The 72,089-nt window shown below is 35.9% G+C and overlaps 2 protein-coding genes across 7 annotated transcripts in view; both read right to left on the bottom strand.

Moving 5' to 3' along the window:
* The window catches only part of LOC104907548 (squamosa promoter-binding-like protein 1), a 7,472-nt gene extending 3,328 nt beyond the window's left edge, over positions 1–4,144 (bottom strand). Inside the window, exons 1-9 of one of the 4 annotated variants that reach the window (XM_048643184.2) lie at positions 3,773–4,144; positions 2,953–3,610; positions 2,646–2,827; positions 1,528–2,123; positions 1,242–1,316; positions 1,042–1,149; positions 843–960; positions 594–735; positions 338–488 (exon numbers count right to left, since the gene is read on the bottom strand). In XM_048643184.2, coding sequence (XP_048499141.1) covers positions 338–488; positions 594–735; positions 843–960; positions 1,042–1,149; positions 1,242–1,316; positions 1,528–2,123; positions 2,646–2,827; positions 2,953–3,527 — 1,947 coding nt within the window. In that variant the 5' untranslated portion in view covers positions 3,528–3,610; positions 3,773–4,144. Of the gene's footprint in view, positions 1–337; positions 489–593; positions 736–842; positions 961–1,041; positions 1,150–1,241; positions 1,317–1,527; positions 2,124–2,645; positions 2,828–2,952 lie in introns of all 4 variants that reach the window. The other 3 variants (XM_010696490.4, XM_010696489.4, XM_048643183.2) reach the window with 3 other exon arrangements.
* A 41,937-nt stretch (positions 4,145–46,081) lies between these two features.
* Positions 46,082–70,927, bottom strand: LOC104907564 (myosin-11). Of its 3 annotated transcripts, none has more exons than XM_048643181.2 (39): positions 70,652–70,926; positions 70,455–70,546; positions 67,466–67,594; positions 66,545–66,688; positions 65,395–65,540; positions 65,161–65,317; positions 65,013–65,071; positions 64,637–64,796; positions 64,371–64,520; positions 64,164–64,300; positions 63,931–64,077; positions 63,712–63,813; positions 62,550–62,607; positions 62,368–62,469; positions 60,271–60,308; positions 60,005–60,131; positions 59,742–59,924; positions 59,520–59,651; positions 59,307–59,416; positions 59,108–59,168; positions 58,769–58,946; positions 57,795–58,000; positions 57,570–57,689; positions 55,281–55,379; positions 54,922–55,143; positions 51,279–51,433; positions 50,178–50,289; positions 49,939–49,980; positions 49,596–49,847; positions 48,692–48,850; positions 48,376–48,582; positions 48,144–48,287; positions 47,701–47,771; positions 47,520–47,619; positions 47,390–47,446; positions 47,228–47,284; positions 47,064–47,144; positions 46,878–46,954; positions 46,082–46,662 (listed from the first exon to the last, which is right to left on the bottom strand). In XM_048643181.2, the coding sequence occupies exons 2-39, from the start codon at positions 70,455–70,457 to the stop codon at positions 46,539–46,541; spliced, it is 4,608 nt and encodes a 1,535-aa protein (XP_048499138.1). In that variant the 5' UTR covers positions 70,458–70,546; positions 70,652–70,926; the 3' UTR covers positions 46,082–46,538. The 3 variants fall into 3 exon arrangements, 2 of the variants coding, with proteins under 2 accessions (XP_048499138.1, XP_010694808.2); XM_010696506.4 differs by having other exon boundaries at positions 51,279–51,418; positions 70,652–70,925; XR_007273486.1 differs by lacking the exons at positions 46,082–46,662; positions 46,878–46,954 and having other exon boundaries at positions 47,390–47,439; positions 70,652–70,927.
* Between the last annotated feature and the right edge of the window lie 1,162 nt (positions 70,928–72,089).

Genomic DNA, 72,089 nt, shown 5'->3' with positions numbered 1-72,089 from the left:
CTGTTAAGGCACAATTCATCAACCAGAGCTTTTCTGAATACTAGCATATTGATGGGAGTAGGGACAGCAATAAAACAAACACTTTAAAACTTAAATGAGGATTAATTTTTAAGAAACCTTGAATTTAACAACTACATTGTGAACGGAAGTAACCATAGAAACTCAGATACACTCACAGACATAAACACATCAAGTTGGAGCTATCTGCCACAAAAAGAAAGACAAGAAAAAGAATAATAATTTCACTCATTTTCTTTAATAAAAATACGTTAGCATGACATGATGATACACGAAAAAGGAAAGAATAGCAGAAGAGCTTCAGCTGCAAGGACTATACCTCAATATACCCTCTACCAGTTATTTTGGGAATAACGCAAGACATAGTGGCATGCTCGGTTTCATCATCCTCCTCAACAGATTCACCATCCTCTTTTGATTCTTGAGTTGCTTCTTGATCAAGATATTTTCCTTCTAGTGCACACAGTAATCTGGTGAAAAAAAATTGGGTGGAAGGAAACTTTGCAATTATGTTTGGTATATAGTTGTAGCAACTGCAAAACAGAATGGAGCAGCTAAATGCAGCATTTATTCACCTTGTTGTAGAACCGGAGAGGTTGAAACCTCTAACTTCAAATTCAGCTCGTTCATCCATAGACACAGCAATAGGCATGATACTCAAAATTTGACCAGAATTACTATTTTGAAGAGATAATGTTGTATCCAGTATAACCTGACCTGCAGCACATGCCAGAACAGAAAAGCAATAGTATATCATTCTATAAATCACTGAAGCATAAAAGGACCAATCCAAAGCTAAGTAGGATATGCAGATGATAACTAACCATTGTGAAAACATGCTATTTGATTCTGCACTCGCACATAAACCCATCCACTACTCCAAAATGTGTCCTCAGATATGTCAAAGAGTCGAGTTAAGCAGGATGAAAGATCAGAGCAGAGCTATACACAGAAGTAATGAGAAAAGTTATTGTCGTCAACCACTAGAACCACCTGAGCTGCTAAGGTCTGAAAAAATCCTACCTCCTCCCACGAGGACTCAGCCAAGCGCAGGTAAATTGTTAAAATTATACAACCAGGTCTGATGTAGCTCTCGATGTCAGTAGGACTATGAGCAAGCCAATCAAGGATCTAACAAAATTTCATGTTCAGTATAACAGTATAATCTTTAGGCACAATAATAAGTTAAAGAGTAGAATATAAGTACTCTAGATTCACATTACCTGACCCCGCAGCACCATAGGGAAGTCACCTGGTTCTTTACCAAATAGCTTGAAAACAATCCGATCCGTGCGACACTAAAACATATATTAAAGGGAAGGTGACAGTCATGTTTTAGTTCCTAATAAACTCATCCAAAGAAGATAGATGCATCGTATACCCAAGCAATTGGATCGTATTGAGACACCTTGCAACGCCAAACAAAATTAACATGGAAATATCTAGAAAAGGTGTTAAAACTCTACAACTACACCCAGGCACATCACTAGAGGAAGGAAAACTAACTACCTGAGGTTCTCCACTAGAACTAGAAGGTGATTGAGCCGAAGCTGAGTCAGAATTAGTTTGTGGTGGACTTGATTGATGTGAAACATGTCCAGCCCATGAAGGGAAATCAACAGAGCCAGTTGTACAGTGTCCATCAACAGGTGACCTCTCCAAATCTTCTATACCATCATCTGAATCTACATATGCATCATTCAGGTCAAAATTGTTTAACTTCATTCTCCCTGCTGTGGTTTCAGAGTGAGCTGGAGGGCTATCTTTTATAGGAAACAAATTTCCAGGATCTTGTGAGGAGACAACCTGCATTTCACTGCTCCTGCTATTAGCTTCATATAATTCCTTTCTTGGAATTGCTGAATCAGGTAGTGCATCATGTTGGTCGATGACTTGCGGAGAATTTAGATGATCATTAGAGAGACAATCTGACATCTTTTCTGAATGCCCGTTACCATTGGCCATTCCACCATTTAGTAACTTATGTGACTCATGCAAGAGTCCATGCAAGCCTTTTGCCACATGCAGCCCAGAAGGATTGGCAAGGCTTCTCAGAAGCTGAGCAACAAGATCTTGATCTGTACTCTGGTCTGATTTGTTATTAGCTGCAATGTTCACAATCTCATCATTTATCATCCATGTCTTAGAGAGTAAAACAAGAAATATAGTTGACAGAGTGAGAGTAAACATCAAACATCAAACTGTCCATACTTATTAAGCGAATAGATCATACAGAAGAGACCAGTGACAAAAGAAAAGTAGTAACATCCCTTAGATGTTTGAACATAAGGTCCTAGTACATATATAGTGTAGTTTACTCATTTACACAGAGAAAGATACAGGTGAAATGATTCTTACACTAAAAACCATCTGAAGACCTAACTTTCCATCTAAGTATATGATAGCATATACTTTTTCAAACCTTCCTTGCCATGCAGAAGTAAAGGCAGCCAACAATAAGTTTTGATTGTGATCAAGGAAACACACATACGTTTATTGAAGAGTTCATCTAGTTGCATATATATATAAGAATCTGCTAACACTATATAACATATAAAATGCCCACAGGTGTAACCTAAATACCGGTAAGAAATGACTTTTTGTCAGCAATAGCAGAAGTAATTTACCATGCATGTCCGAAAGTATCCTTGGTAAGCTCATCAGCAGAACATTATTAGTTTGTTCATCATTTATGGAATTTCCATGAACAGCAGTGTCAGGCTGAGTTTTCCTCCGTCGTTTATTATGGCCAGCTAGACGTCGTCTACAACTTCGCTTGCCTTCATCAAACTCCTGAAGAACATGAAACCTGCGAAAGAAACAATGATGATATAGCAGGTGCAGGTACGTGTCATTTCTAGGAAACTAGTTATGCTAAAAAGCATATTTCATACCAAAAGAACATGTTATGATTGCAAAGGAATAAAGACTGACCTACTACACTGTTGGCAAAATCGCTGCATGACATTTCCCACAAGGGCTTTACTGGCTTTAGAGTGCATCTCACAGACTTTGTGACGCCTGTGATAGTCCTTAGCCTTAGTAAGATCAGCTCCACAATCCTCAACTTGGCAAACAGCACGATTTGAAGAACCGCCAACCAACTTAGCCGTCTTCTTTCCACTCGTCCCCTCCCAAGTACCCACCTCCCTTTCGCTCTCAGATACAGGAAAACAGTTCCCACCAAGCTTTAAAGTCAAGGAACCAGCTTCCTCCAAACTATCCTCTTCCACAACAATAACCCTCCTTTTCCTCTCTGACTCCCTCCTCCCATCATCAATAGAAGAATGAACATCATCAGAGCAGGATGTCGAACTGTTCGACGAGTTTCCCGAAACAGGAATAAATTGCTGACCTTGATAATTAGACGGCAGTGCGCCACCGGACCGCGTCGCAATAAACAAATCTCCATCCCATTTCCAATCATTCAAATCCCATTCTGAACCCCTCTTCCCCATACCCCTCATTTCAGATGGGCCTAAGGCATGGAACCGACGCGCTTGTTCCATTAATCAATCACCCTCTTAATCCGCACAGAAAGTAACAATAATTCACCCAACTTTATATATACTGCTCTGCCAATGATTTCTAGCTATTATCACATAAACAATCTCATAACAAAATCAAAACATAATACAAAAGACCCACTAACAGAAACTCAAATACCCAGATCAAATTTGTTCAATCTAAAATATGGGTTTTTCTAATCAAGGAAGAAAAATGAAAAGGGCATACTTAGATTTTTATATATTACCTCATATCACAAGATCAAAAAAGAGAATTGGTCCAGTAGTAGCACAAAGCATTACAGATCGCGGCGGCGGCGGCAGTAGCAGAGACAGCAGAGCAGCAGTAGCCAGTAAGAGAGGAGAGAGAAAACAAATTTGTGAATTGAATTATGAGAGAGAGAGAAAATTGGGTTCTTGAATTGGGTTGCGAAACTTAAGCAAAACCTAACCTAACCATATGGAAGGGAGCTTTGATGGGGTTAATGTGAGAGGAGAGAGAGTTGACTTGACAGCATCTATTCTATGTAAATTGCAAATGAGCTACAGATACACAGGAAAGAGTATAGAGTATTAGAGTTGGGGGAGTACACTAATTAGTCGACAGAAATTTTGAAGAAAATGAAATATTGGCTCTGTTTGGGGAAGCATTTTAGTTACCTTAAATAATAAGGTGCTAACATATTTTAGGTGCTAAAATGATTAGCAGTGTTTGGGGAGCACCTAAAATAAAATTTCAGGTGGCTAAAATGACTTAAATGATAAGTTAAAAAATTTAGCTTTTCACAATCAGGTGACTGAAATTTTGGAAAATCTTTCCAAAATTTTGACAACTACTAATTTTGCTAAAATAATTTATCAACTTAATCAACTAATTTTGCCAAACAATTAAACTAATCAGTTACCTTATCAGTTTCAGCACCTTATCAGTTTCAGCATTATCTTATCAGTTTCAGTTAACTTATCAGTTTCAGTTTATTTTCAGCTAGTAATGCCAAACAGAGCCATTGAAGATGAAATGGTGCCTTATCTTTCGCTACTTAGATCTAGCTGTAAGATTTTCTCTTCCTTCAATCTCCTTTTTTTTTATGGTATGATGATTGGGGACTTGGAGTAATTATGGACAAAAGAGTTCATATTAAGAAAGTGCACAAAATATTTTTGTTCCCCAAAGAAATGAAGTAAATTATTATGGTTTGAATAGACTATACTTTTTCTCTATAAAAAAAAGAAGAGACTATATTTTTATAGTTGGGTACGTGAATTCCACCTGATTTGATGGTTGGTTATTGTTTTAGGCAAATTTTATACAAAGGCTTGTTTGTTTGGAGAGTGGATTGACAATTAACTTGCAATATGAAATGAAATGCGTGAAATAAAGTGCATAAAATATTAAAGGGCACAAAGCAAGTTTTTACGGGAAAAATCCTCATATAGAAGGAAGAATCACTAGAGGACTGAAGAAATTATGTCCTCAACTTTAATGCAATTACTAAATATAATATGGATCATATTATAGAGATAATAAATTCATTAAATTGGGTCGTCTATACGTCTTGTTAGAGAATGATATAGAACTTCAGGTTTAGTAAATAATAAATCTGAAGCCTAATTTGATGGATCTTACGAGGTCATACTTACATAATCTGGATCAATAAAAGAAAGACGTAGAGGGTGGCCGGCGAAAGAGAAAGAAAAGGAGAGGATTCCTAACCTAATTTGTTCCAATAATTAGGGGGAATTAGAAAATAAAGCAGTTATTATTCTCTCATTATTTTCTCTCTCCTCTTTTCTCTCTCTTCAAAAGCTACGTAATACTGCTCCAAGAAATAGAAGAGTTCTTCTTCCTTCCAACTAGCATTGGTGGAGTGTTGATCTGGATTAGTGGACCTAGTAGAGGAATCTCAATTGCGGTTCTATCTCCGGATCTCGAAGAGCTTTGTGGAAATCAGCATCAAAGGTTAATTCTTAAACTATTATGTGATCCTTGAATGTATATGCATGAGATCATGTTTAAGTGCTTATGAATATGATTCGTAAAATTCCGCTTATATATAGTACTTATAATCCTATGGTGGTATCAGTTTTAGCCTCTTGCATATAGGTTTGTGGTCATAATATTTAGATTTATTTTGATGTGTATGACTAATTTTAATTTGATTAAGGGGAGGAATTAAATTATGGATTGAATAATTAATTAGAATTGATTAAATGGAGATTTAATTACTTAATTTTTCAATAAAAAGTGGCCGAAATTTTTGACCTTTCAACCCTAATTTTCGACGTTTAATATATGTTTTTAGATCTCTAAATTTCGAATATTAGATTCATATTATTAATCTGATTTTCATGTTTAAAGTTGTTTATGTATGAAAATTAATTCATGTGAAAAGCGTTTTATATGAATTAGAGATTAATTTATGTTAAAATTAATTAAAATGGAGATTTTAAATTAATTTTTCAAATTAGACATGTGAGGTCTATGTGAGGTCTATGTAAAGCGCTTACTATCAGACAAACTTGCACCCAAGTCAGATAAATGTCTCATTGTGGGATACCCGAAAAAGACAAGGGGTTATTACTTATATAACTGTGAAGAGAACAAAAAGTTTATTGCTCGTGATGGTGTCTTTCTTGAAAAAGAATTTGTTTCTAGAAAGACAAGTGGGAGTAAAATAATACTTGAAGAAATTCGACATGAGAAACAACTAGACATGATTCACACCAAGTCAGAGACGGCATGACAAGACGAAAGTCATGTTTAGGAGATGACGTATGTTATTTCCCTAGGAACACTACAAGAGGGGGGGGGTGAATTGTAGGTGTAGAAATAAACGTAACTTTTTGCGGAAATTAAAACTTAAACGAATAAACAAGCTAAAGGAACACAAGGGATTTTTACGAGGAAAAACTTCTTGGGCCCAACAAGAAGAAACAACCTCGACCACTAGGGATTTTAAACTCAACACTTTCACTAATTAGGCCAAACAACTTGTTACAACCTAATTCTAACTCGAGCCACACTTGAGTTCCTAAACTCAAGTTCCTGAACCACTGTTCCCTTAACAGCAGTTCCTCTCAACTTCACTCGAATTTTCTCACACATACAAGCTTCACTCAAAGCCTCTTCTCTTACAGAACTTCACTCAAAGTTCCCTTACCCCAAAAACCAAAATACAATTGATCGAAATAAGCTTAGTGGAATTAGAGTAAGAAGGCAAAGAACAAATGGCTATTATGAGAGAATGAAGGCACTGACACTTAATAAGTTAAACTCACTTAATTACTTAGTCAGACACAATTTGGAACTTATCTAGACTTCTATATTTATAGTTAATCATGAAGAACGTGGGATTAAAGAGTACATGTTTTAAGTCCATTAACCCATGATGTTCCTTCCCCTAAGGAACACGTTTACATCATGTCCCATGATCCCATGAACTAAAATGAACGTGGATAAATTCAGCCATTACTCCTAAGTAATAGGAGTTCCTTCAGCTTATCCGAAAATCAGTTTTATAAAATCTTTTTATCTTTAAAACTGAATTTTAATCTTTAAGAAAATAATATCTTTTAAATAAAATCTTTCTAACAACCGGATATTTATTTTCTTATTTTCCAAAAATAAAATCTTTTCTAAAACAGATTTTCTTTTTAAAACTGATTTTATCATTTGAAATTAATATAACTAATTTCCTATAATTTAGGCATGACTTACTCAATATCTTTTAACCGTTATAATATTCACGCCTAAGTCTAGTTCCTTTATTAACTACAGTTCCTTTAACATATTGCTAAGTGCCACTTAGTTTGTTCCTTACAAAGGAACAAACTCTCATTCTCAAATAACTGCCACGTTCCTTACCATTCTTTCTTTGTTCCTTTACATTGGAACTAGAAAATAAAACGCCTAGTCTCTATTTTCTTGATCCAATGCTTGCTCCAGTATCAACATAGAAACTTCTTTACTTAGCCTTTGAAATCCTCTCTTGACTTCTTCTTGACTTCGTATTCTCCCAGTTCCTTCATTGATACCTTAAACACCATACACTTAAATAATTCATTAGTTCACTACTTAGTTTGTTCCTTTGTTTCTTTGTCATTATCAAAACTAGGGTTCAACAATTTCCCCCTTTTTGATGATGACAACAAAGGTACAAACTAAGGAAAATAACAAATAATATAAGTGAATGAAATAATAAAAACATAAAGAAGAAAATGAAAAATAAAACACAATTATGTAAGTAACTGAATTTTGATTTTTCATTTACCTTAACCTATTTTTGATTTTTCATTTACCTTATCCATTTTATAATTTTTGTTCAAATTTTTTTTTTTTTATTAAGTTTATGTACAGTTTTTGTTCCTTAAATCTTTTCCCCCTTTGTCATCCTCAAAAAGAATAGACTCTGCATGAATTGATGAATTGATTTAACACCTTAAGACCAATATACGAAGCACCATTGATGGTTAAGTTAGAAGTTCAAAGAGTAAACTTGCTCAAACATCAATCACATAATACTAGCCATTCCAAGGAAGAAATTATGCAAATCATTTAGAAACATAGACATAATAGCAAAAGTCATTGATTATATAGCACTTGTTCCATAACAAAACAAAGAAAGAAAAAAAAAGGAAAACAAAAGTTGTGTTCCTTGATAAAGAAACAGGAACAACAAAACAAACAAAAAAACTAAGAAAGGGAAGGGGAATGGTGTTCCTCTACAACTTCTTCTTCAACCACATCCTCCACATTTTTCATCCCACCCCATGATTGATTCAACCTGTTCCTTCAGCTCCTCCAAGGCACGAGCCATAGAGTCCATCTTCTTTTGCTGCGCAACCACGTATCACTCAATTCTTCATAAGACTTATCATAGTATCAGTTTTGGCATCCAAAGTCCAATGAAGATGATTGTAAAATTTTATCATATGTTGTGCAGGAAGGCAGACTTCATTAACCCAGTTAGATCATCCGAGATTTCCTGTTCCTTACCCTTGGAACTTGAGAGCAGATGGGGGTGTGTGTGAAGGAACTGGAGAGGGTTGAGTGGAAGGCTCATCTGTTCCAGGAATGGAAACAGAAGGTGAAGGGTGATAAATGGGAGGAAGGAATGGTGGTGTGGGTGGAAGAGTTGTGGAGGTGGAAGCAAAAGGTTTAGGCCTTTTATTTCATCCTTCAACTGCTCAAAAGGAAGGAACAGAGAAGGAGAAGGTGAAATGGAGGGTAATTTTGTGAAAGGAACAGAGAGTTTGGGAGATGGTGGTGGTGGAGTAGGTTCCTTGAGAGTGAGAGTCCTGTTCCTCATTATCCGAAAGGACTAATGGAGAGTCCTCGTTGGAAGGAACAGAACGGAGCAATTTTTCACGAGTGCTCTTCCTCACTCTCAGAGGAACAGAGGGTTTAGGCTTATGGCAATGTGTTTGCGCCTCTTAGGTTTGGTTCCTCCGGTTAGGAACAGGGTTATCCAAGATTACATCATTATCTCTTCTAAGTCCAGTTTGGGCAGTTTTTTTTCCTGAGGAATGGAAGCCATTCTTCCTTGAATGAGAACACCTTCTTGGACAGACAAGCCAAGTCCATTGAGGGTCTTCTCATTCAAGATGTTCCCTTGTTTGACTCCTATTGTGGTCCAACTCGTAAGTCTTACTTCAAAAGATGAAGTAAGAGAAGTTATCAAGGCACCGTACCCAATACACAATGTTCTCAATACAGTGGGTTAAATGTTGAATGAAGAGGGAAGGGAAATTGATTTGTATGTGGTGGTCCAAGCAAAACATGTAACACATATCCAAGAGACCCACTTCATTCCTCTTTTCAGTTCGAGGAATGAGTGCTCTCCAAACCAATTAAAAGCACTTTGTGAAGGGAGAGAGTAGGTTATGGTTAAGTTTGTTTTGGCCAGCTGTTCCTCCAAAATATTCTAAGATTTTGTCTTGAGGAAAATTCGGAAAGGAAACAGTTCCTTTCCTTTTAAAATACAAATCAGTTCCTTTGCAAGGAACTTCCCATACTTTGCTTAAAGTGCTTGATTAAACCTTATTTTCTTTCCTCTAACTCAGTTGTGCAAGTTCCATTAGTATTAACAAATTTGCACAAACTCATCCATAGCTAGAGGAACAAGAGCATTATTAAAGGCGAATTCAAACAAGAATTCCATGCCTTGTTCCTTTAGAATGGAGGTTAATTCTGGAAATTCTATTTTATTAGCCCATTCTAAATCGAGCAAAAACCCAAACATACCTAGATTCACTTCGTTCGACCCTTTTCTTGGAAGACGAAGAAACAGTTCCTTTGGAAGGAACAGGTGCATTTTCTTCTTCTTCCCCCTGAGATTGTTCCGGGGTTTCTTCTTCATCGTCTTCCCCAATCAATTTTCTTCTACGCTACTCTTCTAGGAGATTCTAATTGTGTTCCTCTATGGGGTTTTCTTGAATTATGTCGGTTTCAAGGGTTTTGTTGGAGATGAAGAAATTTCCATTTTTGAAGTGTCGGTTGTTTTTGGATGTTGGAAAAGGAGAGTTTCTTGAAGTTTTTGCCATGATTTGTGAAGGTTTGGAGGTTTTTATGGAGTATCAAAGGGTGTGATGAGGTTTCGGTATTGGTGAAGATGAAGCGTTTGAGAGGAACACGGTTTCTTAGATGAATTAAGAAGGAAGTTTTGCATGTAATAGTAATTATGACACGCGGGAAAGAAATAAAGCAAAAATAAAAATAAAAAAAAAAGAAAACGAAAAGATAAAAGAACCAAGATTTTATTAAACTGGTTCCCCTTATTTTTGGGATTTTATTTCGGATTTTTATGAATTTTAATTTTTGAAAGAAAATAAATGCTAAGGAACTTGTGCTATAGGAACAACTAATGCTACATATCAATTCCTTCATATCATGCATGTTTCTTAACCTTAGGAACAGTAAGGGGAGTATTATGTGACATTTGTGAGTTGTTTATTTCTTTGATTCATGTTTATGTTTTGCAACATTCCAATTTGCAATGGTCTTAGGCAATTAAACACAATTATTTTTAGCACACAAAGTCACTCAAATTGATTCAAACATGGGGGAATTGACATAGGAACAATCACTTAATTTTTATTAACCTAACTCAAGCCTTAATTTTTCATATCTATCTCTTTGCAAAGGCTTAGTTAGATATCAGCAATCTGATAATCAGTTTGACAAAACTCAAGTTTAATCAAACCTTTTTCAACATTTTCTCTTAAAAAGTGATGTCTATATGTATATGCTTTACTCTAGAATGATGCACTGGATCTTTAGATATACTATAGCACTTGTATTGTCACAATAAATAGGAACACATTCAAAGTTTATTCCATAGTCACTAAGTTGTTGTTTTATCCAAAGCATTTGAGAGCAACATGCAGCAGCGCTACATATTCTGCTTCAGCAGTGGATAAAGCAACTGTGTTTTGTTTCTTGGTACTCCAAGAAACTAAACTATGACCAAGGAATTGTGCCATACCTGAGGTGCTTTTCCTATTACAAGATCTCCAGCATAATCTGCATCTGCATATCCTTTTAGTTCGAATGTATCACTTCTTGGATAGTAGAGTCCAAGATCATCTGTTCCTTTAATATCTAAGAATTCTCTTCACAGCAGTGAGGTGAGACTCCTTTGGATTTGCTTGAAATCTAGCACACAAACCAACACTGAAAGCTATGTCTGGACGACTAGCAGTTAGATACAAAAGTGAACCAATCATTCCTCTATATTTTGTTTGATCAACACTTGTTCCTATGGAGTCTTCATCTAATCTAGTTGAAGTTCCCATAGGAGTGTGATTTATCTTTGAATTTTCGAGGCCATATTTCTTTAATAGTTCCTTTATGTATTTTTGTTGGTGAACAATTATACCTTTTTCAGTTTGTTTGATTTGTAGTCCAAGAAAGAAATTTAACTCACCCATCATACTCATTTCAAATTCATTGCTCATGAGACTTGAGAATTCTTTGCACAATGTTTCATTAGTAGCTCCGAATATGATGTCATCAACATATATTTGAACAAGCAAAATATCAGTTCCTTTAGATTTTAGGAACAAGGTTTTATCAACCTTTCCTCTTTTAAGTTATTTTCTAAAAGGAACTTTGATAATCTCTCATACCATGATCTAGGTGCTTGTTTTAACCCATAAAGAGCTTTATCAAGCTTGTAGACATGATTTGGGAGATTATTATTTTCAAACCAGGGGGTTGTTCAACATATACATCTTCGTTTAGATAGCCATTTAAAAATGCACACTTAACATCCATTTGATATAATTTAAATCCCATGTAAGCAGCAAATGCAATTAAATTCTAATGGCTTCTAATCTAGCTACAGGAGCAAAGGTTTCTTCATAATCAATTCCTTCTTGTTGTTATAACCTTTTACTACAAGTCTAGCTTTGTTTCTTACAATGGTTCCATATTCATCTAGTTTGTTTCTAAACACCCATTTTAAGCCAATTACTTTTTGTTGTTTAGATGAAGGAACTAGATGCCATACCTTGTTTCTTTCAAACTCATTTAATTCAGCTTGCATTGCAAGTAATCCAATCAGAGTCAGTTAAGGCTTCTTCATGATTTCTTGGTTCCATCATTGATAGGAACGCATGAAATGCACAAAAGTTCCTTAACTGAGATCTAGTTTGCGTACCTTTGGATATGGGAAAAATTGATTTTATCAGTCCCAACTATGGGAGCCCTGATAAAAACAGTCCCAACTTTTGTTTTTTATTGTTCAGTCCCAACTTTTGGGGGTATTTTACAATAATGGTCCAGGTTAACCAGTAACCGGTTGAAGAGGTCAATTTTTTTCAACAATTTTTACTTTTTTTTTTTTACTATTTTAACTTATCTTTCTCTCTCCTTCCTCCCCTTCCCCCTCCCTTACCACCTCCCTCCCCTGCTCTAACACCTCTCTCTCTCCCTAACCCACCACCCTTAACAACCCCAGCCCCACCACCAGCAACCTCTCCCCTCCCCGCCAGTCGCGCCGTCCCCTCCTCTTCCCGCCGGTCGCGTAACCCCCTCCCCCCCCGTCCCTTCGCGCATAGTCGGTTTTTTTGGCATTTCAGAGGGTGTTTGCGGCTTTTGCGGGGAATGGAAGGGGAGGGGGTTTAACGACGTTTGCGGGGGAAGGGGAGGGGAGGGGGTTTAGCGACGTTTGTGGGGGAAGGGGAGGGGAGGAGAAGGGAAGGGGAGGGGGTTGTGCGGCGGTTGCAGAAGAAGGGAGGGGCTGCGGGGTGTGGGGAAAGGGGGTGGGGTGCTGCGGTAGTTGTAGGGAAGGGGAGGGGCTGCGGGGGTGGGGAAGGGGAGGGGTGCGGCAGTTGCAGGGGGGGACTGCAGGGTGGGGAGGGTGGTGGCTGCGGGGAGGGAGCTGGTGGACTGTGTTGTGGTTTCGGCGGAGGGAGCTAGTGGGCTGGTGGGTCGGGTTGGTGGTGGGTGGTGAGCTGGGGGCTGGGTTTTAGGGTGGGGGGAGCAGTGAAGAGAGGTGGGGGGAGCAGTGAAGAGAGGAGAGAGGAAAGAGGAAGAAGAAGATAGAAAAAAAAAGGAATTGTTTTTTTTGGCAAGTTTACCTGTTACAGCAGGTTAGAAACCTGCTGGGACTGGTATTGTAAAATACCCCCAAAAGTTGGGACTGAACAATAAAAAACAAAAGTTGGGACTGTTTTTATCAGGGTGCCCATAGTTGGGACTGATAAAATCAATTTTTCCTTGGATATGTCGCTGATTATGAGTTCCACAGGATGTGATTTTTGTAATCTCCAAGGTTTTGGTTGAAACTCTCTTATAGGAACATGTTGTTCCTCATGAGTTCCTTGAGTAGATGAGGAACTTTGCTCAGTTGTTCCTCTGTTAGCCTCGTGGACTCAGTTCCTTCATTTTGAGGAACAGGAGCATCTTCTCCTCCTTGAGGAACAGTAACATCATTGATGTCATTATTTTCAAATTCCTTGTTCCTTTCCTCTTTCACTTCTTCTTCTTGTGAATCTGCGTTCCTTGAACTTGGTTGTGCTAACCCTATCTCATAGTCATCAACCTGTATGCTTGGATTATGTTTGTCAGATTCATCAAAGATTACGTGAATGCTTTCTTCAACACACATAGTTTTCTTGTTATATACTCTATATGCTTTACTATGTGAGGAGTATCCTAAAAATGTTGCTTCATCACTCCTTGCATCAAATTTTCCAAGATTATCTTTTCCATTATTATGCACATAACATTTGCAGCCAAATGTTCTAAAATAGGTGATGTTTGGTTTCTTTCCAATAAAGTTCATAAGGAGTTTTTAATGATAGGTCTCATCATGGCACGATTAATTATGTGACAAGCAGTATTAACAGCTTCAGCCCAAAAGTTCCTTGGAAGTTCACTAGCAATTAACATGGTTCTAGACATTTCCTCCAAAGTTCTATTTTTCCTTTCTACAACACCATTTTGTTGTGGTGTTCTAGGGGCAGAAAAATTATGATCTAGGCCATTATCTCTGCTTAAGTCATCAAATTTATAATTTTCGAATTCTTTGTCATGATCTGATCTGATGTGCATTATTTTATGACCACTTAAGTTTTGAACTCTTTTAGCAAAGACAAGGAACTCATCATAAGTTTCATCTTTAAGAAAAATAACCCAAGTATACCTAGAGTAGTCATCTACAATCACAAGTACATACCTCTTTCCACTTCTGCTTTGAATTCTCATGGGTCCACATAAGTCCATATGGATTAACTCTAATGGTTTAGTGGTACTTACTATCGTTTTAGATTTGAAAGAGGATCTTACTTGCTTACCTCGTGCACATGCATCACAAACTTGATCAATATGAAATTTTATGGATGGTAATCCTAAAACAAGGTCTTTTGATATAAGTTTCTCAAGTAATGAAAAGCTAGCATGTCCTAGACGTTGTGCCATAGAAGTGACTCATCTTCAATAACACTAAGACAAGTTAAATTGATTTGAGGAACAAGGTCTAGATCCACAATGTATGTGTTCCCTTTCCTTGTTCCTTCCAAGATAACCTTCTTAGTTTTAATGTTGATGATCAAGCATTTTTCTTTATCAAATTTTACAGTATTTCCTTTGTCACAGAATTGAGAAATGCTAAATAGATTGTGTTTTAGACCTTCAACTAAAAATACATTTTCAATGGAGTGTAGTGGTGACTTACCGACCTTACCCTAGCAACTATGTTACCTTTCTTATTATACCAATGTTACACTTCCACCTTCATAGGTTGTGAGTGAGAGAAACTTGTTTTGTCTCCTGTCATGTGCTTGGAACAACCACTATCGAGATACCAAGGTTGTTACCCTCACTCCAACCTGCAAAAATCAACTGTTGTTAGTTGAAGGAACCCCTCTTTCGTGGGTTCCTGTTCTTGACTAGGATTTGTTTTGACAACCCATTTCTTACTTATTGTCACGTTTTTCCCAATCATTTCAGATTTTAATTGACATTGATTTATGTAATGACCTACCTTGCCACAATACATACAGAACTTGTCACTAGGTAGATCAACATATTTCTTTGTCTTGTTCCTTTTCTTGTAGTTTTCAAAACCAAGACCTTCCTTCCTCTTGGTCTGAGGTTTCTCAATCCACTTAGGAACTTTCATGATTTTGCCTCTGTTCCTTGCGACAACCAGTTCCTTCTTAAGATTACAGATCTGTTCCTTTAAAATATTTTTCTCTTTATTCATTTTTTCAATCTCAGATATGTATCCTTTCAAAGGAGTTGATCTTATATCAAAGGAACTTAGAACAGGGACAAATTCCTTTAAGTGTGAAATCTCTAAATTAATTAGATAATTTTCATTTTCAAACTTTCATAACATTCTTTGATTTTTAAGTTTTTATCAAATAAATCAAAGAATCTATTTCGACATTATCTCATTTTCTTAGCCATTCTATGTGTTCTTGCAGACTTTTAAGGCTTGTTCCGTTTGTTTACGTTTTTCACTTCATCTCTACATTCAAGAATTGCATCATAAAGAAGATCATATCTTTCAGGCCTAGTTTTACCATCTAAGTCTGACTCAAGACCATGTTGACTTACCTCAACCTTTTCTTCAGTGTTTGCCATGAGGCAAAGGTTTGCTGTTTCTTCAGTTGGTTGTTCCTCTTCTTCTTCCGTCTCTGAATCTCCCAAGCAGCTATCATAGCTTTGCGCACATTTGCCTTAGAGAAAGGTGCTTTTGATTCTTTGTTCCTTTCAGCAAAGCGTTCCTTGTTCCTTTCTTTGGTTTTGTAATTTTCCCAAAGAGGGCATTCCTTGATGAAGTGATCTGTACTACCACATTTATGACAAGCAGCTTTGTTAGAAAATTTCTTAGTTTTACCTTTGAAGTTTCCATTCTTCATGTTCCTGTACATCTTTCGAAATTTTCGAACCATGAGGGCTGCTTCTTCTTCTTCTGAATCCGAGTCATCTTCATCTGCTTTGAGAGCAATTGATTTTGTCTTGGAGCTTTCACCATACTCGGTATCAAGGTGAAGCTCATGAGTCATAAGTGACCCTGCCAGCTGTTCTAAGTTGAACTTAGTGAAGTCTTTTGTTTCTTGAAGACAGTATTTAGCCATCCATCTGTCCTTAGGAAGACTCTTAAGAACCTTTCGAACCTGTTCCTCAGATGAAATAAACTTTCCAAGAGAACCAACTCATTAATAATGTTAGTAAAACTAGTAAACATGTCTCGGATGCTTTCCTTAGATTTCATGCAGAACAATTCATATTGATTCATAAGTAAATCAATTTTCGATCTTTTAACTTCATTAGATCCTTCATGGGTTACTTCTAGTAAATCCCATATTTGCTTTGCGGATTTGCATCCCATGATCCTATTATGTTCATGGGGTCCAAGTCCACAATGCAAGAGTTTAATAGCCATGGCATTTACTTCCATTTTTCAAAATCAGATTTGTCATAATCAGAGAGGGGTTTAAGAGTTACCTCATTTTTGTCATTTGTAGTTGTGACTTCGAAATCACCAACTTCAATGACTCTCCATACCTGATAGTTTTCAGCTTTGATGAATATCTCCATGCGGTTCTTCCAATAGTTGTAGTACTTCCCATTGAACATAGGAGGCCTTTGAGTGAAATAACCTTCTTCAAGTTTCTCGGTGGTATTCATTGTTCCTTGGATCTTTTTCTCAATAGGGTTTCCTATATTACGTGAGTTCTAGCTCTGATACCAATTGTTATTTCCCTAGGAACACTACAAGAGGGGGGTGAATTGTAGGTGTAGAAATAAACGTAACTTTTTGCGGAAATTAAAACTTAAACGAATAAACAAGCTAAAGGAACACAAGGGATTTTTACGAGGAAAAACTTCTTGGGCCCAATAAGAAAAAACAACCTCGACCATTAGGGATCTTAAACTCAACACTTTCACTAATTAGGCCAAACAACTTTGTTACAAACTAATTCTAACTCGAGCCACACCTTGAGTTCCTAAACCCAAGTTCCTGAACCACTGTTCCCTTAACAACAGTTCCTCTCAACTTCACTCGAAGTTTTCTCACTCATACAAGCTTCACTCAAAGCCTCTCTCTTACAGAACTTCACTCAAAGTTCCCTTACCCAAAAACCAAAATACAATTGATCGAAATAAGCTTAGTGGAATTAGAGTAAGAAGGCAAAGAACAAATGGCTATTATGAGAGAATGAAGGCACTGACACTTAATTAGTTAAACTCACTTAATTACTTAGTCAGACACACTTTGGAACTTATCTAGACTTCTATATTTATAGTGTAAATCATGAAGAACGTGGGATTAAAACTCGAGTACATGTTTTAGTCCATTAACCCATGATGTTCCTTCCCCTAAGGAACACGTTTCACATCATGTCCCATGATCCCATGAACTACAAATGATCATGGATATTTTTCAGCCATTACTCCTAAGTAATAGGAGTTCCTTCAGCTTTATCCGAAAATCTGTTTTATAAAAACTCTTTTTATCTTAAAAACTGAATTTTTAATCTTTAAGAAAATAATATCTTTTAAATAAAATCTTTCTAACAACCGGATATTTATTTTCTTATTTTCCGAAAAATAAAATCTTTTTCTTAAACAGATTTTCTTTTTAAAACTGATTTTATCATTTGAAAATTAGATATAACTAACTTCCTATAATTTAGGCATGACTTACTCAAATATCAATTTAACCGTTATAATATTTGCACGCCTAAGTCTAGTTCCTTTTATTAACTAAGTTCCTTTAACATATTCGCTTAGTGCCACTTAGTTTGTTCCTTACAAAGGAACAAACTCTCATTCTCAAATAAACTGCCACTGTTCCTTACCATTCTTTCTTTGTTCCTTTACATTGGAACTAGAAAATAAAACGCCTAGCTTCTATTCTTCTTGATCCAATGCTTGCTTCAGTATCAACATAGAAACTTCTTTACTTAGCCTTTGAAATCCTCTCTTGACTTCTTCCTTGACTTCGTATTCTCCCAGTTCCTTTTATTGATACCTTAAACACCATACACTTAAATAACTCATTAGTTCACTACTTAGTTTGTTCCCTTTGTTTCTTTGTCAGTATCAAAACTAGGGTTCAACAACGTATTCAACGCGTGAACCTCCTACCGTCCCACTTGAATCTTATTCAGTGAAAATCTTCAAGGAGTTGAAGAAAACGTTTCTCTTCATGCTCAGGCCCCGCGTAGGTCAAGTAGACCAATGATTCCGAACAAGAGGTTGGTTGATTTCTTTTTAACTGAAAACTCTGAAATTATGATTTTGGAGAATTCAAAACCTAGTACCTACAAACTCTAATCCCCTGTAAATTTATGGATTTTATAAATATATTTTAGTATATATGTATTTATATTTAAATACAATTTAGTTTAAAATAATTTATTTATTTATTTAAAAGGTTGACTATTTTGAAAGTCAAAGGAATTATTTTAAAGATTTAAGGAAGTTAAAATATTTTGTTAAGACATGCTTTGAAAAATATTTGAAATACAAATTGGATTTGAAAAAGGATTTTAAATGAGCTTGAGGAACCCAAATACTAACTGGACTAGGAAAAAGGAACTTTTAGTAATGTTAGGAGTATATTCATCAATCGTATTCATTATTCTATCCTACTTAGGATCCAATTGCGCGCCTTTTTCCTAAGCCCAAAAGAAAAGTTTGCCTATAGATATCATTAAGCCCAAATATTTTACCCCAACAAAAATTCTCTCTCCTCCTCCCACATAATAACCGACTCTCCCTCTCCTCTCCTCTCCGCTCACGTGGCTTTTTCTTTCTTTCACCTTCTTCCTTCTTCCTTCTTCCTTTCTTCTTGTTCTTCAAGAAATACTTTCTTCCTCCACAAGAAACACCACCACCACTTCATGCTGACCACCACCATCGACTGCTGCTGCCACCTTTCATGACCGGTGATTCTTGGTCCCTCTTCTTCTTCTTTCTTGTGTTGCTTTGATTTTTTTCTTCTTCCTCAAGTTTTGATTAAAGATTATGTTTATATGTTTTGTTTTAGTACTAAATATGATTAGAAGTTTTTAATTTACTGTTTTAATGATGAATCTATGATTATATAAATTATGTACGGAAAGAATGAAAATTCATATTTGATTATTATGTTTAAATTGAATTTTTGATCATCAAAATATGGCTTTTTAGGGTGTTAAAGATTGAAAAATCATAGTAGCATGTTATGAACTATGAAATTGATTTAACTTATGGATTTAAGCATGTTTAAGTATGTTTAAAGAGAGTTTAATAATTTATAAGTTGCTAAATTTTAGAAAGGTTATTATATTAATGGAGTTTTATGGGGTTTCATGACTAGTATAGTAGTACTCCCTCTTTTTTTTTTTTTTTTTTTTTTTTTTTTATCATTCCTACTTTTCTGTGCGCGTCTTCCAATGCACGTTTTAAAACTTAAGTAACTTTCATTATATATTAGTAAAAATTATAACGATTGTATATTAATAAAGTACTAATTGAGACGAATCAAACAAGACCCCACATGACTATGTTTTTTCTTATATAAATTGAGAACATTTGAGAAGATTCTCTCTATGCATGAATAGTGTCAAGATTCCAAGTGAGAAAGATAAAAAAAAAACAGAGGGAGTACTATGCTAAGGAATATGAGTAATTGAAGTTTTAATGATAAAAGCAACTTTTAAATATTTTCAAAGGGAATTTTAAGTATCTTAAAGTTGCTGGAATTTATTTGGAGTATTGATTATAAATTCTATTGGTTGTTTTAGGCGGAGATTTCTCTGTAGGCGACTTCTAAAGTTGATTAAAAGTGGTCTATCAATTTGTCTACACAAGGTACGTACATACCTATGTGTTATTTGATGTAGTATCATGTTTTTAGGAATGAAAGTTATGTGGTATCATGTATAGGAACTTTGTGAGTTCATATATGATTGTTGAATGTTTGATTTTACAATGTTTTATGCCTCCGTGCAGCATGTTAAGTATGAAATTTAATTATGAGATTAATATCATGTTTGTATGGAATATTGATACAAGCATGTTGGTTGGGAACTTTATTTATTGATTCACATGTGGGAATTAATTATATATTTATCAGTTGGATCATGATTGAATCATGTGTTCCCTTATATTATTATTTTCACTACTCTATAAGGACTGTGTGCCTTATTTGGTAAGTTGATAATTTATACCTTTGAGAGGTAAGTTGGTTGTTGGTTAGGTTCAACAAATAAGAAGGATTGGATTAAAAAAGAAATTATTCTTGGGTTGCAAGTTGTATGATCATTTAGCCGGTACATCCTCTTTCTTCCCCTTCCACGTGATTTTGTTTTTCTCCCAAATTTTTCTTTCTTCTTCTTCAAATAACGCTTTCTTCTTTGCCAAGAAACATCATCACACCTCCTCAACCACCGTCCTTCCTTGTGCGCCACTGCTGCCGGTACTATTGTACTATTCCGGCGCCTTGTCCTTCATTGTTTCTTTGATTCGTTGATTTAATTCTTTTTTTCCTCCCCAAGTTTTGATTAAAGATCATGTTTTTATGTATTGTTTTACTACTAATTATAATTAATAACTTTAATTTACTATTTTAATGGTGAATTTTTAATTATATATATTATGTATTAAAAGAATAAAATTTCAGATTTGATTATTATATTTAGATTGAGTTTTTTTAATTATCAAAGCATAAATTTTTAGGGTGTTAAATATTGGAAAATCATAGTAGGGTGTTAAATATTGGAAAATCATAGTAGCATATTAAATATTGGAAAATCATCACCACTGTCAACCCTCATAGCCGAGGACAGTGGCACGATAAAAAAATAAGCGGTGGCAGAACGGACGATGAACTGAGCGACGAACGGACGACGAAGAGATGAAGAACTGAGCGACAAATGGAGTAGGGAAAACCGACGAACCGAGCAGGAAAAACCGACGAAGGGAGCAGCGAACTGAGCGACGAAAGGAGCAGCGAACTGAACGACGAAAGGAGCATCACAACCGCCGACGAACGAACATCACAACCGCCGAAGAGGAACGAGCATCACAGGAGTTTTTTTATTTAGAGAAGGATGGCTGACGGAGGGTTTTTTTTGTTTGGAGAAGGATGAGAGGTTGGGATGAGAGAGGAAGAGGAGAGTGAGGGAGAAGAACGGCTGGGTAGTGTTCAAGTAGATTAAAGAAAACCTAATTTTGGGTCACGCGACTCACGCCTCTTCTTTTATAAAAAAAAAAAACCTATTGTTGCGTTTTCTTAAAAGAAAACCGCAACAATATTCTTATGAAATTAATAAAGGTATTAAAATATTATTTTTTAATATATTGTTGCGGTTTTTGTCAGAAACCGCAGCAATATGTTTAGTAAAAAAGTCAAACTTTTTTCAAAAATTTTCCGTTGAACAATATTGCTGCGGTTTTGGGCGGGAACCGCAGCAATATTGTTATTTTATGTTTTTCCTTTTTTTTTTTGTGTATTATATTGCTGCGTATAGGTAAAACCGCAGCAATATCACCGCAGCAAATAGCATTTATTCTACTAGTGTTATAAACTATAAAATTGATTTAAATTTTGAATTTAAGCATGTGTAAGTATGTTTAAAGAGAGTTTTAAAATTTTAAAGTTGCTGGATTTTATTTAGAGTATTGACTTTGAATTATATTGGTTGTTTTATGCGGAGATTATTCAGTAAGTGACTTTTAAAGTGATTATAGGTGGTCTATCAGTTTGTTTACACAAGGTACATATATACCTATGTGTTATGTGATATAGTATCATGATTTAAGAAGGAAAAATTGTAGTATCATGTATAGGAACTTTGTAAGTTCATATGTTTTTTTTGTATTATGATTAGATTTTACATGTTTTATGCTTGTGTGCAAACATGTTGATTATATGTTAAGGATTATCATGTTTGTATGGAATATTGATGCAAGCATATGGATGGAAACTTTAGCTATTAATTCACATGGGGGAATTAACATATTATTGAGATTGAATCATATTGAATCATGTGTCCCCTTACTATATTATTTTCACTACTTTATAAGGACTGTGGGCCTTATTTGGTAAGTTGATAAGTTATGTCTTTGAAAGGTAAGATTGATTGCTGGCCAGGTTCAACAAATAAGAAAGATTGAAACTAAAGGAAGTAATCTGGGATTGTAAGTTATATGATCACTTATTAAATCCTAAGATAAAAGAAAAGTTTGGTTGTGAATGTTTGATTTGATATTTCTGTGTTACTTGTGTGTGTCATAACAAGTAATAAAGTGTAAATCACGTAAAGTGTAACTTGGATAGTAATAAACTTTAGATTGGTACGTCTGAAGTTGGACAATCAGGAGTTGGAGTACATGGTGGTAGCCCATGGCTTTTTCGAGGAAATGGATTAATCACCATTCCTATTTTTCAAAGGTTCCTCGATATCACAGATCATTCTGCAATACGGAGTCGCGCCCGTATATCGTCTTCCTAGGTGAAGGAAAGTTTAGATAAGACAACTCGGTCCAATAACTATCCAATCAAAGTAATAAAAAGATGATTAAAGTTTAGTTCTGTAGAAGTTATATGCAGAATGTTATATTGTTATATTATTGTTTATCACTGCATATTATTTATTAGTTTCATGTTAGGAATGGATATGTAATACTATGTAGTACTCAGCTTTGTTGATTACGTGTTTTGTTTGTGATTGTTGATCATGGCTTTGCCTTATTGATCCTGTGATGATCCATTTTGGTGAACAGATTCTTTAGAACATTGACATCTACAGGTTTGCAGATGTTGCATCATGGGGATCTGGAAATGGAGAGCTTGTGTAACAAATTGTTATATCTATTACTTTAGTAGGAATATATTATATTAAGTTTGGTTTGAAATAGACATTTATAGTGTGTTTGGTTTTAAGTACTTATTTATTTGTTATATTAAAGTATGAAGTTTAGTTATATGCTTTCCGCTGCAAAATTCTGAATAAGCCGATACGTTTTCACACGGGCAATGATGCTTTGGTAATTCTCTATGTTTTATATTGAAAAGGTATTTTTGGAAAGATAGAATTATCAGGGTGTTACATGGCATCCTATGCTTTATGAGTTTGATATTCAATGTGTCAGCTAGAATTTGTTAAAGGAAGAGTCATATCTTAAACCTTAGCAGAAGGACCGGTATCAGGAGGCAAATATGAGGATGCATTCCCGGCCTGATGAGTACTTATGCTTCATTAATAATCCAAGATGGTGCATGTATTTTAATGGAGCTTCTAATAGGAGAGGTAATGGAGCAGGGATTTTGTTAGTAAACCTTGAAGGAATCCATATTCCATTTGCTATCAAGTTAGACTTCCCAACAACAAACAATACAGCTGAGTATGAAGCATGTATATATGGAGTAAAAGCCACTTTGGTAGCAGGTAAAAGACATCTCACTTTATATGGAGATTTTAATCTTATCATATCTTTAACAATAAGAATTTGGAGAGTTAGATATGAGAGACTGCAGCTCTATACAGAGTACTCGATAGGAGTTAATCCCTTATTATGGTGACATTAGCTTCAAACATCTTCCTCGAGAACAAAATAGTTTCACGGATGCTTTAGCCAATCTCGCAGTTAATTGATCATGGAAAAATGGTAAAAAGATCCAGTCAGATTTAATTGAAGAAAGAAAGGGGCCTACAGTGGCGGTTGCACAGATTACTCCATGCTGGCTCAACAAGATGTTCGGTATGAGGATATCAAGACTTTTCTGGAAACTATGCAGTATCCAGATGGAAGTGGATGAAGGATCGCATAGCTATTAGAAGACTAGCCGCTCATTTTCTCATACTAAAAGGCAGACTATATCACAAACGGTTTTGATGATACTCTACAACTCATGGAAGAAGGATCATATACCGTGGATGATAGTGAAAAGTAAGCTATCATGTAAGAAGTTCATGGAGGAGAATGTGGACCCCATATGAATGGAAGAATGTTGGCTCGTAAAATTTTGCGAGCAGGTTTCTATTGGAGCACTATAGAAGGTGATTGCATTAGTTTTGTCCGCGCCTGCAAGCAATGTCAGATATTTGTTGACCTCGATCATAGGCCACTTGTGTCATTACATAATATGACCTCTCCTTCGCATTTTTAAGTTGAGGCCTAGACATAATTGGACAAATTCATCCAAAGGCTTCAAATGGGCATTAGTGTATTCTTGTAGCAATTGATTACTTTTCAAAGTGGGTTGAAGCTGAATCATTTTCAAAGCTAAAGGAAAAGCAAGTCTCGAAATTTGTGATTAACATTATTTGTTGGTATGGTATACCTTTTGAAATCGTCTCTGATAATGGATCACAATTTGAGGGTCATCTAAGACAACTCTCGAAAAATATGCAATCACGCATCATCAATCCTCACCTTATCGTCCCAAAACGAATGGTGCGGTGGAAGCAGCTAATAAGACAATCAAGACTATTATTGGCATCGCCAAGAGGACTGAGAAGACTAGGGAATGACATGACAAACTACCATAAGCCTTTTGGGGATATAGGATATCAATCAGAACTCCAACAGGAACAACCCCGTACTCTTTGGTTTACGGGATGTAGCCATTCCTACCAGTTGAGGTGGAGATACAATCTCTAAGGGTCATAGAAGAAAGTGAAATTTCGGAAGACCAATGGTACAAAACTCGTTATGATGAGCTCGCATTCGCAGATGATCACCGACCACAAGCTTTGCATAACATTCAACTCTATCAACGGAGAATTACTCGTGCATTTAACAAAAAGGTTTGAGATAGAGACATTCAAGAAGGTGATCTAGTTAAAGGAAAATAGAGCTTTGTTGCATGATCCTTAGGGAAAATTCAAGCCAAACGGGTCCGGGCCATTCTTAGTCAAGCATGTCACTGCAGCTGGAGCAATAAAGCTAATGAATTTTGATGGTAATGAATTCACCCATTTCACTTATCTTGATCAGTTCAAGAAATATTACGCTTAGACATCAAAGTAACTGTAATTGTTATGATCAAGTAACCAAGCAATCTGAGGATTTTGTATCCTATTTGTTTATTCTTAATAAACATGCTATGTGTTTGCAGATATTCATATAGTGTGTGAAAAAAAGGAACGGAAATGGAAAAAAAGAAAAAATGATAATACACATGGAGATGTTTTATTAAGGTTCGTTTTATGTGTTATGCTTTATGTGTCGTATGATTGATTAATTATGATTTGCATGTCGTATTTAATGTTAAAGTATGCTTGTGTTTAGAATTGCGTTCATATTGAATTTCTCACAAGCAGATAATTCTCACAAACAGATATTTTTTATTCATCCCAAAGGGGTACTTCATTTCATACATAAAAGAGAAATAAAGTCTCTATTTCCTACCAAACTTAAATAAAAAAATAATATAGAAAATAAAATCTGATATTTCTCTTAAACTCTTTTCCTCTTCATGGTAGGTCTATCTAAGAAGGATAAAATTTGACACACCCCGCTAATTCGACCTGAACCTGACAAGAAATTAGTGGATTTGAATTACAGATCTCAACCTATTTAAGTAAGCAAATTGACCCAACACAACCATTTTATTAGATGCATGAGCTGGTTAGGTTTGAACTTTGTGACCCAAATTAAACTCAACATGCTAACTCATATAACTGCGCTGCTACTATCAATATTACTACTTTGATTTGAAATAGTTTGCATATTTTTCTTAACTATATGAGATTTATACTTTGCTTGTTCGATTTGGTTTACTTCATTAAGATATTAGTAGATACAAAGAAAGATTAAGGAAATATATGAGGTTAATTAGATTCGTTTATGCATATGTGCGTGCTTGATAAAGAGGTCTTGTGGGTTAAATTAGGTTCAACCCATAACCGTGAACCCAACACATCGACACGACTCAATTACGAGCTAAAAGTCTAAAATCATTTTTAAAAACAAATAATTTGACAATTGTACTCTTTTGTATAATCTAATTACCAAAGTTAAAAAATGCCCCTAATTTGTAGAAGGCCTGCATGCTGCATGCCATGATAATCTCCTTCGAAAAAATAAGTTAGCTAGCCGACAAAAGAACGGTTGGAGTTCCTCAAAAATATTATTTAGTTTATTTTATTTACTTTAATCATCTTATATAATCGACTATTTTCAATTACCATCCTATAGACGCTTTTTTTAAAAGGACATCTTATATAACTCTTTTTGTTTTAGATTAGTTGACAGATTCGGTGAAAAAAGAAGTAATATTCCACGTGAAAATTAACTATTTCTTCGATGGAGTTTATCAAGTGGTGAAAATCTTAAAAAAAAAAAACTATATAAGGTGATTATTTAAAATAAAATGAAAAACTATTTCAAAGGTGGTAATTCGAAAAAAGTTGATTCCATAAGATACTTAAAGTTAAAATATCCCTTGTTAATGCTCTAATATGAGGGATAACATAGTAATGTACATACAAGATTTTCAATGGGTATTTCACCTTTCAAAGGAAATGCTGATTTATTTTATAAGAATCAACTTGAGATAAATATATTTTTTGGTAAATTAAATGGTTTTTTTTTCGAAAAAAAGAAGATTTTTTTTTCAGTGAGAAAATTGTAATGAACAGGTTTATTTTACGATACTATACAGGGAAATTCCCACTGGTGTACTTCAACTTCTAACAAATCCCAATCGTATACCTAAGTTTTTTGGATTCCCAAAAACATACCTGAGGTACTATTTAATGATTAAATGTGACATTAATTACTATTATGCCGTTAAATCTTATTATTTTCTGTTAATTCATGTGGTTAATACACTTATCATGGTTAAGGTAAATTAGGATATCAAAAATTTCCATTTACTGCTTGACCCTCTGTTATATTATTTCAACATAAATTCTTTAAATTTGTCATCTCTCACTCACGCTATCCCTGTTTTGCCTCCCAAAAAAATCTCACTGTATCTCGTGAATCATCTTCTTCGACTTGGGACTGCAAGTAAGTTATTTTGTTTTCTCCTAGACTTGGGACTGCAAGTAAGTTATTTTGTTTCACATTTTTGTTGTATAATATGAGCACTATAAGAGGAGGGGGGGTGAATTATAGTGAGAGAATAAGCACTACTTTTCGCGGAATTAAAAGTAAACTTGGGAACAAACAAAGGGAACACGAGAGATTTTACGAGGAAAAACTTCCTAGGCCTAGTAGGAAGAAACAACCTCGGCCACAAGGGATTTTAAACAACTTTCCACTATAATAGGCCAAAACAACTCTGATTACAACCTATTACTTTTCTCTCGATTCTCAACTTAAGTCACTCAACTCAAGTTCCCAACGACAGTTCCCAACAACTGACGTTTTCTCTCAAACTTCACTCGAAGTTCCTTCTCTTTCTCTTCTCTTTCTCTTTCTCTTGCTTCACTCAAAGCTTTCTCACACTTACAAGAGTTCACTCAAACCCTTTTTCTCAAAAATACACTTTGTAAAATAATGGAAAGTAATAAAACTCGATTAATGTAAGTATAATTCTCTTAAGGAAAGGCACTGACACTTTAGATAACTTAAGACAAATTAACTAAGTCAGACACACATTACTTAAAGTCAACACAATTTTACTCAAATGAATTAGGCGCCTATTTATAGACATTAAGACAAGACATGATTTCCACTAACTTAGACCATTATCACATGTTCTCCATGATGTTAATTAATTAATTAAATTAAATTAATTATTCCATGTCATGTAAGCATCTACTAATCCACTACTTCACTTCATAGAAGCAGTAACAATTACGTGGTTTTGCAAAACTTGGAGAATAATTAACTTATTTAATTTAATTAAATACTTGGAGGATAATTAACTTAAGCCACTAAATCCACTAACTACATAAACTGTAGCAGTAAACTTAGGCGTGTAATCTAGAATTTAGGAAATAAATAAATAAAATACTTTAGCTAGTTTTTAGGAAAAATATCTTTTTCAAAATCTTTTATAAAACCGGAAAACATTTTTATAATAAAAATCCGAAACATTTTGAAAACCGGAAATATAAATTTTCGAAAACTAAATCTTTTAAATAAAATATAAAAGAAAATATATATTTTAAAAAGATAAGATTTGAAAATCAGTTATTTTAAAATCAAAAATCTTTTAAAATCTTTTCCTAACAAACTTAAACTAACTTCCTAAAATATGGATCTTAGTCAAATTATCCCTAAAAACTCTAACAACTATATTGGGCACACAATTATCTTAGGCGCACAATATTAGTCACTTAGAAGTTCCTAAATTAGTTTTAAGTCTTGTTCCCTAATTATTAAGTCTTGTTCCTAAGCCTTGTTCCTATAGTGCCAGGTCTGTTCCTTTCATGGGAACAGAACCAAGTTCCTTTGAGAATTCACCACGAACTTAATAAAGCTTTTACTCAACCTTAACAAGAAGATTAATAAATACCCTAATGTATTCTAATCTTCATTCCATGCTTGATTCTTCATTTCTCGAACATCTTTACTTCGATCTTGATTAATTCTCCGCTTTAATCTTCAATCAAGTATTCTCTTAGCTCGAGCATGAATTACCTTGCAACAACATAAATAAAATATACTATGTCTTTTGTGGTTAGGTCATCTTCAAAACTCAAGGGTCAACAATTTCCCCCTTTTTGAAGATGCAACAAAAGGCATATACTAAAAATAATACACATAAGTCATATAAAAATAATTTTAACAAAGTATGTAACCAAGTTAAATTAATATTATAGACTGTTATTTTATTTTGTAAAGTCGAAATATGAGAACATAATTCATGACAAAAAAAATTTACTCTGATTTGCCTTATCTTTCCCCCTTTGGCATCTTCAAAAACATAGTCCACGATTTCAAAAAGATGAATATTATTCACTAAACACATCACACCACCAAACTTGTAAGAAATAAGTTGGTTAGTATAAGCAAATAAAGCATTCAACTCTCAAAAACCGCAATCCAAGAATATTAGCCATTCATTTAGACGCACACATGCAAAAAGATCAAACTTAGAATTAAGCAAACCAATAAGTTCCATTGTAGCATGATTAAAGGAGAAGGATAGAAAAGACAAATATTAAACAAAGTTCATGTTCCCACACAAAATAAAACAAGCTAAACGAGAAAAGTTTATGATTTAGGAGAGGGAGGTTGTTCTACTTCTTCCACCACATCATGAAGCTTTGCCATCACTTCTTGATGATTTTCGGCCAATGTATCATTTCCCTTGAGCACAATGTCTTCCAACTTCAACAATCTCAGTTCATAGCTTGAAGGAGGAAGAAAGTTCACCAAGCCGAGCCATAATCTCTTGTTGTCCATCCAAGGCTTTGTCAACTTTGCTCATAACCCCTTTTACCAACCCATTTAAATCCTTAGCTTCCGTAGCAAACTCCATCATTGCTTCCGAATGACCCATAACCAAGGAAAACAAAGAATCCAACCTTCTAGCATGAGCTAGAGTATATGTAGAACCAATGGTAGGATTTTGAGAAGACGAGGGAGCTTGAGAAGGATTGGGAGTTGCGGTTTGTTCCTTAGGTTTGGGAACAGCAGGTTGTTCCTCTAGAATGGGAACACCACCTGTTTCTTAGTTTAGGAACAGAACAGGAGGGTTTTGAGGTAGAGGGAGGGATAGGATCATTTGTGGTGCTAGGGTAGAGGGTGAGGCAGATTTTTGTGGAGATGGAGGAAAAGGAGGATTGGTTTCCATGGGAACAGGAGTCGGTTCCCTAGAAGGAGGTAGGTTAGATTCATAATCTTCCCTATCAATCACCTTTACTTCATCTTCCTCACAACTTTCTTCGGCATCAAGTAAAGGAAAATTAAGCACTTTCATATTTTGAACCCTTTGACTAGCTCTAGTGCTTTTCACAACCGGTTTCACCACCTCATCAACCACCTTCTTCCCTTTCTTCTTAGTTCTTCTTTTTCTTTTTCAATTTTCTTTTCTTTTTGATTTTTCTTTTCTTTTTCTTTTTCCGCCTTTTCATTTTCTTCTCTTCAACTTCTTTTTCTTCTTCTTCTTCTTCCACTTCATCATCCATCATCATTCATCAAGATTAGCACGTCCCTTAATAACTTCTCCATTCACAACACAAACATTTCAAGTTATTCAAGGCACGCACATTCAACATATTTCCCGTGATACCCAATGGACTGAGTTCCCGAAATTTTCACTTTAAACTTAAGTAGAATTTCGGTTATTAAGCTCCATATCCAACAACAAATCCATTTTCAATGCAATGACTCAAATGTTGAATCATTAAAGAGGGAAAGTTTATGTGTTTGTGAGAAGCTAAACAATGAATGTAAATTAAATCCAACATGCTAACTTGAGCACGTTTGGAAAGACGAGGCAATAAAGCTTTCTTGAGGATGTGAAATAAATTTTGTGATATGGGGAAAGAAGATTATGATCAACAAAAGGTTTTTCCCTTTTGACCACCATACTTAACAATCAATTGATCAAAGGAAATGTCCGAAAATGGATATGAACCACGTTGTTTCTTGAAATAAACATCTGTTCCTCTCACGGGAACACCAAGCAGTTTACCCAAATTTTTGCATTAAAATCTATTTGAGTTCCTTTCACCAAGGTGGAACAATTTCCTTCTTCATCCATGGAAAAGTTTTCACAAAATTCGTCCATCAATTTAGGAATCAAACTATTTCCATAACATTTCACAAAAAGATTTTCCCAACCTTGAAACTTAATCATATTAAGCAATTGACGAAAGTTTACTCTTTTGCACCAAGAAACATAAAAAAAGTCCATGCACATACCTAGTTGCCGTGGAATTTTTTCAACAACACGAGTTGTTCCTCTCTCGGGAACATCGATTCCCCCTCACTAGTTGCATGAGCTTCTTCAACCTCCATTTCAACCGATTCTTCTTTTTCTTCCTTTTCCTTAGAATTCTTGATGAAGAATTGGGAGAAATATCCATGGGTGTTGGTGATTCAATTTTAGAGGATGAAGGAGAGGGTTTTTCGGCTTTGTGGGAGGAGAGAGAGTGAGAAGTGTTTTTGGTAGTCATGTTTTGTGGAGATATTTTCGGTTTTATGAGAAGGAAGGAAAAAATTTGTTTTGTTTTAAGGAAAGAATAATATAAAACCGTGTATTTACACGTTTTATGAAAAGAAAAAAAATCTTCTATCTAAATTAAAAAAATATCTTCAACTAACTTGAGAGATATAAGGAAAAATCAGATTTTTAGGAAATAAAATCTGAACAGAATATTTTTGGTTTTTCGAATTTTGAAAAGAAAAAAAATCTAACTCTAATACGCTGGGAATTGGGAACAGCGTTTGGGAACAATGAATGGAAACAATGAAATTTTGCTACTTTGGAACTCCATTAATTCTTTTAATCCTTTGTCATCACTTAAGGCATAGAATTGTCCTATGAACAATAAGGGGAATATTATTGGACATTGGTGAGCAGTTTTCAGACATTTTTACTTATACATATGAAATAATCATATAAGATTGTGATGTATTTAAGCAAATAAAACATCAAAATGCACATCCAGACATAATGCCAAAGAATTAACACAAAGGGGAATAATGTAGCAATCATTTCAATTTGATTAAGCCAAGTTCAAGTCTCAATTTCTCAAACCTATCTCTATTTAAGGGTTTTGTCAAGATGTCTGCAATTTGACGTTCAGTCTCACAGAATTCCATTTTAATAAGACCCTTTTCAACATTATCTTTCAGAAAGTGATGCCTAATATGGATGTGTTTGACTCTTGAATGATGTACGGGATCTTTAGAAATACTAATAGCACTAGTATTATCACAATAGATGGGAACACATTCAAAGTAGATTCCATAGTCACGTAGTTGTTGTTTTATCCATAGCATTTGGGAACAACATGCTGCTGCTGCAACATATTCAGCCTCTGCTGTAGATAAAGCAACTGTGTTTTGCTTCTTGGTGCTCCAAGAAACTAAACTATGACTAAGGAACTGAACCATACCTGATGTACTCTTTCTATTGACCAGATCTCCTGCATAGTCAGCATCCGCAAATCCTTTCAATTCAAAGGTATCACTTCTCGAATAGAATAGGCTTAAATCATCTGTTCCCTTGAGGTATCTTAGGATTCTCTTCACAGCTGTGAGATGAGATTCCTTTGGATTGGCTTGAAACCTTGCACATAACCTACACTGAAAGCAATATCAGGACGACTTGCAGTTAGATATAGTAATGAGCCAATCATACCTCGATACTTGGTTTGATCCACACTTATTCCTATAGAATCTTCATCCAATCTGGTTGAGATTCCCATAGGTGTATGATTAACTTTGGATGCTTCCAAACCATACTTTTTCAATAGTTCCTTTATGTATTTTTGTTGATGGATGTAGATTCCTTCTTCTGTTTGCTTGATTTGCAACCCCAAGAAGAAGTTGAGCTCACCCATCATACTCATTTCAAATTCTTTACTCATGAGATTAGCAAAGTCCTTGCACAAAGATTCATTAGTGGCACCAAATATAATATCATCAACATATATTTGAACAACTAATAAATGTTTTCCTTTTGATTTTAAAAACAAGGTTCGATCCAATTTTCCTCTTTTAAACTCATTTTCAAGAAGGAACTTAGAAAGTCTTTCATACCATGCTCTTGGAGCTTGCTTTAACCCATAAAGAGCTTTGTCAAGCTTAAAGACATGATTAGGAAATTCTTTATTTTCAAAACCTGGAGGTTGTTCTACAAATACCTCCTCATTAAGATAACCATTTAGAAAAGCACATTTTACATCCATTTGATACAATTTGAAACCCATGAAGGCAGCAAAAGCTATGAAGATTCTAATTGCTTCCAGTCTTGCAACTGGAGCAAAAGTTTCTTCATAATCAATGCCTTCCTGTTGATTGTATCCTTTCACAACTAACCTGGCCTTGTTTCTTATGATAGTTCCGAACTCATCTAATTTGTTTCGAAACACCCACTTTCATAACAAACCAATAACCTTGTTATGTTTAGGCTTAGGTTCAAGGTGCCAAACTTTGTTTCTTTCAAATTGATGAAGTTCATCCTGCATTGCTACGATCCAATCAGCATCAGTGAGAGCTTCTTCATGATTCCTAGGTTCCAACATAGAAAGAAAAGCATGAAAAGCACAAAAGTTTTTCAATTGAGATCTCGTTTGAGTTCCCTTATTTATGTCACTGATTATTAGTTCCACAGGATGGGAACGATGAGTTTTCCAAGGCTTTGGTTGGAAATCCTGGATGGAAACTTGGTTTCCTTGATCATCTTCATTTCCCTGTACTTGGGAACCAGGTTCAACAATAGTGGATTCATTCACTAGTGCATCATCACTTAGTTCCTCTTCTTCCTCATTGGGAACAGGAACAGGATGTTGTTCCCTTGGCTTTGTTCCCATGACTTCGTCTTCCAAAGTCTCATCAATAAGACTTAGTCTTTTGTCAATCCTATTTCGAAGTCATCTTCAACCTGTGTGCTTGCATCAAATTTATCTGTTTCATCAAAAATAACATGCACACTTTCTTCTACACACATAGACCTTTTATTATACACTCTATAAGCCTTGCTACTAGAAGAATATCCTAAGAATACAGCTTCTTCACTTCTAGCATCAAATTTTCCAATATTTTGTTTCCCATTATTATGAACAAAACATTTACATCCAAATGTTCTGAAATATGTAATATTGGGCTTTTTACCAAAATACAGCTCATAGGGCGTTTTATTTAATAAAGGTCTTACCATGGCTCGATTTATAATGTGACAAGCAGTATTCACAGCTTCTGCCCAAAAGTTTTTAGGAAGACCACTAGCTATCAGCATAGTCCTAGCCATCTCTTCTAGTGTTCTATTCTTCCTTTCAACACACCATTTTGTTGAGGTGTTCTAGGGGCTGAGAAATTGTGATCTAATCCATTGTCTCTGCTAAAGTCATCGAACTTAAAATTTTCAAACTCTTTACCATGGTCGGATCTAAGGTGAAGTAACTTATGACCACTCAAATTTTGTACTTTCTTTGCAAAGACAAGGAACTCATCATAAGTCTCGTCCTTGCTAGAAAGAAAAATAACCCAAGTAAATCTAGAGAAGTCATCTACAATTACTAACACATATTTCTTTCCACTCCTACTTTGTATCCTCATAGGTCCACATAAATCCATATGTATAACTCTAAAGGTCTTGTGGTACTTACCACATTCTTGGACTTGAAAGAGGACCTAACATGCTTGCCTTTTGCGCATGCATCACACACATGATCTAAATGAAACTTAGTAGAGGGTAAACCTAAAACTAGTTCTTTAGAACGCAGTTTGTCAAGCAAGGAAAAGCTAGCATGACCTAGACGCTTGTGCCATAAGAATGAATCATCATCAATAACACTAAGGCATGTGAATTTGTTTTTGGGAACAAGGTTGAGATCCACAACATATGTGTTCCCTTTCCTTGTTCCTTCCAAAATGATATCCTTTGTGCTATTGTTGACTATCAAACATTTTTCACTATTAAACTTCACACAGTTCCCTCTATCACAGAATTGGGAAATACTTAACAAGTTATGCTTTAATCCATCAACTAGAAACACATTTTCTATGGAATGTGACGATGACTTACCAACTTTGCCCATGGCAACTATGTTACCTTTCTTGTTGTCACCAAAAGTCACACTTCCACCATTGTAGGCTGAGAGTGAGAGAAATCTTGATTTATCTCCGGTCATATGCTTAGAACAACCACTGTCTAGGTACCATGTGTTCCCCCTCACTCCAACCTCAAGAGATTCAATCTCTTCATCAGATTCGGAATTGTCAAGAGCCATAAGACAGAAGTTTGCAGTCTCCTCATTTGGTTGAGGATCATCTTCTTCCTCAGAGTCAGAGTCTCCCCATGCAGCAACCATAGCTTTCTTCATGTCAGATCGAGTATAGGAGTTTTTGTATTCTTTGTTCCTATCTCTGCTCTGTTCCCTTCCTTTGCCTTTTTCTTGTTCCCATTGGGGACAATCCTTGATGAAGTGCTCAGAACTGCCAAACTTATGACAAACAAGTTTATTAGAATATTTCTTATTCTTTTCTTTGTAATCACCTTTCTTCATGTTCCTAAACATTCTTTTGAATTTTCGGACCATGAGAGCAGATTCTTCTTCATCTGATTCTGAGCCCTCACTTTCATCAGCTTTTAAGGCAATCGACTTTTGCTTGGACATGTCTCCATTCTCATTGTCCAATTGCAACTCATGAGTCATGAGGGAACCAGCAAGTTGTTCCAAATTGAACTTAGTAAAGTCCTTAGTTTCCTGTAAGGCAGTTACCTTAGCCATCCAACGATCCCTAGGAAGGCTCCTTAGGACCTTTCGTACCTGTTCCTCAGATGTAATCACTTTACCAAGAGATGTTAGCTCATTAATTATATTAGTAAAGCGTGTAAACATGTCTTGGATAGACTCTTTTGATTTCATTTGAAAAAGTTCATATTGGTTCATCAAAAGATCTATTTTTGATCTCTTAACTTCACTCGTACCTTCATGAGTGACTTCAAGAAGATCCCAAATTTGTTTTGCGGTTTTACATCCCATGACACGATTGTGTTCATGAGGACCAAGACCACAATGAAGCAATTTTATAGCAAGAGCATTAATTTCCATCTTTTCGAAATCAGCTTTATCAAAATCAGATATAGATTTAGGAATTACCTCATTTTTGTCATTAGTGGTAGTAACTTCAAAATCACCTACCTCTATGACTCTCCATACCTGGTAATGTCGGCTTTGATAAAGATCTCCATTCTGTTCTTCCAGTAAGTGTAAAACTTACCATTGAACATTGGTGGCCTCTGCGTAGAGTACCCTTCTTCCAGTTTCTCTCTAGTATTCATATTTTTCAAGATCTTGAACTCAACAGGGTTTCCTGAATATTAGAGTTCCCGCTCTGATACCAATTGTTGTATAATATGAGCACTATAAGAGGGGGGTGAATTATAGTGAGAGAATAAGTACTACTTTTTGCGGAATTAAAAGTAAACTTGGGAACAAACAATGGGAACACGAGAGATTTTACGAGGAAAAACTTCCTAGGCCTAGTAGGAAGAAACAACCTCGACCACAAGGGATTTTAAACAACTTTCCACTATAATAGGCCAAAACAACTCTGATTACAACCTATTACTTTTCTCTCGATTCTCAACTTAAGTCACTCAACTCAAGTTCCCAACGACAGTTCCCAACAACTGACGTTTTCTCTCAAACTTCACTCGAAGTTCCTTTCTCTTTCTCTTCTTCTCTTTCTCTTGCTTCACTCAAAGCTTTCTCACACTTACAAGAGTTCACTCAAACCCTTTTTCTCAAAAATACACTTTGTAAAACAATGGAAGAGTATAAAAACTCGATTAATGTAAGTATGAATTCTCTTAAGGAAAGGCACTGACACTTTAGATAACTTAGACAAATTAACTAAGTCAGACACACATGTGTGACTAATAAGTCAGACACAATTTTACTCAAATGAATTAGGCGCCTATTTATAGACAATTAAGACAAGACATGATTTCCACTAACTTAGACCATTATCACATGTTCTCCATGATGTTTAATTAATTAATTAAATTAAATTAATTATTCCATGTCATGTAAAGCATCCACTAATCCACTACTTCACTTCATAGAAGCAGTAACATATTACGTGGTTTTTGCAAAACTTGGAGAATAATTAACTTATTTAATTTAATTAAATACTTGGAGGATAATTAACTTAAGCCACTAAATCCACTAACTACATAAAGCTGTAGCAGTAAACACTTAGGCGTGTAATCTAGAATTTAGGAAATAAATAAATAAAATACTTTAGCTAGTTTTTAGGAAAAATATCTTTTTCAAAATCTTTTATAAAACCGGAAAACAGTTTTTATAAATAAAAAATCCGAAACATTTTGAAAACTAAATCTTTTAAATAAAATATAAAAGATAAAATATATATTTTAAAAAGATAAGATTTGAAAATCAGTTATTTTAAAATCATAAAATCATTTTAAAATCTTTTCCTAACAAACTTAAACTAACTTCCTAAAATAATGGATCTTAGTCAAATTATCCCTAAAAACTCTAACAACTATATTGGGCACAAATTATCTTAGGCGCACAATATTAGTCACTTAGAAGTTCCTAAATTAGTTTTAAGTCTTGTTCCCTAATTATTAAGTCTTGTTCCTAAGCCTTGTTCCTATAGTGCCAGGTCTGTTCCTTTCATGGGAACAGAACCAAGTTCCTTTGAGAATTCACCACGAACTTAATAAAGCTTTTACTCAACCTTAACAAGAAGATTAATAAATACCCTAATGTATTCTAATCTTCATTCCATGCTTGATTCTTCATTTCTCGAACATCTTTACTTCGATCTTGATTAATTCTCCGCTTTAATCTTCAATCAAGTATTCTCTTAGCTCGAGCATGAATTACCTTGCAATCAACATAAATAAAATATATTATGTCTTTTGTGGTTTGGTCATCTTCAAAACTCAAGGGTCAACAATTTTATTTTATTTTTCAAAGTTCTCTGTTTGTGTTGGAAATTTATCATGTTTTCAGGAATCTATGTTTTCGATTTTTGGTGTTTTTAGAATGATTTACGTTTTAATTCGAGGCATTACTATATTACAACCACCAAAAACAAATGGGGACTAGGGGAGTGGGTACGCTGCTGTCAAAGTTGAGGGAGGGGAAATTTTCCACATTTTAATCATATGTTCCCTTCCTCCACTAATTACTACAATAGAATAATTGTGCTTACTCGTCGAACATAGTATGAATTGTGCTTGAATTGTGGTTTTGTTGATTGCAAGTTGTCTTTTTCATAACCAAACCAGTGATCTTGAATTTTGGAATTTTTTGAAATTCGGAAAAACTGAAGTTGTTGAACTTTGCTTGTATTTATTGAATTTCGTTTAAAGTCATCTTTTTTTTGGTATTTGTTGTTGAATTGTGGTTGTATTGATTGAATTTCGTTTAAAGTCATCTTCTTTTTTGGCATATGTTGTTGAATTGTGGTTGTATTGATTGAATTTCTTTTAGGTCATACTATGGGGGATAATCCGGTATTAAGGTTCCAATACAAAGGTAAAGACATAGATGTGGTTGTTGATGATATTGATAAGGTCAATCTTTTGGACCTAATTTCTGAATATTGGGACATAGCTGAGAAGGAAGAAAACCATGTGCCTAAGAATCCTAAGCTCACTTACTTATATGGAAGGAAACATGAACCATTGAGTACTGACAACCATTTGATGAAGATGTTTATAAACTTAACAGGGAGGGACTTAATACACATTTGGGTGAGTGAGTCAACCAAAACAACAGTTGTTGTTCAAGCTGCCATTAAATTGAGAGAAATGGTAAAACAGAGTGCTGAACCAAATCAGGCCACTAAAAAACAGTCCATTGAAAATCAAGTACTTGCGTCTCCAAGGAGAAGCAACAGACTAAACTCTAACTTTATCCCTACTCAAAGTCGGGTCACTCAAACAGGGCATTCTAACCAGCCTCCACTTTCTCCTAATGGTGTAAATGACATTGTGGTTGAGAACATGGAGTATTGGAACAACATTGAAATGGAGCCTATTGAACCAGGGAGAGGTAGAGGGAGAGGCAATGGAAGGTTAAGGGAACTGAAAGAGGTAGGGGATTAGGGAGAGGTAATAGTACACCTGTGGTACAACCAATTGACCCAACAAGGATTATTGATCCAAGGAAAAGTCCCAGAAATCATTCCCAATCCCAAATTCAGTTAATGTCAACTCCTACTCTCACATTTGAAGGTGTGTCATCAACTTTTGCTAGGGCTTCACCACTAATAAAAAAAAAGAGTGCCTAGAACCACCGCAGAAAGGAAAGGCATTGGGTTTCATCTTATTTAACTTGTGGTAGGAACAAAAGTGCTGCTATGGACTTGAGAAATGATCTTGATAATGTTGCTGACTTGAGTGGATATGATTTATATTTACGAAGTTAAATTGAGGGTAGTGATGAGGATGAGAGTGATGTATATGTGAATGTAGGTAATGAAGTTGAGGAACAAGAGGATAACATAATTACAATGATGCATGAAAATTTTGATCCATATGATGGTCCAGTGTGGGAGGATGATTGTGATGACTTTGATAATTATATTGGGAGATTGTACAGAAATGGTGAGTTCTACGAGGATAAGGATTTTGGCAAAATTGTGCTTAAACCATGACAACTTTACAGTGATAAACAACACTTGAGAGATGTGCTCAAAGATTACTGTATCCAGTGTGGCTTTTCTGTGGTGGTCGAGAGAGTTGGAAACTTACAGTATGTGAGGTGTAGTGATGAGATGTGTCAATGGAGGTTGCATGCTGTTAGATTAGTTGATGGTGTCACATGGGCTATCAAGTCAATTAAATCTGTTGAGCACACTTGTATGAGAATTGAGACCAAAAATGCAATGGTCACTGCCAAATGGGCTTCCAAATCCCTGATTGAAGACATAAGGGCAAACAATGATATTCATGCAAAATCCCTAAATGAGTTGTTGTGGAAACGGTATGGAGTTCCAAATGGCAAAAAGTACTTTATACAGAGCTAAATCCCAAGCATTGCATGAGATACATGGAGGGTATGACATCTCATATTCATATCTACCTAACTATTGTGAGGTCATAAAAGCCACAAATCCAAACTCTGTTGCCCATTGTTCATGGTATCCTCATAACCATCCTGAAAAACCCTTGACATTCAGTTGTATTTTCATAAGTTTCAAAGCAGCATTGGATGGCTTATTTGCTGGGTGCAAGGGACTTATTGGGGTTGATGGAACATTCTTAAAAGGGAATTATGGGGGTGTATGTGTTGTTGTTTGCTATAGTTATGGATGGGAACAATGAAATGTTTCCAGTTACTTGGGCTATTGTATCAGGAGAGGATGAAGAAACTTGGAGTTTTTTTGTCTGGCATTTGAAGAAGGTGTTGCCGGAGAGTGATAGAGGCAACAATTGGTGTATCATCTCTGACAGGCACAAGGTAAAAGTGTGACGTTTAACTTTTTATTTTCGTGTCATGATGTTCATATTCTTAGATTAACTATGGTGAATGGAAGTTTATGTGGATGCTAATATTTTGGTGTTGTATTGTTGTTGTTGTTGCTCTGTTCAATTAAAGGCCATTGACAAAGCTTGTGCAAAAGTGTGGCCTGAAGTTAGAAGAAGATTTTGTCCAAAACCTTTAAGTGTAAATTGGAAGAAGATGTTCTCTGGTCCTAAAATATGGTAGTTATTCTGGCTGATAACAGGGGCATTCTCTGAGTTCACATTTAGGAAGGCGATGGAGCAAATCAAAAAGCACAAACCTGCTGCTACAATTTGGCTTGCAAATTTGGGTGACCAACAGAGATGGACCAAGTACAAGTTAAATCCAGATGTGAAGTGTGATATGAATAAGACAAATTTTGTGGAAAGCTTCAACGCCACACTGGGAACTGACAAATGCAGACCTGTCTTAACACTACTTGAAGGTAAGAACAAAATATTTAACTCTAATGATAGCTCAAAAGCATTTAAATAGTCACAACTTCAAGCTAATGTATGTTATAACAATGCAGGTGTGAGGAGGGTTACCATGGTCAGGTTAGCCACAAGAAGGGAACAATGTGAGCAATGGGACAGGTCTGATATCTGTTCTAACATAGTGAAGCGGGTGCAACAACTCTGTAATGAGTCCAGAACATGTAGGGTAATCTTGTCGAGTAGAGGGGAGTATGAAATTGCATATGGTAAGTCACATCTTCCATTGAGCCTAAACAATCATACTTGTAAGTGCAATTAGTGGCAGTTGAAAGGAATCCCATGCAAGCATGGGATGAGGGCCATATTGCATGCAGGGCTTGATCCAATTAAATTTGTTCATGAGTGATACTCTGTCAAAAGATACAAGATGGCTTACGGTGGTGGGATTAATGCCATACCTGACAGAGAGCAATGGCCTGAAAGTGAACTCCCTACCATTGAACCCCCTGTGATGAAGAGAGGAGTTGGCAGACCTGTCAAAAATAGAAGAAGAGGTGAAGAAGAACAGAGGAAGGGAAAGAGAAGCAAGACATTAAGATGCAGCAACTGTAGTGAATTTGGCCACAAAATGAAGACTTGCCAAAAAGGTCCAACGCAAATGCAGAAGAAAGCACGTAACAAAACAAAGTAAGTTGGCGGATCTTCAAAAACAACAAACAATGCAACAACAACTAAGAGTGGTAATAATAAAGCTGCAAAAAGAACAGTGAAACATGATTAGGGGAGCAGCTTATAATTTTGGTACATATCCAAGTTAATGTGTTTTGGATGAAATTGATGAGTTTCTTTTGTATGAGTACTGATCTTTTGTTTATTTTAAGTTATATAGTGCAATAAGGTAAAACTTATCTTTTATAATTTTTGGTTTTGCAAAAAGAACATTGAAACATGTTTGGCTTTTTGTCACTTTTGGATTATTGTTATTTTCGGATCACTGTTTCAGTGCATTAGTTTGGATTACTAAATAATGAAGTACCACTCTCTTACTAAATAATGAACAATGAAGTACTGCACTCTTACTAAATAATGAACAATGAAGTGCTGCACTATTATGTATTTATTAGTATTACATTGTGTTCGAATTAACTGGCTAAAAGTTTCCTCTGAATTATTGCTTTGAAAGAAACTTGCCTATGTAGGAGTTGAACCTACGTCTTTGCATGTTGCCACGCAATGCTCTCCCATATTGAGCTAATAGGCATATATCCTATGTAAAGTAAGTGAACAAGAGACATGGACTGATACAAGACAAGTGACTTGAAAATACTAAGCATCAGGGGGAACGCAAGCAGAGAACAGAAGAGCAAGTGGTGGAGGGGGGAAAGAGATGAAGAAAAAATTGATACTTGTTGTCCCTCTCAACAAGCCAACTGGTGCTTCAAAAATTTGGGTCACATATAGGATATTTCACTAATAACAGTATGAGATAATGAGATGAACTCTTACCTTCCTTGTTATGAGCATACTGATTCAAGCTACAAGTCAACTAAATTTGGCAAAGAAGAATGATCAATATTTAGAGTTCCTTCATTAATTTAAGGCCACCATGCAGCATATAACACAGTTTGTATTTGTAGGGTTCTGCTCGACAAATGCACAACCTCACTCTCAACTTAAAGAGCTACTACTAGAAATGGCCGTATGTTATCACAATATTACTCCTTTCTAGTTTTCTACAACTATCTAAAATATTCTATGATAAATAACAGCAGAAATGGAAATCAGATAGAGTTCACTTCCATTTACCATACTTCATGCCGAGTGAATTAATTACATCTCCATGCAAAGAAAAATGGAAATAATCATGCCACAAAACCTAGCAAGACAAGACAAGTAGCAGCATGGGTACCCATTCACCAGATCGAATGGAGATCTCATTGATAACAGTATGAGGCAATGAGATGAGCTCATCTTACCTTCCTTGTTATGATCATGGGCAGGGGCGTGTTGATCAGCAAGTCTCTTGTCAACCAAAAGCTGCAAAAACAGTAAAACTCATTAGTAAATTTGAAACCGAAAAACTCAAAAGAATGCCGAGTTTGATCATCCGCAAAAACTGACTAAAATCTAAAACGTCAGTACATTAACACGACCTGAACCAATGCCTATAACTATCCCACAAAATATCTTCTACACATATAATTTAGGCACCTCAGTATTTCATACACTAATATGGAATAGAAAGGTAAGATACCCACCTCAACACCAACACAAACAGGAAGCTATGCTCATGGCTTTTGATTGCCAGTTGGAAACTTTATGATCATTCTTATCCAAATATATACAGCAAGCACAAGCATACTTGAAATCTGTGAGTACCCAAATCATTCTCACAAAGCTCTACACCCTCTCACATCTTAAAAAAAGATGAACAGTATGTAAAAGACAAAAACACAATGCAATATTAAAATGAAATTTGGAGTTTTCATTAAAACACAATCATAATTTGAGAACAAGATAAAATAAAATTTTATCTAAATTATTATATACTACAATAATAATCACAATTTTTGCTAAAAAAAATTGAAATTTAGAACCTTAAAAAGGACGTCAATTCGAAATTTTGGGCTCCTTAGTTACTTCAATGCAAATTTATGGTAGCTTCGAGTGGAGATGTCCGATTTTGTGGAAGAAACGACTCAATTGAGGTCAATTTTAAGAGATTGAAGATGCTTTGTAAGAATTGGCAATTCCAGGTTTAATTTGGGAATTCTTGTTAAATATCACAATAACTAAATTGGGGACAAATTCAGCGTAGGCATTCCCGAGAACTACACTCGCGCAACCATTAAACAAGCAAGCTATCTGAAAGTTTCAATGGAGAGGTGGTTTAGGGGGACGAATTTGGAGGGAGAAGGGTGGACGAGAAAGAGACAGTAGTAGAGAAGGGTGGAGGAGAGAGAGAAACAGATTTGGGTATCCTTCTTGATTTAATTTTAATGTACGGCTGAGATTAATACAATTAGATTAAGGGTCGAGATTACACTAACTCTATCTTTAGAGTTCACTAATAACTCTAGAGGATCACACTTAACAACACACTAACTGTTATTATCGAATTATGTCACATATGAACAGATGGCAGTACCTCAGGTATGTTTTTGGGAATCCAAAAAACTTAGATATACCACTGGGATTTGTTAGAAGTTGAAGTATACCAGTGGGAATTTCCCTACTATAAAATAGTAGAATATTTTTAAATCTGTAAGCTTGAGTTCCTCTCATGGTCGTATTTGTGTTGGAAAAATCGTATCTACCCATCGAGTAGACTACCCATTAGGGATGCTAAGGAGCCGAACTGAGAACGAGCCTGGGGTTGCTCGGCTCGACTCGTTATAATTTTACTCGAACTCCAGGCGAGTATCGAGCTTAAATTTTAAGTTTTTTCACCAAATACCCCCGACAAATCACGAAATTCATCATATACCCTAAAATATTCACCATATATCCCTATGTTTTTAGAAAACATTCACCAAATGCCGTTTTCCTAACCGCCATTAAATCACCATTTGCATTATTTACATTTTTGCCACAATTAACCCCTGACCCTAGTCATAACCCCTAGCCCCTAACTCTAATTCTAAACAATAACCCTAGCACACTCCTAACCCTAATTCTAACCCCCTGCCAACCCAGCCTTCACCCCCTCCCCTCCCCCATGGCACCCCAACCTAGCCCCCACCCCTGCTTCTCCCCATCGAATTCCCTACCCCCTCCCTTCCTTGTCGATTTCCCTACCCCCCATCCCTCCCTTTTGAACTCCACTATCCCCACCTTGAACTTGAGTTAAAAAAACTATATTACATATATTCTATAAATAGGTTTAAACTACTTAATTAGAGTTTTTCTACCAGTATTGTGCAAAATTAAATATAACTTCTCATTTAATTTCTATAATATGTAAAATAATATAATTAAAACTTATTTTGAGCCTGCTCACAAACTTTTCAAGTTGGACATTGTTATGTTTGGCTCTAGAAAATTTTGTACGGAGTTAGAATCGTTTGCGAGCCAACTAGGTTTATTGAGGTTTGTGGTCAGGGGCGGATTATAGAAGGGGCGGGTGGGGGTTTGGCCCCCCATAACTATATAAGATAAATTAAGTAAATTGTAGACACAAAACAAACTGTGGCACAGTGACCTTGAAGCAAGGTGTAAAATGAAGTTTGAGCACTAAAGGTTGCAAGTTCAAATCTTGCATCAACAGTTCAACACATTTGGACTTTTTTGTTTTTCTTTATTTAAAATGCTTCTCTTTTTTCTTTTTTTTTTCTTTTCTTTCTTTCTTTTTTACTTCTATCTTTCTTCTTCCTCTTTATCTTTGGCCGCTTATACCAATTTGCCTAATTTAGAAAAATCTTTTCCATTAATTATACTATCTTTTATTCTTCTTCTTTAAAAAACTTTCTTTTTTATTTAACTATATTAATACTTCTTATTTCCTCAAACTCATTCCTAATAATCATAAAACATAAGTTTATTCTCTTTTTTGTGACTTAAGAAAGCAATTTGGTAGTTTTTTTTAGTTTTTATTACTGCAGTAATTTATTTAGTTGCTAATGAGCTATACCTTCAATTTCTTAAAAAATTACTCAATTTCTTGAAAATTTCATAATGGTCAAACAAATAAATGAAAACAATTTCTTAAAAATTGCGCCTTTGAGATTTTGATTTATTACATTAGCTACAAGTTCTTTGTATCCAATAATAGTATATTTTTTTTTTTTTGTATTAGTGTTTTTATTTATCATTTAAAATTTTACACTAAAACTTTTATTTTATCAACTCGGCCCTGCTAAATAATTAGTTAAGATCCACCACTGTTTGTGGTAATGGAATCCAACTCAACATAATTATTATTAGTTAATACTCTATTAGTAGTGGGTTGTTTACCCAGTGAATAGGTGTAGTAATGTCTATTTGTGTTACGTTCAACGAGAAAATGATAGGAAGTCGACAAAACTCAACTAGAAAAATCCTCTCATAAGCTTTTATGAATTAGTTACGAGTTACGACCAATCCTGATGTAATTGAAAGTGTTAAGATCATTAATGGCAGAAACCAAGGATGTCTTGGCCTATTGGTTAAGACTAAGGTGTTATGAATTATAGGTCATAAGTTCGAATCCTCTCTCTCTTTCTTTGCACTGCCTTCGTGGCTTATATAGATAAAAAAAAAATTAACGGTGAAAATTTTTAATGTGAGAGGAACCATCAATGATATGAAGTTTCGTAAAGTTTACAATTTGTTGTTGCAGGTGATAATCATTATATTATTACGTCAATTCACAAAGAATAGAAAATGCCTAGGCAATGTGAAATATCATTGGTGGTTTTATTATCAAATCTTCAATTATTTTCTTCATTCACTTTTGACCAATTATTAAAGAAGTTGATATAAAGCGTGGATTATGCACTAAGGTGCACGATGCTCATTGTGCACTTTAAAAAACATATCATCCTAATAAAAAACACGTAATTTAAAATTAAAGAACAGTATTTGGATTAGAGATACCACCTAAAATGTTACACTTGTCATATGAATCCCTTAAGATTGGAGACTAGGAAGAGGAGAAAGAAAGAGAGAAGAAACCCATCAGGAGTACTTCTCTATAATGAATAAAAATTTCCATGTACAAAGTGCAACTAGGCAAGTTTTCGCAGGCTCTTCATTTTTGCACTAAAACTTGCTTATGCAATTAAAACCAGGAAGGACAATATTTGGATGACATTGACATCCCTAAACTAACTGAAGCCCCGTAACATTGAGGAACTATACATTCTTCTACAATTGCTATCTAAAAATAAAAGAGCAAAAGATAAGACATCAACCTTCCTATTTCTTTCTTTAGAGCAAAGTGGACTTCAGGAGAGACTCGAAAACTATATATTAGAAAATCAGTGCCATCTCAAACAGGTGTCACTGTGTGAGTAATTTAGTCAGCACGAGGCAATAAGAAGCTGAAGCCCGAGTTCTCACGGATAAGAAGCGGCGGTTCAACATCTGAGATGTCCGTATTATCCATTGACTTCGATATGTCGTCAACAGAAAATGGAATGCTGCAACAGATGAACAAAGATTAGTCTCTAGCAAGCAGAATTGAAGCATGTTTGTTGAGACACTACTGTTCTCAGTTATGTTTCAGGAAAACCAGGGATAGTGAGTTTGAAAGGATTATCACTTATCAGAAATATGGTCCTCACTGAGACAAGACAAAGCAAAGATCAATTTGGTTCATTATATTCTCTAAGAAAAGCCAGAAATAGGAGCAGACCTCGAATCATCATCCAAGAGGAAAGAATTGCTAACTGAAGGGTCTTCTGTCATTAGCACCCTCATGCTAGATATAACCTGGTGGAGAACCATAAAGTTAAGCTAGAAATGGAGCAAGCCAATTTCAAGCTAACTGAACTCTACAGCTTTCAATTTCATGGAGGCAAAAGTTGGCAGTAGGGCTTACCTCTGGACTCACACTATGGGTGCCATACCTGTCATCCCAGTACATTGTGCCAATCCGGTACAGCTGTTGGATACTAAGAACCTACAAGTGGACATAAACAGAGGTTAAAACCTTTTAAAAGAACTAAGGTGATCAACTTTTGGCAATTTATGTTTCCCACTCACAGGGCAAAGCTGATGGCTTATTTCATCCAAGGATTTTTTTGGCTTCTGATGTACGACCTGAATCAAGAAACAATAGTAAATACGCATTGCCACTCCACTCCCATATTATCAAAATACAAACGATTATTGATGAACCAAAAGCAACAAAAGGAGGCATATTACCAGAAAACCGATGGCCTGCCTAATATGCTTCAATTCATCCCATGCTGAACCTGCATACTGCATTTTTTCCAGATTAATACAGTGGATAAATACATGTTTTTCAAAATCATGTAATTCTAGAAACTGCTACCTCTTCAGTTGCAAGGTAGCACCAATGTTCAAGCTCAGACAGACCTGCCTTAACATATTCACCATTACTAAATGAACAGCATTCACGCCTTAAAAGAAGGCTGCATAAAGAAGTGAAGGAACCGTAAGTTTTCATTTTCCATCAAGAGTAAACAGCCCATAGTATCAATAGAACAGAATACCTGTTGAATAATTGAACATTGATGAATGAGAATATTTGTGTGAATATCTTCCGAGCCAAAAATGGAGGCACCTGAAACAGGGACAAGAAAGAGCAAGCAGAAAGAAAAACAGTAAGGTTCACAGACAAGCATATGAACATAAATCAGGATTAAAAAGACAACAAAAGGGAAGTACAAAACGAATAATGTCCACATTAGATGGCTCTAAAACAGACGGATTCATATACCACTACAATTAGCACCAGCCCCTTGATACATATTGCTATTCCTATTGATCTTTTTCCTCCCTATCTGCTTTTATTTTAATTTATCAATAATTTCATTTCTGTTACTTTCATGCAGTTTCCCTTCTCTTCTTTCCAAGGATGGAGGTTAAAAAATTATGGCATAAGCTAAGAAGAAACAAATAGAACACCGACAATTAAACGAAGGTTAAAACGAACATGATTTCCTTTCAATGTGCCCAAAAAGTTCGCGAGACTTCTAACAATTGCTTGCCAGTGAGCAATCAGTGCTTGCTGGGCTGCAGTGTTTGCCACTGAACGTGATGAACCCTTGACTATACTTGCTCTCGATGTTCGTGGAGCCTGTTACAAAAGATGACTTTCAAATTAGAAATAAATCCAGAAGTAATGACTCTATTTCAATTCAAGGAAAAGAGGCAAACTGCAAAACCTGGATGCACAATCCAAGCAGTGGCGAAATTTCTTTCTTAAGATTGTCTCGAATCAGTCCATAAATCTTTTCAACATATGCAGTAAGTTGTTGCTTGAAAAGCAAAGCTGGGTACTTGGCTTCAACTTGGCGCAAAGAATCTGTACCACCCGTCATGCCATTATTGACAAAGGCAAGACTTACTCCATGTGGAGTTCCTCGGAAACTCTACGTAAAAGCAGGGAGGAAACTTTTCTGTTACTATAAAAAATGAGATCTTTCAAGCACCTGTAACTACTTAAAATGGCATAACTTGGAAAAAGAAAGCTTTCTATACCTGGCTCATCCTCCCAAAAAGAGTGGCTGATGATGTTCTGCGGCGTTGTGGTGCCATTCCAGCTGCGCTACTTGCTTTCAGAGTGCGTTGCAGCAGCAAAAGAAGAGTTGAGGCATTAGACAGCCAATATGCCAAGATATCATTGTTATCCTGCGCCTTCTTCTCAAAGAAAACAAGGTTTAGTTAAAATCTTCAGTTAGAAGACTCATAAAGTACGATAATTAAGCTATGTTACCCAGATTCTTCAGTATATCTATGTGCTCGTGTTAGACACCCACAACAGTCCGAAACAATTTAGAAACCTTACCCCATACTTCTGTTTTCATCCAGAGACCACACTTGTCTTGAACCACATATTTGTAAGGAAAAATAGAAAGATTTGAACCGCATAATATCTTGAACCACATGTTTGCTAGTATTTGCTGAAATTTTATTCTCAAGCCCAATTCCATAAAGAACTGGCGAACAAGTACAAGTATAGCATGTGTTTGAGCTAGAGAAAGAACATGAAAAAGTCCCTATGCCCAAATTAAGATATGTTTCATAAAAGCCGTGTCCTCAGTCCACATAGTCACACTCGTGTCCACTATTAGGATAGTGTCCCTATGCCCAAAATTTACACCTGGATATGTACCCATACTGACTCTTACACCCTTATCTTACTGAAATACTCCCTCCAATCTCCATCCCTATTTGTATGCACCATGATCCATTTAAGGATGTTCCTAAGTATATCCCTCATAACAAATATGATCATATGGTCCCACCACTTTACTCTCTCATCAAGTTTATATGGTGCTATCACTTCACTTCATCAAACCTACTCAACCATATATACAAAGCTGTGCATACTCCCATGAATCATACAAGTAAGGACGAAGAGAGTGTAGCCAAGATTACAAACCTCGATAGCATGACCAATTGTCTGTATTATTCGGTCAAAGATACTAGTCCTTTCCACTTCAAATGATCTCCAGTGAAGGAGGCACTTGTATATTATGCAGGCAGCTATAGGTCTGTTCCCCGCAAAACCCAGAGGTTGCGATACACATCGGATAAGCAATTCCTGATTCTCCTGCTGTTTCTCATTCAGAGATTTTTGTGGTTTCTCTTCTACTTCAGCTTCTCTATGATTCATGGAAGGGCTATGCAAATCCTGCATATTTCGAGGAAGGAGTAAATGAAAGAAGAAATTGCAGTAAACATGAAGCAACATGGGCTGACATCAAAATATTGAAGTAGAATACCCGAAGATGCGTATCTGCAAAATGACCACTTTCGGATCCCCTCTGCCAATTAAACAGGGAAAAAACAACATTAGAGAATATTCACATTGAATATCGTCGTAGTTAGTGAAGGGTGTGTTCTGTGAACTCATTGTAACTAAATCTCAGAAAACAATCACTTATAATTTCTATCAAGCATAAGTTCAATTTACAACTATCTTTGGGATGGAGGAAGCACTTAATCTCTACACTTGATATACCTGAAGAATCGATCTTTGGCGACCTGACCCAAACTTATTGGATGCCATTGAAACAGCTTGTTGGCGAAGAACTTGATTCTCTGATTCCAAATTGGCGATCTTCTCTTCTAGCCTGATTGGAAAGATTAAAAGCATTTGTAACAATGTGCAGTCTAACTCCATCATGTATAGTTTAGCCAAAATCTCGTGTTTAGGAACTGAGTTGACATTATTTAAGTGTGCTAGAGGCATATTTTTTAACATGCCAGAATAAAATGACTTATATTTGATCTCTCACAGGATATGTCGATCAGCAGTGCAGGTATGTAGAATTCGATTTCACTTTTTCTTATCTTTAATCAAACTGACTACTAGCTGAACCTGATATAAACAAAGAAAGCCCATACACCCTTAAGGACTGAAAGGTGTAAACCTCCTGAGGTCTGACTAAAGCAGGTTCTAGCCAGGACCAAGTTCCAATAAGAAAAAAGTTCAGCGGATTCTGCACTGCTTAAGGCTCACAGGGCCTTAGGCATTATAAACGGATATCTTGAATGTAAACCTTTTGAAATTGCAGACTTGCTCCTTCACTGCAAGCACAATCTATCTTTCCTCTCATAGCCGACACGTTACCATTTAAGATTGGGAGTTTCCTTCAATTAGAATATAAGCAACCAAAATATTGGTATTCTGAACATGTTATCAAAGCTTATCATACGCAATTGATGGAATACATCTGGATGATTTTGGTAACTTGTATATCATTTTCTAGAAGTTCTGTACAAAATTTACAGATAATGTTCCTGCCACATATCTGAACTAGATGCACATACTTTGCCAATGAGGTAAAAAGTAATAAGTTAGCACCTCTATTTAAGTACCAACTAGTGAGCGAAAACTCACTGTCTTCAGAGCTTAAAATCTATGCAGAAAATGCAATGCGAAGATTCGTTACCAGTGAGTGAAAGATCCATTAACCTTCTATTAGACATAATAGAACTCTTGTAAAGAACAAATGTATCTGTAATGTACTATGTAAATATAGGAAAAGGCATGTGTCATCTTTATTTACGATGTACTGAAGGAAAAATTGGGATATGCAAGCAATAATTTTGATATTACCTATTAAGCGATTCTTGTAGTAGTAGGATCTTTCTGTCTGAGGCATCTGATTTTTTGCACCTCTCTTCACTCAACTCTAGTGCTTCAGCAAGTTTCCTATCAGATTCATCAGCTCTTTGTTTCTCTGCTTCAAATGAAGCCTGAAGCGCATAAAACTTGGGAAATCAGTTGGTGAAAAAGTAACACGCACACACACATGTAATGGAGATGAAAAAAATGTGGATAATCTGCTCCGAAGGAACGGCCAACTTATTAGAATTGAAGATAACCCTCAAATAGGTGGCTGATGTTAAAGAAAAAGTAAAAGAAAAAGTAAGAGAGCTATCCAATGAAATTATGTTACAATCGACACTACAATAAGATTATCTCCACAGAACACATTCCAGGCTAATTACTCCAATGTAATCCATAATTTCCACAAATCTTTTTTTTTTATATATACTATATAGTAACTACAGATCCCTGTTGGCTGTTGCATACTTGCATGATATAAAATATAACCACAATTTTCTTTTTTTATGACCTTGAGTTCTATGTTATAGGAGTATTTCACAATGCTGTTCAGAAAGCAAGATAAAACCCTATCCTTTATATTTTTACAAAATTCTGCTATTAAACAGGGAAGAAAAAAGAATGTAGCTTAAACAAAACTGAGGAGTTCACACGAGCATTTTTTACATGACAAAACGATCCATTAAACGGCTTCTCCTTTCAGAAGATACACGTTAAGCCATCCAAAGCAATCAAAATTTTCTTATACTCAATCCACCTTTGATCTTTATAAACCAGCTAGATTTTCAAATCTTACAGTACACGCAGATATGTTGATGTTTTCTGCAAAATTCTCTTGTTATAGTTTTCTTATCGGGTTGAAACTCTTATTAAGAGTATGATACCCAATGCACAGATCACCTCATGAGGAATTCTTTCACTCTCTCACATTGTGTCACAACCACCATTCGTGACCTATATATTGTTTCTCTCTCAATGCTACCCTTTAATTTTTCCTCCATGGGAAAGAGCAAGGAAAACAAGGAGACTCCTCCTCCTCCACCCTGCCTAAGTAATGCCAAAAACCCCATCTCACTTTTAATCGTCAAAGGGTTCAAATACCACTCATGGGCACCCAGGTCACAGCACGTCATAATGTGCCATCAACTACATTGATGGCACCTCTCCTAATCCGGCCAATCCCAAAGCCAATTGGGATTAGTTAGATGCAACTTCGGAACTTGGAAATCGATTAAACACCAACTTCAGAACTTGGAAACTGATTCAGCCATATCAGTCAGTTTTCAGATCAGTATTAGACTTCACTCTGATCAACTTTTTGATACCGATCAATCTGTCAATGATCAAAGGTTAATCCTTCAGTTGATTAAGGGGTAAGACCACTAAATTTGACACTCTGGTGACGTAACTTGTTAAATGAATCCTCTTTCGTCTTTCCTCGGCTTGGAGCATGAAGCTTCATGAGGGAAATCACGGTCCTTCATTTGGAAATACTGCTTGGTCGCAAGTTTGTGGCACTTGTCACTTCTGCTCCAACAAGCTCCTCCCTTTAGTAACAACTAGCACAACAATAAAAAAGGGGTGGGTAAGAGCAACATGAACTGGTAACGCAATAAAGACAACAAACAGAATGGCGCATATCAGCAAGACCAGCGCACCACAAGGATAGGCCGTGGCCCACTATTCCCCCTAGCGCCACACGATACCCCCCTAAGCCACAATCAGACCAACGATATTTTTGGCCTGTTGGCCCTAGCCATAGCTTTTTCGTCATGTCATATCCCACGGTACGCTACCCACACCCGATTCCCTATTTTCGGCATCTTAAGCACTGCCCCATAATCCGCACAAGCTGAAATGGTACCACCACTAACAATGAGATCACATGTCCGACCTATTGACTTAAACAATGCTTTCAGCAACATAAGCCTACAACCTGCCAATGGCACTTGGTACATGAATACCGGGACTTTATCTCAGACTTCCTCTGTCTCTTAATACTTGCAACATATGTAAATGGCACATGAAGCAAAGTGAATGAGAGAGAGTGAAACATGACCCATGTGCTTATATAATAAAATAAGGCTTTATTTGTATAAAGCTCCATCAATTACCAATGCCAGCCTATCAGTAACTCACAAATGACGAGCCCCCTCGCCTCCTAGTCTCCTACCTCATGAGCCCCTCCCCCCTCTCACACACACTACTAGACTGACAAGAGTCTAGTCGTGTACATGGTCATATACTTTCCTAGCCAAAATTTCTAGCTTTAATCAACACAAGTCATCCCACTCCACCTATCTCGGTTTTTGGCCTTCATAGAGTAAGAGAGTTACAACCACTTATCACGTGCTCAAGATGCTTCTACACCTCAACACCCCCCTCCCCTCCTCCGCGTCACTTTATGAGAGCCAGACTTCCCTCACACTGATTCACCTACTATTTTCCCGCCGCCTTAGATCACATCCTTAAATAAAATAGTGAAAGGCCGCCTTGCATGAGCAACAGCGTGCTTTGGTTATAAACGACATTCGGGATCTTATCCCTCGGCCTTTTGGTGTTGATATAATTCAGTGTATGTTGTTCAAAACAGGTTCATGTCTATCAGTTTGTTAGAAAGCCATAAGGCTTGGTTGGTTGTTAATCATAGGTCTCAATAATCACCAAGTTAGTGTACAGTATGATGAAACTTTCAACCAACTGGTCAAGCACTCTACCAATCTCATAGTACTTAGCCTTTGCTTGTCTTATAAGTGGCGAATTCATCAATGCGTTGTGAAATTTGCTTTCCTCCACGAACATTTGCCTTCATCATTTCACAACTTTGTCGAATTGCTTTTACGTGTCTGAACATTAGTGATGTTGTGCACCAAATGCCGTGAATGCAAACTCCACATTACGATCCTGAAGTGCATTTTTGCGCTACATTACAGGCATTTCTGCAACTCACCCCCTATTTTGTCGACTTAGTTCGATGAGGACCGGGGTGGTGTCCTGACAAGTGTAAATTTACCTTGGGTTACTATGTGTTCAACGGTGCCAACTTGAGTTTTTGGTCTTCCAAGGCCCCGCCCACACTCTCCTTTCAGTATTGAAGCCAAATATTGTGGGATGGCCAATGATGTTGAGACTTGTTGACTTCAAAACTTACTACTAGAGATGTCCCCTTCACAAATGACTTTGTCACACATAGAAGGGAATAGAATAGAGAGGTAAAAGTACTCTGGTTGGTGTATAGAACAACTTTAGAGAAAAAGCTTAGCAGAAAGGTATCTTGTGACCAAAATGGGATCTCCAAAAAGGCATTTTGTTCAAACTAAAATGGGAAGGAGGTAGTAGTATTTTCATATGAGGTTATGATAGTATTAGCATATATGACAAATACATTAAAACAATAAATTTACACTTTCAGAGACAGATCAAGAGGATACTTTTAATCCAATAGATTTGGTAGTCCTTCATAAATGCCAAAAAATAAAAAAGAACATGTACTTCTTGCTTTGTGTATCATATTAAAAACTCATATATGCAATATCTATGTATAATACCAATACAATTTCAACTGTATCTAGTGAAAGTTAAAGTTAAGAACGCTTAATAACTATAAAAGACAGAGGGAGTATATCCAAACCTTAAAGCTTTCCACTTCTGCTTTCAGAAGATTGATTTTTTCTGTGTCTTCAACCATTACTTGGGTTTCTTTCACAACAGGCGGTGCTTCTTCAATGGTCTTTTTCACAGCTTCTCGTTCCTTTTCAAGCAAAGAAGTTGTCTCATCTATTCTGCTCTGCATAGTTTGCACAGTGTTCTGTAGTTTGGCGATTTCCTGAGCTTTTGCTTCCTCTGAATCAGTCTACAATAAAATACCATATCTAATAATTAGAACATCGAAGGAGCAAAATTTCTGACTTAGGAGCAGTATTCTGTGAAAACCCTATTTCTTAAAAAAGTCACAACTTCATAACTTGCAGGTAAGCATATATGTAGTACCCGCAACCGTTTTTCCAGCTGTAAACGCAACGAAAGATCCTCGACTTGCTTTTGGAGCTTGTCCTTTGCTTCCTTAAGGGCCCCTGTTTCTCTTGAAGCCTGCCAACACAGATGGCACCATTTGTCAAAGCATGAAGATAATTAACAGACTGGAGTATACATGAGGCACTTTTAGCTGGGAAATAATTCCTCCAAATGGGTTTTGACAACAAAGTCAAAAGGATATGCATAAGATGAAAGACTTTGTTCAGCTTGAGTCATATTATCACTTCTGTAAGTAGCAGGAAAAGCTTCACATAAGGGAGAAGAAGCATGCATTTGACTTTATTAGCTCCATTTTTTTTCCCACATGGTGAATCCTTTGGAACAACGGTATGAAAGCTCAACGGTTGATGGAACTCATTTATTTTTTTAGAGGATTCTTGTATTACATAACAGCTGGTGTTTTGACAGCAATCTGAAAAGTGAAGGTCATCCACACTAAGCCCAGACTATAAACCCAAGTAATGCATTTACTCGTTTGTTTTATACTTGTATGATTCTCTTATTTTTCTTCTGTTTCATTTATTTTGGTGCTTCTGTTTCCTCCTATGCACCCCTTTTTTCATACTCATTCATGCAGATCATCAGCCAAACACTTTGAAGAAGGTCTGATATTACATAGTGGAGAACCAATTATAAACCTCGAAGAAGACCTGGAAGAAGACTAGGAAAACTTTGATCCTTTATGCTGAGCTCTTAGCTAAGGATCCATGTGTCAATTTCTAGATATTAGATATAATTGGTCTAATTATCAAAAAAAAAAAAAATGGTCTTGGTTCAATTTTTACTTCTGCACTCAAATTAAAAGCTGACTTGGTTATCAGTTCTAATATGCATAAGCATAAGAAAAGAAATAAAAAAAGTACAAGATCAACAAATATACAAGTGAAAAACATTGCCTTAAGAGCAAAATGTAAAGGTCTGCAAATCATGGAATGATACAAACCAAAAAGGCAAATCGACTTTTAGAGTAAGTAACGACAACAATACAGTAAGCAGCAAACAAAATGACATCAACTAATTTCCAACACTCGCACATGATGACCAAAATTTCCAAGAAAAGGATTGATAAATAAAAGGACTTCCTGTAATCTTTCCACAACTAAACATAAAAAGTCAGAGCTTTGTCTTTTTCAGTGGATTATCAATTCTTTAAGAATTGCAATCTAGTGAAAGCTTTATTTTAAATAGAAACGCTTCCTGTCCCAACAGAACCACAAGGCCAAGGAAATAAGATTGTTGCATAGCTAGCAAGTATTTGCATCAGACATTGCTTGACCCTGTGCCATAAGCAACCCAAAATTTCCTATCTTGGTTGTCCAAAATGATTTTTTCACTGGAGAATGATGAAACTCAATTCGCATTACCCAACACAGATAATCTACTTGAATATGAACAACAAAGAGCTGACTAATTTATTTGTTCAGAGAACTCCTAATTCTGAATAATATACTCATTAAATGTTATGTGAATTTTGCATGACTGTGTATATATACTTGTCTTCCCACACCAAACAACTTGTTTGGGAGTGAAGTGACCAGCGAAGCCGTTCCATGACTAGCTGGTCAGTGCAATGGGTGCATAGACCTGTCTCCATATCCCGCCTCAAACAGATCAGCCAAATCTCCTCATAGATTGGCCAATGCTTAGAAAGTTATAGATCTATGGACATGCAAAGTCTAGCCCTAAAGAAACCACTTTGTATCTCCCATGTGTCCTGCAGTAGGACAGATTATCAGATGTATCTATAACCTCCCCCCCCCCCCCCCCCTCACTTGCAAAATATATTTTTTATCCGGCCAAGGTACACTTTTTTATCTGTACAGTAGTGATCAGCCATCCAAAACACATACTTGGATTTCAGAGGGGATTTTCGTTCTCAGTCCTCAGACTCATTCTTGATGCTAGTTTGACTACTTATGCAGGACATTCCTAGATATCTAGAGAAAGGCCCATTTATCTTATCAAACCAATCGTCTCCTTGCTCTATGGTCCAAAAGTTTCATAGTGAAACACTACTTGTGTCCAATCCATGGAAAAGTCAGGTATAACATCACACTGGAGACTCACCGACTAAGACCCAAAGTAGACAAATTGTCCTGGCAATAACTCAACACGAACCCATAAGATTGCAGAATCTTTTGTTTATGTGAGCTGAGAAAACTATAATAATAAGAACTACTGCCAGGTCAGAAGAAGATAAAGATATATAATATGAGCAACAAGCATAGTTCAAGCATAACTGACCATCTTGAGCTTTCTTAGTTCTCTCCTCGCAAGTTTTCCCCTCCATCTGCACTGTGCAATTAATGATGCTTTTCTAAGCTTTTTATAGTACGATGAAGCTCTATGGCAACGCCAGCGGCTCTGTCCCAAGTATAATCAGTGTGTCAGAAGGATTATCATCAGAAAAGCGCATGAACTCATGATAGAAAGAGCCAATTGTGATCAATACATGTCAGAAAAAAGAACCTGTATAAGAGTTGCCGTTTTATTTCGTCTTCTAATGAGGTACTCTTTACGAGCAGCCATTGTCCTTAAAGTCATTTGCAAGGCTAGAACTGACACACGAAGTTTGTTATACTTCTTCCTTACTTGAAGTTTACGTGCATGCTTTTGAATTCTTATGGCTGCTGCCTCCTTTCTCTTTTTCTCGAACAGTTTGCTAGCCAGGTTTCCTTGAAAACCACATTAAGTATGCATGTAAATCAATCACAATTCAAAAATGTTAATGAATTATTCCCTACAGCCCGTTTGGTTAGCAATCATAAATGGTGTTAATTTTAATGCATTTTAGTGTAAGCCTGTAAAGCAATTCCCACATCAATATTCATGGTAATGCTACTTCTTTCCAAAAACATCTATTTTGGTCCCTAAAAAAAAGTTACCATCCATCACCATTTCGGAAGGGGGTATTGAGTTCATTACTAAAATTTATTACTGTCTACCAAACAGGCAGTGAGTTCTCAGAATGACAGCTGCAGTTGTCACCTAAAATGTCATGTTCAATCTAAACACCCCCAACCACATCCCAAAGACACAAAGAACGAAGAGAAAAAGGTGAGCGAGATTAAGGGTAAAAAGAGAGAGAAGTTCTAATATGTGATGATGATCAATTAGCAAAGATGCAGCAAAATCTTCCAAGTTAACTAGATTAACAATATGTCTGAAAAGCAATGGTGGGAAAAAGAGGGGAGGGAAGGAGATGGGTTGCCTTTTTCCTTCCAAATCTTCCAACATCTGAAGGATTTCAATTATCAAAAAACAAAGGACTTGGAACCCTCAATTTCCTTCCCTTCCTTTCACCATTACTTATCAAGGAAACTGGAACCCCCACTATCTCTCCTCCCATCTCCTTCATCCAAACACACAATAAGAGACTAAAAATCCTTTTCCATTGCAATTATAACTCATGTGCAAGGACATGTTTAGTTTAGAGAATTTACCTCGCAAAGATGCCTGTATGCAAACTGCTGCCTCACGTAATGCAATAAACTGTTTACGAGCATAATGAGTTCGAATACGTCTCTGTATAATTTTTGCAGCGCCACCGAGTACCTCAGCTCTTCTGGCATCCAGTTCAGCCATCTGACCAGCTCTCAGGAAGACTTTAGTTTTGCCTATCTGCAACAAATTTTTTAAGCATAAATGTTTGAAGAAATGATTAAGGAAAACATCCATCAAATGGACAAGTATTTTGTCAGAAATTTACTATCAAACAGAAACCATAGAGTATGCAGTGAAGAATCCATCAGGCATCATCTCACAGTAGGATAAAGAAGTACCTGGTACCCTTTCAGCCCTTTCTTATCCAATATGTTTTGACATGCAACCTTCTCATCATAGCTGCACATGAACTTGGTCAGTTAATGCCAAATTTACAATTGGGAGGGAAGGAGTGGCGTAACTTGGTCCAAAAAATCAAACAGACACGATAAGTTTAACTTTCAGCTATATATATAGGAGAAAGAATATGAGACATACTTCCCTTCTAAGACCTCCGGTGCAAGAAGTCCAAATCTATTTAAAAACTCAAAGAAAAGACGACGAGTGGGGTAGCCTGCACAGCTGATTCTGATTGCCTCTAGGACCCCCTAAAAAACACAAAGTATTGATAAGTCAAAGTGAAAAATAAGAAATGAAGTGGTACAATACTACAAAAGTAGCAGTCAAATATGAAAATGTGGAAGCACTCACACCACATCGCAATTGTTGCAAGATGTTAACATTCTCAAAAATAGCAGGCTTTAGATGATTATTTGGCTTTATACATCTTACGTAGTGAGGTTCTGTTGAGCTTAGTATCTCCATCAGCTGTTGCAGTTGTAACTACCACAATATACCATATAATAACGATTAGCAAGCTTGTTCAAAGGAAACGAAGGCAGTTCCTTAAAAGCCAACTTTGTAACTAATTACCTTAAAACGAGAACCTATTGATGAAAACTTAGAAGACTTGTTTGAGGATTTTGTTGTCTCTTCCACAACTGGAGGGAAAAGACCTGCTACAAATGAACATTTAGAAGAAGTTACCAGGTCTTGATGCTCAGCTACCATATAGTCTTTATTTTTGTCCAAAAATTGATCTGACTGATATAGGACCTGGATGAAAGTTTAATATATGCATATCAGTAGTGTTGCTGCTATACAAAGCACAATAAAAGGTTGTCTACAGAACATACCTCGCCAGCATAATGAGAAATGATGAAATCTGTCCTTGACAGCTTTGGCTTGAGAAGGCGCTTGTGGTTTTTGTAAGTTTGATAAAGCTTTGATGCAAATGTCTCAGGAGTTGACTTGGGGAACATACTAAAGAGAAAGAAAAGATGAAGAAAAATGTACATGAGCTCAGGATAGAAACAGCCTCTAAGAATGCAAAGGAACAAAGACTATGTCCTTTTCTTTATTGTGTAAATGTGTGTTCATGCTTTAGTTTAAAGAAATTTACCAAGCCTCATCCAGAAGAGCAATAACTCCACCTGGTTTCTGCAAATGAACACTATAGAGAGTCAGGCAAAGCAATTACGAAAAGAGCTAGTCTGCAGTCCCAATCCAGCTTTTCTTCAACATAGAAGATACTAGCATCTTTTGCTCGCTATGTGTGCCCATCATATTAACATTCTTTTTCTCAGTTAGTTATTCATCAGTGTTACAAAATTTTTGATTCGAACAGACATTTATAATTGTTTTTAATATTCTAATATGTTTTTCTTAAATAAATATTTTGTTGGTTTTCTTAGTTATTTGTTTATCATTATTCAAATATAGTATCGAGAGAAGGAAATATAAAACAGAAGAAAGTTTATGCTGAGATGAAGTGGAAGAATAGGTGTATCAGTTCACTAGTTCAATCCCTGAATATTAATAAAGTGGAAGAGTTTGATATATATAATAGACATTACTAAATAATAATCAACATTTAGGTTTTAAAAAATTATAAGTATAATTATTAATATGAAATTTATGTTTTTATTTTTTTTCTTCTAATTATCTCAATCAAGTTATACTGAAAAATCAGAGTTTTTCACACATATGTAAGAACAGGAAATCATTCTCCTTAATTTTAATATTTAAGTAGAATTTTAAATTTAATTCCATTATTATTGTTCAATATTTATGGCAAGTAGGAAAAAGAAAATATTATTTTATATGTATGGCAATTTAAAACCATTAAGGCTATATCCGACATTTTATAAGAGGACACCACCTTCCTCCCCCCTTCACTTATATAATAGAGATAATATACAGTAAACTCAACTATCAATAAATGTAAAATAGAAAAGACTGTACCAGTAACAATCAGTACATGCGTATAACAAATAATACTAGTGAACCAATGTATATCTATTTAATCAGTAAAAATGATTTCAGTTCATCAAAAATCCGGTTAAGAGAATAGCCTTAGATACAGAACAAGATGACAGCCTATATCTTTCTTGGAATCCAAGAATGCAAAGTCTACTATCAATAACTTAGTTTTGTAGACATTAAACTTCATAAGAGCAAATAAAAGAGTAAAAGAACTTGAAAGAAAAATTTTGTACTCCAACTCTCTAGATTTGAGTTACAATTTTCGATATTGGGATGTCCATGTTTCAATATAACATCGACTATTGTTAAATTATTTCCTTTCACTTTTTCTCTAAGCTGGGATGCACACCCACCCACCTACCACTTTTTTCTCTCTACTTTTCACTCTCCTTGATCTTCATGAAAACCATAGGTTTTAACTAAATTAAAAAAGGAAGTGAGTATCTCACAAGTCACGGCTCCAAGGGAGAAAATGGTTTTACTTTAAAACAAAGATACATACAAATTCGTCTCAGCGTCTATTCTATGTCCCCAAGTTGTCCTTAATCTAAAAACAATCAACTATTTCACGAATGTTCTTGTTACATTAATCCCTCCCCTGTAGGCTGAGCCTCCTTTTCTTCAATCCTTCCCCATTTTCCTTTTTGTTTTTCTTTTGTTCTCTGAAATGCATAACATTCAAGGGGAAAATATGGGAAAGGTAAAAAGCACAGAAAACAAGTCTTAGTCCATGTACATCAAGAGACCAAATATTCTCCCAAAACTAATACAAACTAAATAAGCCTCACCAAAAATAGGGCTCAAGACCTCTTGCAATTACACTGAATTGCTCTCTGAAAACAAGATTACAGCTCTTACCCTCCACTTGAAGTTTCCTTTTATCAGTATCCAGTGTTAAATACTGCATGCTACTTATAGTTCATTGTGCTCAACTGCCCGAACTGCCATCCTCGGGTTCGAAATTATTAGCTTAGAATTGATGACTCTGAAATTTAATGATCTGGACCAGCTAATACTGATGTACTCACTAAATGAGCACTACAAGTTCTACAATTCCTTATTTTATTAGGTCAAATCAAACCATGAATAAGAATTAAAAATTTATTTTACACTGAAGCTATATTCATTAGACAACTCGCATTCCAACAGTTTCCAGAAGGCTTTAGTCATACATATCATATCATTTAGCTACTGATAGCCTCGGTCTGAGCAGAAAACCGAAAAGAAAAGTTACCTTTTCTATAAGATCGAGAACGTCTTGATTGTCAACAAACTGAATGTAGCTCCAGTCAATCTTCTCTTTCGTGTACTCCTCTTGCTCCATCTTGAAGACATGCTGCAAGTAGCCCACGAGATTGATCAGCACTGAATGAGTACCAGCAATTTACCATGCATGATTAATACAAAAGAGCTCACCTGGTTGAAATGTTGCTGAAGCTTTTCATTCGTGAAGTTGATGCAAAACTGCTCAAAGCTGAACAAGGGAATCTCACAATATGAGTTTCTCCTGTTCTATCAAGATAGAAAAATTGTTCCGAAATAATTGAAAAATTAAGATTCCTCCATCTAAACATAATTGCACATTGTCCTAACCCATAGAGATGAAAACCTCGCCATGAATTTACCAAATAAACCTTTTTGATAGTTATGTTTATCCCATTCTCTCTCTACCACTCACTTTCAAGATATCTTGAGAAATCCAATTTTAATCTATTTCTATGTTAGAAAAATGTGAATTTTTTTCCATGCATCCCCAAATAGTATACAGGACTTATTTGTGGACATATTGAATACTATTATAGCCCACCAGGAGAGATCCACCAGATTCAAAAGAGCATATCAATCCCACTAAAGCAAGTCTTCAGTAGAATTAGCACTCTACTTTGGTGAAAACAAGGGAAAAGAAAGGCCATATAAATTCAAATGACCAGCATAATCCTCAAAATCTCACTTTTGCTACCAAAACCCAACACAGGTTGCTTCCTGCTCCCAGTAATATTCCCAAAAGCAATACCCAACTTAGTATACATTGGTTTTATTTCAATGGAAGAAACAACAAAGATGCATGTCACATGAAATCCCATAGGCTCATGTAACAGCATAAGAAGTTATTTCTCCTGCCAGAAAAGCCCATCTAATTACCTGGCCAGACAAAAAAAAGGCTCCAACGAGAATCCAAACAAAACTTTGCAATCTGATACTTCAAACACCACCACACTACCAAAAGTCCAAGACAAACCCCCACAAACAAATCAGAAGTCAGAATCGCATATCAAATTACAACTTCTAGAACGATCAACTCATGCCTCAACCTAAACCAAAGGAAATCCTTTACAATTCTCTTCAGATCCTTTTACCAAGGATCACTAGGAAGCACTCAACAAAGACGATAAATACATGAAATACTAGGCCAAAGAAAACTGGTCTGACGGAATTCTATTATCGAGTATAATAGATCCTCTGCAACCACCCAACTTCTAATAGAACAAAATGTAGTCAGATTAACATGACACTCCTTGTACCAGCACCTTCATTTTAAATCACATCTACTTTTCTTGTCAACTTTACATATTCATACCTGTTATGCTTAAAACTTTCAAAACCATATATATCAAGGACGCCAATCAAAGACTTTGAGTTCGGATCCTGTCCAATTGATACGTTTATTTTATCAACCAACCTGCACCAAGGAAAAACGAATATTTAGACTTTAGATGAGTTCAACATTTCAAGAGTGAGATTAAGAGAAAGATACAAAGTGGCTGCGATAGCCATCTCTTTAAGACAATAATCATACCAGTCAAAGAGTCGAGAGTAGATCGTCTTAGCTAACCCATCCCTGCTAACTGTAGCATTAAGAGGATCAAGACTTTTTTTAATGACTTCTTCAGGGGTAATCATGACACGCTTTAGTAAAGCATCTTCCAATGCCTGAGCATCACACCTAATATTTATAAAATAAAATGTCATTTCTCTCTCAAAGTTTATAAATGGTGCAACAAAATGGTGGTATGCAAAAGCAGTTCATACATGAGAAGTTCTGAGACGATGTTGAGATGGAATCTTGAATTTTCATCTTTTATAACTGATGAATCTATCTCCTCCCCTTTAGCAAAATCGATATTGCCAAGATGAAGAATAGCAGCAACTACTCTAAAAATTGCCTCCTGAAGAAAAGAGAGTGAGGACAAGAGAGTGTACAGCTTTATGTACATCAACAAGCAGCTAAAAGAGTACCTGATCCTTTTCGCTAATTCCAACAATATCCATAGCTCTCCGAGTGGCAAGATAGTCATGTGCATCACTTACACCAACCAAATCAAAGCATTTTGACTGATTAAGATAATGGAATGTTTTGGGGCTTCCTAGTTTATATTTCTCAATCTCCTGCTCTCCAGAAGAACATCACACAAACGGTGTCGGTAATTAAAAATCAAAACCCTTCAAAAGCAACAGGAACATATACATTTCTAGTAATAGTATTAACTTGAATAGAACAATACCTCCTGAGGTGCTGCACACAGCAGATAAAAACAATGGTAATTACGCTCAGGATCACTGACTTGGCAAACACGAGATCTTTCTAAAAGGTAAGTTCTTATGGCTGCCCCTGATATTCTTCCACGCTTGTCAAATTGGATTTCCACGAATTTACCAAAGCGGCTGCAATAACAAGGAGTTTAGAAAGTCCAGTAAAGAAGTTTGAAGCTCCCAATTATTAGTGCAGTCCATGCTTAGAGAACAGAGATAGATAGATTATTCATACTGTAGCAGTCAAATGTCCCTAGTACTTATGTTCCAGTGAGTTATATCATACAGATTCAACTGATGAGAGAACTAATGACCGCATTGTTTCATTATAAAGAAGGAATTCTTCACCTGGAGTTATTATTTCTGACTGTTTTAGCATTTCCAAATGCTTCAAGAACTGGATTGGACTGCATTTCAATCAGTTACCACAAATGAACTTCATATGAAACTATAAGAAAAACAAAAGGTATAAAAACATAAATATGTATAATCATACTTCAAGAACTTGTTGCTCAACTGTGCGTCCTTCAGTTGCAGAACGGCCCCCCAAATAAGCAAGGTATCGCATCAGCATCTTGGTAGTCTCAGTTTTACCAGCTCCACTTTCACCACTTACAAGAATGGAGTTGCTTTTTCCCTCGTTTATCATAGCCCTATCAAACAATTTATTCATGTTAGGCACTTGCATAGTAAAATGATATATTATGTGGCGAAAAGGTATCAACATTACCTATAAGCAACATCAGCAACTGCAAAAACATGAGGGCTTAGCTCTCCCAATGGCGCCCCTTTGTATTGTTGCATCATGTGAGAATCATAAAGATGAGGCAGTCTTTGAAATGGATTTATGGCGATGAGTATATTTCCGGTATAAGTCTAGCAAAAACATATTAACATGAATGTTATTCGTATAAAAATTAAAAATATTTCAGTTGGATCTCATTTATATCATACTCCCTGTGTCTTATTTCCATTTCTTTCCCAAGGTCAAAGTTGGTGCCCTTTTATATAATTTTTTAAACGGGTAACAAAACTTTAATTGCCAAAGGTGTGCATTGGAGAACGTGAAATAGAAGTGGAACCTCCGCTTTACTTTAATATATTTACTCAACTTTTCATCAGAACCAAGGAGATGGGAGCAAAATAGGAAAGAGAAATGGAAAATGTGGGGTAAGGAGATATAAGTATTAAGGTAAACAGATGTGGTGGGCGTCATGCCCCAAAATAGAAAAATTGAAATGAGAAGGTTTAGTAGAAAGTATAGAAGAGGAAAATGAGTAAATCTTTGTGAAATGGTGGGTGCATTAAGGAGGAAAGTGAAAATAACAAAAGAAAAATGAAGGCATGGTGTCCTCCTGATTTATCAAATATTTACAGATGATCCTAAGTATGTGACATCTCCTCATAACCTCTACAGCACAGGTCCGTAGACTTATCTGAAAACTTATTCATTCCTCTCCTATCTGAGGTGCCAAAAGAATACGAGGGTAAACCATTGCGCCAAATCAATTATCCTTGCTTGTTTCCAAACTAACATTATCTCCCTCATAAATGGCCCCCTATAGTAGCAGGGCAGACCCAATTCCTGGCTTTATGGAAAGGAGTCAGATATAAAGCGGATTTTAACAGCTTGTTGGAAGCTCAAACCTCATTATGTACCCAGTCAACGAACCCCGAAATCTAGTATAAATATAAAGAAAATCTTAGGTTAGGAAAGAAAGAAAGCATTGGTATTTCACTCTCTAGGTGTAATCTCTTGAGCGCGTTGACGGAGAAAGAGACTTTCCCTCTTGTACTATTATGAAAGTCTCCAGAGCAGTAATCTTTTTATTTTGAGAGGGGAGGGGGGTGTAGTGTTGTAGACACGTATCAATACTTACATAGATTTCATTGAGCTCATATCTAGTGCGCAGATTCTGTATAACTCCTGGTTCATGCAAATAAGATAGCTTAGTCATGTCATCAACCCCAGCTGGAGGAGCTTCCATGTCTTTAGGGTGTAAGTTTGACAATTTTGCAACAACCTATACAGCATTCAGATAGAACACTCAGTAATGAAAGTAGTATGCCATTAATTTTGAAGATGAACTGGTTCAAGTTGTTTGCCACTGAAATCAATGTTCTGAAGAACTGATAAAGATTCTGTGCAATACCCTTGTGATGGAGAGCATAAACTTAACACAAGAAACTGAAGGTCAAGTTCTCTATATCATATCTAAGCGACAAGAGAGACTGAAGAGTAATACCATGATATGCAGAAATGATAAATAATAAGCTCTAAGACAATCATAAGTCATAATTTCATTGTCTATTCTATGTACATGTCTGAGCCCATCAGCCCAAAGCCTTTAACACGTACAACGATATGGGTACACCTTGACAATAAGAACTTAAACAGACTGAACCTAAAACAAGAAATAAAGGCCTACTCATATTGCATTGGGCCTCTGATTTTCAAAAGATCTCTCACCAGGGTATGTAGCATTTGGTTTCCCTACAAAGTAAAACTGAACTTCGGTAGCTAACCATTTACAAGCATAAATAGCCAGAATAACTTTAAGAACGGAACCATATTTGAAGACTTTTAGATCAAGTTAAATTAACTACAAGTTGCTATGGAACAATAATAGTAATAATAATAAAAAAGACCAAAGAGTAGAGGTACATGTAATTTTAAGTAAGGCTAGAAGGCAATATAGTTGTCACTGGCCAATGGCTCTTTTAGCAGTCTTAAATTCAAAAAGGCAACCCCCAAGCCAAATCAAGAATAGTTCAGATCTATTTATATGTTGTAATGGTACCTTTTTCCCATCTGAGGCCTCGATTTCAGCTTCTTGTCCACTTATTTTTACTACTTGCCCATCAATCCAAGCTGAATCCGGGTCTTCAACCCAGACATGAGAGCCAACTATTATGTTAACTGGAGTTCCCTGTAGCATATAAAATAAAATAAAATGTAACAGATCATCTATAAGGTACGACAATTAGACAGAACCTGGATATGGTACACTCTATGTGCAAAAGAGTATAATCGAGTAGCGGGTGAGTAATGTCTAAGGCTCATTGCACTCTATGTGATAGGAAATCCATGGCTTCTTTACACTTTACTCTACTCTTCCCCAATTGACAAAGGATTCATCAGCAAATGGTAATTATGTAATTGTTATAGAACTTGCTATAACTCTAACTCAGGGTTACATGATAACTAGCTAAGTACACATGCATGACATAAGAGTCAAATTGTCCCTCCTGAGTCCTGACCCCATGGAAGAGTATTAACTATATGTTTGCTACCCAGATGAATTTTGACTCTTCTAGCATTTTTACTGTATGTACATATACATGCCACTATCCCAATTTCTACACTGAGGCTCCTTCCTGCGAAAACATATGGGGAGCTTACATGGAGCCATAAATTTTGGAACATGATATTTCATCTGAAGTCGGAACCTTTATTAGAATGGCATAAATAAGCATGCTATATCACATAAAGTAAAATAGTACGGACACTTTAATATGACATAAACATTAATCAGACATTATATAAATCTCCTAGATTAAAAGAATCGGACCTGAAACCTTCTTGGTTTTAAACATATCCTTGCAATGATTTACTCTCTTTCAGAGAACCAATGTGCAAGTCCTTTTTACATTTAACTAATACATCAGCCACTTGACCAAAAATTTTCTTGACAGAAAGAATGGTTTCATATGCTTCAAGTCACTATTATTTTTAATTTAGCTTGATATCAAAGGTTTCAAGGAAGAGCTATCTTAAATTAAGCCTGCCTTTGGCCTTCATCAGTTCACTCACTAATTGAAGGCTTTATTCTTTTATTACATATTCCTTATAAAGCTCCATAACCATATTAGTTTTAAAAGACACTAAACATTTGTATTATGTCCAATATAAGCCAAAACAAAAGATCCAATAGTATGAAAACTGTTTCTCCTCTCAGCTTTTAGTGGTCTGGGAGCACATTAGAGGTTTGACCAACCAAACTGCTATTCCATTAGAGAATTGGACATGACCCACTAGTGTTGAAAGAGAGTCCTTACGACCTTATTACAGCGTTTTGGGAGCGAGGTTCGGAAATCAGTTTGCAAATGACAACCTTATCCCAAATTGTATAAAGCTAAAAGCATACTTATGCCCTATTATGTGAGTTCGTATAGATCATAAACTAACCACTAGTTGCTTCTCTCCGTCCCCTTTAGTTGGCCCCATCTTCCTTTTTGGGATGTCTCGAAAGATCGCCCTCTACTAAAGCTGACAATAGCAACACCACTTTACTATCACATTCATTACATTTGTCCCCACCATTTTTGTCTTTCATCAACTACACCCAACCTAAAATTAGAAAAGTAATCAACTCTCAATGGGGCAAACAAATTGGGACAGAAGGAGTATTGGATAATTTTTACCAACTACTTATATGCAAACCACCACTGATACAATGAGCCGGTCAAATCAGCTAGGGGAATAAATACAATTCACTACAGCTAACACCTTCATGGGCGGAGCCACATAGTAACAAGGGGTAGCACGTGCTACCCCTGTTTTTTTTTAAAAAAAATTGAGTTTTTTATTTTAAAAAAAAAACAAAAAGAGAAGCGCGTGCAAGAGCTAGCGAACAAACCCTTACTGAACTTCATTCCTTTTCTCTCTCCTCCTCCTGGCTCCTTTCTCTCTCCCGAAAATTGTCGCTCAAAGGCTTTAACCCTCTCATCTTCTCCTCCCTCGCCAAATCTGGAATCACCTTCACTGAACAACTCTTTGTTCTTCTCTTTGTTCGTCGTCGCGTTCATCTCATCTTCTCATCTTCTCATCTTCTCATCTTCACAGATTCGCATTCATCAAGGAAGTCAGAACTTCCATCTTCCTTGCTTGATTTTGGGGAAAGCGTTTATCAAGGAAGGCGAAAATCAAATGCCCGCCATCAGGTCTTTTAAGCTCGATTTTGGATAAATTTCGTTTTGTAGTCACGGTTTTTTAATTTTCGTTTTTGTATTTAGGGTTTCGATTCAATTTCCTTTTTGTTATTCAGGTTTCTTTGTTGTTATTAGGGTTTCGGTTGTTTCTGTTATCGCTTTTTGGCTGCAATTTTGGCTTCAACTTAGATCGACACCTCTCAGTAGCATAAACTGACTGATGCAAAGCAAGATTATCCGAGTCCGCAATAAATTTTTATGTTGTATTTGTAAATGGAGAGAGAGATAAAGAGGGAGATGAAGATTGAAACCCAAATCGTCCTCCAACTCAATCAAGCTAACAAAAATTTTCCTACCTAGTATTTGTAAATCAGTTTCAAAATTTGAGAAATCGCTTGAATAATTGTGAAAATCTTTTATCAAGTAATTTGAAGTTGTATTTGGATATTGTGATATATTTAGTAGTTTGTTTTTTTTTTCAAAAAAAAAAATTGCAATACTATCACCAATTTATGCTACCCCTAGTTCGAGTTCCTGGATCCGCCCCTGAACACCTTATCACCGAACGAGGACAGTAATCTAAAAACTATAGCTCGTATTACGGAATCTTTCCGCTACGTTGCATTCATTTTTCACAAAGATAATTATATTTGGTAGTTTGGAATATAAGATGTAAAAATAAATTCATATTGATGTGAGATCATACAAACAATCATCAACTTCGCAAACTCTGACATCTAAATAACATTTGAGATTGATTTATTTATTAATTCGCAACAACGATCATCAACTTTGTACAACCAAAATAAACAAGTATTAAGCAATTCGAAAACGTAAACCGAGAACAAAATCACTTACCATTTCCAGTGATCAATCAAACTCGGCGAAATCACAATTTAAACATCGCCAAAATTCGATTCATTAGTTCAACGACCATAATGCAAGAAAAGCTGCAGAAACATTAGCAATTCAATATATTCACCGAAAATTCTTACGCAGTTTTCACAAATTAGGGTTAACAATTGCAAAAATGAGAGAAAACAAAAATCAGTTACTTTTCTTCTCTTCTTCTTGTTCGTCGTTGGTTGTGGAGTTGCGATGAGTGATTTTCTCTCTCCTCGCTTAGGAAGTGGTGTGGTTTGTGGGAGTGACATTCTGCAATTAGCCCTGTAACTTCGCTTAATTTTCGCTTTCTCTCTCTTCAAAGTGCTCAAACATTGCACATCACTCCCCATTTGTAGGGGACTTTATGGCTCATGATCGTCGTTTCTCTCTCTTTCGCTCGCTATGGCGCGTAAATGCGTTCAACTGTCAGCGATGAGCATTATGGAAAATATGGAGTAATTCTTTTAAAAATATTCATTACACATGGACAATTGGACATGGTGGTGTACACCAATGTGCCAAAAATTAGTATTTCATAGGATAGGATATGTGAGACATCTATATCTATCTATAACTATATTAAAAGGTGTTTCTAAATAACGAACTGTATAGTATAGTATAGTATAGATTTTGAATCCATGATCTCGAATTCATATACTAAAGTTGTAATCACTAGACCAAGTTGTATCTAGTGATATCATTTTAAAGTACAATATTAATAAATGAAATTTTTTCTTACTCGAGGCATAGTCCAAACCTAATAACTAGTAAATCTATTAAAAGGCGTTGTTAAATAAGAAACGGTATGACGTGATACTCTCCTTAAGAAGGTTTAGTTTTGATCTCTGTAATCCCCCGTAAATATATGGATTTTATAAATATATTTTAGTATATTTATATTTATATTTATATTTAAATATAATTTAGTTTAAAATAATTTATTTATTTAAAAAGATTGACTATTTGGAAAGTCAAATGATTTATTTTAAGGATTTAAGGAAGTTAAAATATTTTGTTAAGGCATGTTTTGAAAAATATTTGAAATACTAATTGGATTTGAGAAAGAAGTTTAAATGGGCTTGAGGAACCCAAATACTAAGTGGACTAGGAAAAGGATTTCTAGTGATGTTAGGAGTTTTAAATCATCAATCATATTCATCATTCAATCCTACTTAAAATCCAATTGCCTTTCCCTAAGCCCAAAAGGAAAACATGCATATAGATACCTTGAACCAAAATATTTTACCCACACAAAGACTTTATCTCTCCTCCCTCACACACAAAAACCGGCATCTTTGCATTATTTTTTCTCTCTTCTTCTTTCTTTCTTCTTTTTCAAGAAACACTTTCTTCTTCACCAAGAAACACCACAACTCCACAATCACTAGTGGTGTCAAAATAGGTTCACAAACAGGTTCTGGGTATACCCAGGACAAACCAGGTCAGACCCGGACAGGTCAGGATTCTGTCAGTCAATGTCCCAGGTCGTGATTGGTCAGGTTTTTGTTCAACTGGGTCAATCACATTTGAATAATGGGATTGTCGGGTGCCGAATAGGTTTGAACGCTCCATTTATAAGTCGTCCATTATCGGGTATGATCGCTTGTG

Source organism: Beta vulgaris, chromosome 4 (genome assembly GCF_026745355.1).
Source record: "Beta vulgaris subsp. vulgaris cultivar EL10 chromosome 4, EL10.2, whole genome shotgun sequence".
NCBI lineage: Eukaryota > Viridiplantae > Streptophyta > Magnoliopsida > Caryophyllales > Amaranthaceae > Beta > Beta vulgaris.
The sequence above is the reverse complement of the archived record's forward strand: the minus strand, read 5'-3'. Positions and strand labels throughout refer to the sequence as shown.

Excerpts from the sequence above, each read along its gene's own strand:
- LOC104907564 (XM_048643181.2), bottom strand. Across the intron at positions 59,652-59,741 it reads CAATAGGTTCTCGTTTTAAG|TTACAACTGCAACAGCTGAT; the intron begins GTAATTAGTTAC and ends ATATTGTGGTAG. Across the intron at positions 55,380-57,569 it reads AACTAAGAAAGCTCAAGATG|GCTTCAAGAGAAACAGGGGC; the intron begins GTCAGTTATGCT and ends CTGTGTTGGCAG.